The following is a 72,089-nucleotide window of genomic DNA, read 5'->3' on the forward strand; positions in this document are numbered from 1 at the left end:
TACAGAACAAAGCTTACATTTTTGGGTCTCCAGATCCAAGGAGATAAGAACCTCCTTGTTTCTTAGTATGTGTCAAGAGAGCAAAGGATGAAGAACATGTATGAACTCAAAAAATGATGTGTTTCATTAAGTCTCCTTTCTTCTCTGATTGAAGAAATCTATACTTAGATTGAGATGGGATATTCATCTTCTCTGTCAAAAATAATGAAAGGTACTTCCTTTTTGCCCTAAACTGCACTGTTTAGACATTCTAAAATTACTTTCTACTGATACTCTGCCCTCAGTATGGATCTTAGATTTATAAGGCAGTGAAAGATACAGTTAATAATAATAATTTAGAAAATACAGATGTGCAGGTAGTTAAATAAGCAGAGAAGGATTAAAATTAATAAAATGTTCCAGTGGATTAAGGAATAATCAATGAAACTGGGTAGAAATGGAGACTACCAATAGTCATAAGTTTTTGAAAAGATTGAGTGTACAATATGAAGCATATTATAATGTTTTAAATTATGAATTGGTTGGATGATTTATCAGTTACCTGTTATTGCATGGAGAACCACTTCTAATACTCAATATTTCAAAAGAAATTATTATTTTCTTTACAATTATGCAAGTAAGCTGACTCATTTTGAGACTCTGTCTCCTCTGCCGCAAGATTAGTCTACCTCAAGACATGGCAAAGATTCAGGAAAGAGTGCAAGTGATCAAGTCCTACAGAGACCTAGGTTCAGAACTAGAATAGATTCTTCTATGACCTTTAATTATCCCAAGTGACTCACATGACTGCTGCTCAGATGGAGCAAAAAGGAAATGGTTCATGTTGTATAGACAGAAACGGACAAGAGTAAGGATGTAGGAAGGAACAGTTATTGGGACCACGGTGGGCTTCCATCAACCACAGTACAGTACATGTGATATGTCACCAGACAATTTCACTAGGCCTGAAGGAAAGTCAGTAGTCCCAGTGTATTATACGTTCAACACAGCTGCTACACCAAGATTCAGAGAACTTAATGAAAGAGGGAGCAGAATGTGGCAAGAGCCAGAGGACCAGGAATTCTTCTGTGAGGTTGTGTTTCCTGGAAATGATAGGAAAGTTCCACCCATGATAATTCAATAATGTAGCTGTCTAAAAATAAACCAAAAAATTGATAACACCAATAGACATATTACTGCTACCGTGGAAGGCTGTGGGTTTGGGGAACGATTATACCAGATAGCACTCCTAGACAAAAACTCCAGGCAATTAAAAACTGTTAATGGTGGGGTAGCTTGTCATCCCCAGGAATGAGCCCGATAATTGGCTATCCAATACCAAGTGTTCAGTCCTGAAATTATATACAGCCAAATAACATTCAAGAGGTTGTAATTTTATACTAATGTGAACAATTAAAATATTGAGACCTTATGTTTGAGAGGGAGTTGGGATAGGATATGGAAGGGGTTGGAGATAAGAAAAGACAGGGGACTGATACAGTCATATTGCAACTACAAACAAATACAAAGGTATAATAGAAAATTATTTTAAAATTAAAAATTCTGGAACACAATACTAGAAGTATATATGGCACACTGAAATGTTTGGCTTTGTATAGTGCAAAGACTCAGAGGGAATAAAGACAACAGTGAACTTAAATGTGATTCAAAGAGAATGTTGCCTGTGATTTTGAAAATTATGAAATTTATAAACATGCCTACTCAAGAAGATGAAGAAACACAAAGCAGAATACGAACAAATAATATCACGCTAAGTTACCCTTATTGTCACACTGTGGAATGTTAAAGGCAAAGATAAATCGCCTTTCTGTGCCTTGACAGAAAATTACCAGAAATATTTTAACACTATTTACAATAACATCAAATTTTAAATTTCTAGGAGTAAATACAACAGGATATGGCCAAGTTAAATTTTGAAGTAAATTGAGAGAAAAAATATGCAATGCTTGTTGACTAGAAGCCTTAGGATTGTTAAGATAAAATGTTTTCTAAAGCAAGTGTGTATAATTAATTTCTATCAAAATGTTACAATATGTTTATGTGTAGTTCAAATGGTGTTTTAGAAAAGTATACACCAAAGTGAACCACTAAGAATAGATACAAAAAATCTTAAAGTAGTTGAAGGCTGTCTCATACTATCAAACTCCATTGAAATGTTATTAACAGTAATACATTACTACAAGAAGCAAAGACTTAGAAACAAACTCGTCCATATCTAGTCATGTACCCACAACCACCACGCAGTACAACTTCAAAGAAACAAAAAATCTTTTCAATAAATAATTTACACTATTTATATCCATATGAGAAAAATAATGGAACTTGATGGCTCTCACACAATATGGAAATCTGGCAACCAACTCATCAGCATAAATTATAGAACTAAACATTCCACATTTCACAAGAGATACTCTGTGTATATTGGTTATATAATTATTAAACATAAGAGAGACAGCATTAACCTTAAATAATTATCTCCTCTGAAAAATATTTAGAGGTTCTAATTTTCAAAGTGCATTATTAAGAACATGATAATACAAGTCATGACCCAAGAGAAGGCATTTTAGTGTAGATATGCTATGAAAGACTTGAAAACAGTGTGTTTTTAAAAACTTCCTGCACAAGCGCAAGGCCCTGGGTTCGGTCTCCAGCTCCAAAAATAAAAATAAAAAAATAAATAAATAAAAACTTCCTGCAAAGCAAAATAAAAAGAGAAAATGTCTAATCCAAACCAGACAATATAGCAGGTAAATACCAAAAAATTGGCATCGATATGGGATAAAAGCTAGTAAGGATGTCAAAATAGTAGTACTTAAGGAAATGCAAATTAAATATACAATGAAAATCACAATATACATTAACAGAGATACAGAACAACTGAAATTTCATGCTGTCTACATTGTTAATGCATAGGAAATCTAAAAGTATATATTAAAATAAAAAATGCTGTGTATTCACTTCAACTTTATCCCTGTATGTGTGGATGCTCCCTGGAAGACATGCTGAAGAATGTTCATTGTCAGAAATTGGAAAAAAGCCAAATGCTGATCAACAGGAAGATGAGAAAATAAATGTTTAAAAATCATGCAGTCGAGTCTTACCAACTCATCAGTTGAAGAGAGAAACTTCTGATTCTTCCAATCACAAGGATGAATCACAGAGACAGTGAGGGATAGAAAGAGACACAAGAGAGAGCATGATATTCCATAAATATACTATTTCAAAGCAGGAAGACACAAATTAGGAGAGAAAGCAATCTAATCATTGGTTACCACACCGCAGAAATCTTCATTGACTGTGGAGCAGCTCAGGATTCCTTCTGGCTTTTTATCTGAACTGGAGCTGGATGATTACAGTGTGTGTAAACATTCCTGAAGTCACTCACTTAACTCTGGGAACTTTCACATTGTTTATATTATATCCATAAGTGGAAAGAACTTAATGAATTTATAGTAGTATTTTTATGGGTCAAACATCTTATGATCAAAATTGGATCTTATAGGGTTTTTGTTTGTTTGTTTGTTCGTTTTGTTTGCACAGTGTCCCAGATCAACAAATCATGGCTGGTTACGGCATCATCAGTCAGCACCTGTGTCTGGAATAGCCTAAATCAGAGAAGTATACACTATGCCAAATGGTTCTGCACTTATGATTAATCCAAGCACTTGGGAGATTGAGCTATGGGTACCAGGTGTTTGAGAGAAGGTTTGGCAACAAAGAAATTTGGGGATAGCTTAGGCTGAATGAGACTCTGTCTCAAGGAAATAAAAACATGTAGTTGATGAGCAGAGAGATAGGGTGAAGTAAACTATCCATCATTAGGATGAACATTAATCAAATACAATCAAAGACCAAAAAGTCCACTCAAATCTGTTTAAGGTAATATATGTGATTCTTCAATATGTTATGTAATACCTTTCCTTGGTGATACTGTTGAGACCCCATTTTAATACTGTAATGCTAAATCTGAGTACTAAAACAAACTAAGAAAGATGCGATCTGTGGAATTAATACTGACTTGAGAGTCAAGAGATCTATACTTCAAATTTTACTTTGATACTCATTCCATGTTCCTCGTCTTTATCTATTCTTTAAGCCTGGTTACTGTTCAATGAAACAATAAAATAATTATTTTATTTTTCCCAAAATATATTTCCAAATTATTTTTATATAAAACATGAATTAAGAAAACCCCTACTATACAAAGTTGGCATTATCACCTGAGGATTGGCTTTCAGTTCCTGTCTGTGCTTTAGATTTCATTGAGACACAAATGACTCAAAAAGATAATACTGTTCTCTGGTGTTCTATGATGAAAGTGAAATCTCAAAAACGTTACCAGGCGAGGCGTGCCTTTCTCTTCGAATCTTAGCAATTCTGTTTCAGCCACTATGCTCAGAGGAGGAAATATTATTCCTTTTCATGTCCATGAAGCTCCCTTTTTGCAGTATGCTGCTATATCCAGCTTTGTAGAAGAAGTCACAGAGAAAAACTTGATTATGAAGGAAATAATTGTCTGTGAGGACTTGCATTCTCTGTCCATTCAATTTCCAGCATGTCTTTGCTAAGATTTTAATGTGCTGTGTTACCTTTTGTTTTGCTCATGGATGTTCAATAATATCTCTATTCATTTGTTTATGTTTTCTTTCAAGGAGCTAATTCCCCTTTACCAGGAATTGCTGAGCAATAATGACTCAGACACCATATAGAAAATACACAATGAAAGGAATTTTGGAAGTAGGAAATTTGAGCTTGGATATTTATATGTAATTTTAACTGAGTCAATTTATTTCTTTGTGTTACACTAAGCATTTTCCCACTGTGAATAATAAATTCATGTAGAATGTATCATGGAATAAATTGAATAGGTACAAAAGATTGCCATATACCTCGTAGCAACATTTTAACTAAGGAAAGTTCATTCATTCAAATGTGTGTATGTATGTATGTATGTATGTATGTATGTGTTTGTGTGTGTATGCATGTTTTTGTGGGTATGTGTGTGAGAGAAGGGGCATCTTGAAAGATTATAATGAAGCTAAAAATTTGTGATGATCATGCTAGTACAAAGAGAACTAAGTTTCTTCTAGTAATAATGAATATAGTACACAAAGTTACTTACATATAAAAACATGCTTACTATTAAAAACTGTATCAAGTCACATCAGGAACAGTATAAGAAAGCTTATGCTTATCATGTATCTTGATCTCATCACGTGGTCATGTCAGCTGTTCAAACATTGCCCTATGGGTTTATGTAACTGTAGAGAATGAGGTTCACTGGAGGATGAGTGGTCGGAGGTTGTATTTCTTTGAACAGATCCCCACCATTAAGTTTAAGTTCAGCATGATTATACAAGATATTAAATCTGATCTATAGTATTCATTTTAAATGGCATTTGTAGCAACATACATTAACTTAAGGTAAATTGCATAGTTTAGCTATTGTAGATTTTCCAGAATAATTATGTATTAGAGAAAATATTGAACTTGCACATTATCGGTTTTATGAGAATATAGTGTGGTATTTTCATAGAGACATAGATTTTGCAAACAGACTCTTCAAATTTAAGGAATATATATTTTGGAGGTTGATGGAGGGGACAAATTCTAAGTGTTGAGTTGCCATTAATTAATCTACCAAGCACTCCAATGGAATCGTGACTGGATGTGAACTTCACAGCCACCTTTCTTTTCTATGATTCACCTTCAATCATGCAACTGACTCCATTCAGAGTAATCCAGAAACAAAATAAATACTCTGCTCACTTGTCCAATTTTTTTAAAAAATGAACCTTGAAAATCAGTGAACAACCCTTGATCCTTAGAAACTGGTGAAGGGAAAGTGACATGAGAAGTTGTAATTTCTAGATTCCATCCTTTCCCTGGTCTTAATGTGAAGCAACAGAAAGAGAACACACTCTTTAGTAAATAAAATCAATGGCAATGTGTAGAAATAGAAAAGATTATATAGAGTTCTCTGCACCCAAATCCCGTGGGAGGGAGAGCTAAACCTTCAGAGAGGCAGACACACCTGGGAAACCAGAAGAGACTGCACTCTGCACACATCCAGACGCCAGAGGAAAACACCAAACGCCATGAGGAACCCTGGTGCATGGAGGCTCCCAGAAAGAGCAGCGCAGATCTTCTCGGTTGCTGCTGCCGCAGAGAGGACTTAGGCAGTACCCCATGAGCAAACTTGAGCTTCGGAACCACAGGGGAGAGCCCAGGAGCGGCAGGACCCCTGCGCCTGAGACACCGCCGGAACCTGAAGGAAACAGACCAGATAAACAGTTCTCTGCACTCAAATCCCGTGGGAGGGAGAGCTAAACCTTCAGAGAGGCAGACACGCCTGGGAAACCAGAAGAGACTGCACTCTGCACACACATCTCGGACACCAGAGGAAAACACCAAACTCACTCTGGAACCCTAGTGCACAGAAGCTCCCAGAAAGGGCAGTGCAGATCTTCCTGGTTGCTGCACCCCACGAGCAAACTTGAGCCTAGGGACCACAGGTAAGACCAACTTTTCTGCTGCAAGTGACCTGCCTGGTGAACTCAAGACACAGGCCCACAGGAACAGCTGAAGACCTGTAGAGAGGAAAAACTACACGCCCGAAAGCAGAACACTCTGTCCCCATAACTGGCTGAAAGAAAACAGGAAAACAGGTCTACAGCACTCCTAACACACAGGCTTATAGGACAGTCTAGCCACTGTCAGAAATAGCAAAACAAAGTAACACTAGAGATAATCTGATGGCGTGAGGCAAGCGCAGGAACCCAAGCAACAGAAACCAAGACTACATGGCATCATCGGAGCCCAATTCTCCCACCAAAATAAACACGGAATATCCAAAAATACCAGAAAAGCAAGATCTAGTTTCAAAATCATATTTGATCATGATGCTGGAGGACTTCAAAAAGACGTGAAGAACTCCCTTAGTGAAACACAGGAAAACATTAATAAACAAGTAGAAGCCTACAGAGAGGAATCGCAAAAATCCTTGAAAGAAATCCAGGAAAACACAATCAAACAGTTGAAGGAATTAAAAATGGAAATAGAAGCAATCAAAAAAGAACATATGGAAACAACCCTGGATATAGAAAACCAAAAGAAGAGACAAGGAGCTGTAGATACAAGCTTCACCAACAGAATACAAGAGATGGAAGAGAGAATCTCAGGAGCAGAAGATTCCATAGAAATCATTGACTCAACTGTCAAAGATAATGTAAAGCAGAAAAAGCTACTGGTCCAAAACATACAGGAAATCCAGGACTCAATGAGAAGATCAAACCTAAGGATAATAGGTATAGAAGAGAGTGAAGACTCCCAGCTCAAAGGACCAGTAAATATCTTCAACAAAATCATAGAAGAAAACTTCCCTAACCTAAAAAAAGAGATACCCATAGGCATACAAGAAGCCTACAGAACCCCAAATAGATTGGACCAGAAAAGAAACACCTCCCGTCACATAATAGTCAAAACACCAAACTCACAAAATAAAGAAAGAATATTAAAAGCAGTAAGGGAAAAAGGTCAAGTAACATATAAAGGCAGACCTATCAGAATCACACCAGACTTTTCGCCAGAAACTATGAAGGCCAGAAGATCCTGGACAAATGTCATACAGACCCTAAGAGAACACAAATGCCAGCCCAGGTTACTGTATCCTGCAAAACTCTCAATTAACATAGATGGAGAAACCAAGATATTCCATGACAAAACCAAATTTACACAATATCTTTCTACAAATCCAGCACTACAAAGGATAATAAATGGTAAAGCCCAACATAAGGAGGCAAGCTATACCCTAGAAGAAGCAAGAAACTAATCGTCTTGGCAACAAAACAAAGAGAAGAAAAGCACACAAACATAACCTCACATCCAAATATGAATATAACAGGAAGCAATAATCACTATTCCTTAATATCTCTCAACATCAATGGCCTCAACTCCCCAATAAAAAGACATAGATTAAAAAACTGGATATGCAACGAGGACCCTGCATTCTGCTGCCTACAGGAAACACACCTCAGAGACAAAGACAGACACTACCTCAGAGTGAAAGGCTCGAAAACAACTTTCCAAGCAAATGGTCAAAAGAAGCAAGCTGGAGTAGCCATTCTAATATCAAATAAAATCAATTTTCAATTAAGAGTCATCAAAAAAGATAAGGAAGGACACTTCATATTCATCAAAGGAAAAATCCACCAAGATGAACTCTCAATCCTAAATATCTATGCCCCAAATACAAGGGCACCTACATATGTAAAAGAAACCTTACTAAAGCTCAAAACACACATTGCACCTCACACAATAATAGTGGGAGATTTCAACACCCCACTCTCATCAATGGACAGATCATAGAAACAGAAATTAAACAGAGATGTAGACAGACTAAGAGAAGTCATGAGCCAAATGGACTTAACGGATATTTATAGAACATTCTATCCTAAAGCAAAAGGATATACCTTCTTCTCAGCGCCTCATGGTACTTTCTCAAAAACTGACCATATAGTTGGTCAAAAAACGGGCCTCAACAGGTACAGAAAGATAGAAATAATCCCATGCGTGCTATCAGACCACCACGGCCTAAAACTGGTCTTCAATAACAATAAGGGAAGAATGCCCACATACACGTGGAAATTGAACAATGCTCTACTCAATGATAACCTAGTCAAGGAAGAAATAAAGAAAGAAATTAAAAACTTTTTAGAATTTAATGAAAATGAAGGTACAACATACCCAAACTTATGGGACACAATGAAAGCTGTGCTAAGAGGAAAACTCATAGCGCTGAGTGCCTGCAGAAAGAAACAGGAAAGAGCATATGTCAGCAGCTTGACAGCACACCTAAAAGCTCTAGAACAAAAAGAAGCAAATACTCCCAGGAGGAGTAGAAGGCAGGAAATAATCAAACTCAGAGCTGAAATCTACCAAGTAGAAACAAAAAGGACCATAGAAAGAATCAACAGAACCAAAAGTTGGTTCTTTGAGAAAATCAACAAGATAGATAAACCCTTAGCCAGACTAACAAGAGGACACAGAGAGTGTGTCCAAATTAACAAAATCAGAAATGAAAAGGGAGACATAACTATAGATTCAGAGGAAATTCAAAAAATCATCAGATCTTACTATAAAAGCCTATAGTCAACAAAACTTGAAAATCTACAGGAAATGGACAATTTCCTAGACAGATACCAGGTACCGAAGTTAAATCAGGAACAGATAAACCAGTTAAACAACCCCATAACTCCTAAGGAAATAGAAGCAGTCATTAAAGGTCTCCCAACCAAAAAGAGCCCAGGTCCAGATGGGTTTAGTGCAGAATTCTATCAAACCTTCATAGAAGACCTCATACCAATATTATCCAAACTATTCCACAAAATTGAAACAGATGGATCACTACCGAATACCTTCTACGAAGCCACAATTACTCTTATACCTAAACCACACAAAGACCCAACAAAGAAAGAGAACTTCAGACCAATTTCCCTTATGAATATCGACGCAAAAATACTCAATAAAATTCTGGCAAACCGAATTCAAGAGCACATCAAAACAATCATCCACCATGATCAAGTAGGCTTCATCCCAGGCATGCAGGGATGGTTTAATATACGGAAAACCATCAACGTGATCCATTATATAAACAAACTGAAAGAACAAAACCACATGATCATTTCATTAGACGCTGAGAAAGCATTTGACAAAATTCAACACCCCTTCATGATAAAAGTCCTGGAAAGAATAGGAATTCAAGGTCCATACCTAAACATAGTAAAAGCCATATACAGCAAACCAGTTGCTAACATTAAACTAAATGGAGAGAAACTTGAAGCAATCCCACTAAAATCAGGGACTAGACAAGGCTGCCCACTCTCTCCCTACTTATTCAATATAGTTCTTGAAGTTCTAGCCAGAGCAATGAGACAACAAAAGGAGGTCAAGGGGATACAGATCGGAAAAGAAGAAGTCAAAATATCACTATTTGCAGATGATATGATAGTTTATTTAAGTGATCCCAAAAGTTCCACCAGAGAACTACTAAAGCTGATAAACAACTTCAGCAAAGTGGCTGGGTATAAAATTAACTCAAATAAATCAGTAGCCTTCCTCTACACAAAAGAGAAACAAGCCGAGAAAGAAATTAGGGAAACGACACCCTTCATAATAGACTCAAATAATATAAAGTACCTCGGTGTGACTTTAACCAAGCAAGTAAAAGATCTGTACAATAAGAACTTCAAGACACTGAAGAAAGAAATTGAAGAAGACCTCAGAAGATGGAAAGATCTCCCATGCTCATGGATTGGCAGGATTAATATAGTAAAAATGGCCATTTTACCAAAAGCGATCTACAGATTCAATGCAATCCCCATCAAAATACCAATCCAATTCTTCAAAGAGTTAGACAGAACAATTTGTAAATTCATCTGGAATAATAAAAAAACTCAGGATAGCTAAAACTATCCTCAACAATAAAAGGACTTCAGGGGGAATCACTATCCCTGAACTCAAGCAGTATTACAGAGCAATAGTGATAAAAAAAACTGCAACTGTATTGGTACAGAGACAGACAGATAGACCAATGGAATAGAATTGAAGACCCAGAAATGAACCCACACACCTATGGTCACTTGATTTTTGACAAAGGAGCCAAGACCATCCAATGGAAAAAAAGATGGCCTTTTCAGCAAATGGTGCTGGTTCAACTGGAGGTCAACATGTAGAAGAATGCAGATTTATCCATGCTTATCACCCTGTACAAAGCTTAAGTCCAAGTGGATCAAGGACCTCCACATCAAACCAGACACACTCAAACTAATAGAAGAAAAACTAAGGAAGCACCTGGAACACATGGGCACTTGAAAAAATTTCCTGAACAAAACACCAATGGCTTATGCTCTAAGATCAAGAATTGACAAATGGGATCTCATAAAACTACAAAGCTTCTGTAAGGCAAAGGACACTGTGTTTAGGACAAATCGGCAACCAACAGATTGGGAAAAGATCTTTACCAATCCTACAACAGATAGAGGCCTTATATCCAAAATATACAAAGAACTCAAGAAGTTAGACCGCAGGGAGACAAATAACCCTATTAAAAATGGGGTTCAGATGTGGCCCATACATATACAGCCACCCAATTAGACAAGATGGATGAAGCAAAGAAGTGCAGACCGACAGGAGCCGGATGTAGATCGCTCCTGAGAGACACAGCCAGAATACAGCAAATACAGAGGTGAATGCCAGCAGCAAACCACTGAACTGAGAATAGGACCCCCGTTGAAGGAATCAGAGAAAGAACTGGAAGAGCTTGAAGGGGCTCGAGACCCCAAAAGTACAACAATGCCAAGCAACCAGAGCTTCCAGGGACTAAGCCACTACCTAAAGACTATACATGGACTGACCCTGGACTCTGACCTCATAGATAGCAATGAATATCCTAGTAAGAGCACCAGTGGAAGGGGAAGCCCTGGGTCCTGCTAAGACTGAACCCCCAGTGAACTAGACTGTTGGGGGGAGGGCGGCAATGGGGGAGGGTTGGGAGGGGAACACCCATAAGGAAGGGGAGGGGTGAGGGGGATGTTTGCCCGGAAACCGGGAAAGGGAATAACACTCGAAATGTGTATAAGAAATACTCAAGTTAATAAAAAAAAAAAGAAAAAATTATATAGGTGATTGGGTTTGCAGTGAGAATGCAGATAAGTTATTCAAGTACTGTACACAGAGCACAAGCAAAATACGGAAAGCTTGTGGATATCTTGTTGTAAATAAAAATGAAAGAGCATTCAGGGCCAATGATCCCAAACTATAGAGACATTCAAGTCAAAGTCTGTAAACACTGAGTGTTCTAGAAGAAGGGATTCAATGTGAGGGAGAAAACAAATGTGCAATAAGGGAAGAAATAGTAGTTACCTAGCTTTGTGCCATTGCAATATTTGCATATTCTTCATCTCCAAATGATGCTTTCTTTAAGAGTAGAAACCTAAGGATCAATAGGTTTTAGCACTTTGCCGAAACAAAAAAATATGTTAGTGATCACCCTAGAATTTTAATTAAAGTCTTCCTGCTTACAAAACTCATAAATACTCATTAATATCTCCTCATTCTCCTTTCTACACAATCAGCTATTTCTGGCAATGAAGTCAGCGTAGAAAGCTAGGGATCATCAGCTCATCTTACTGACATTACTCTCTGATAGAAAAATAGAGTCAAAGTCAAATAAACAATGAATGCTCAATTCTAGTATATTCCACAAGGAAACAAATAGTAGGTTAAACTAAATAAAAGATACTATGAATGGAACACTTTCAATAGAAGGATCTGACATGCTTTCATAGAGAAAGTAAGATCAACCTTGAAAGTGGATGGCTACAAATGAGCCAATCATGCAATGGCCAACTTCAAGAACAGGTCATTGTCCTGGTCCCAACAAATGAACAGGTCAAAGCCCCCGTGTGTCAACACTATATAGTGCATGTGGCTTCTTTCCTTTTGAGGATTGGGATAAAAGCATGACAGAGTCTTCTATGTGTGTAAAAAAGATGTGTATATATGAAAGTCAGACTCTGCACCTTGAGTCGACAGAGAAAGATATACCTAACATATATACATACATTAGTGATTTCATTTAACATTGCTTTTATGAACATACATTCAGGAATGACCACTTGGAATTGTATGACCCATGCAAAGGCTCTTCCTTGGAAGAACATGCTTCTCTCTCTCACCATTGACTCCCAGTCATCCATTGACTCCCAATAGAGTCTTATTTCTTAGTTGGGAGCCTGTGGTACCCTTTAAAGACAAATTGTAAGGTGTTTATTGTTTATATTGATAAATACAGCTCTGATGTACCCAATTCTCTCTCTCTCTCTCTCTCTCTCTCTCTCTCTCTCTCTCTCTCTCTCTCTCTCTCTCTCGGTATTGTAACAGTTCTTTGGGTATGTGATAACAACTGAGAATTTCATATTTAAATGGGCAGAAACTGGTCAAATCAAGTTACTGTCTTTGAAGGAACTTACATTGTCCAAGTTTCCCAACTGATCAAGGCATGATGAGAATCCCCAGAAGTGGTGGTAGAATTGTTCTTCTAATTATTTTTGTTAATTGCTGAGAGCATTCCTTCCTAGGTATCAAGATTATGAATCCTTGAAATGACTTTTTGTTAACCATGGTGATCATGTGCGATTTAAACAGTTAACAGAATAAAAGACTACAACTGAGCATAGCACAACAATTCAAAAAATCTAGTATTACTTTGCCACCATGAGATATTTCTAAACTTCCTTGATTGTTATGTAAATTGTTGGAGGTGTCCTGACCTGGAAAACCAGGTGGCTTTAATACTCAGGAAAAGCTACAGAGATAAGGGACTTCTGGGTTTTAATTTCTTTTTTACTTTTATTTATTTACTTGCCCCAAGTGTGTATCTTTTATATGGGAGGTAAAGATCTGTTTTCTGATTTTCCAACTTTTATTGCCTCAACTATCCACAGTAGTGCCAAATTTCACCCATTTCTGATTTTTTTCACACTTTTAACCTAAAGTATTTTAAGTTGTTCTTTTGCTGCACAGGGGCAAATGGACACTATCCCTATAACTCAATGTTTAGTACAATGAATTGAAACTCTGAAAATAAGGAATCTCAAATTGTTTACTTTTTCTTTTATAAAATTGTAAAAAATATAGTCTAAAGTTTTGGGTCTTTTTCACTTTTCAGTTGTCAATGTTGCCTAGTTCCTTTCTTGAACTAAACTTTGTCTACATGTTTCCCAAATAAATATAAAGAAAGCACCTAAATAAAAAAATGTTGAATGAAGAAGGAAAGGTTCAGAATCAAGTAAGGAGTGAGGGCATTTGTCATCATATTAAGTGCAAAATGGTGATACATTGGAAAAAGATGAAGGTCATTTTTTGGAGAAATTTATGAGATTGACAATCTAGACTCTCAGACTTGCCAATAAAGTTGGTAGGTGTAAGAGTTAGCTAGCATTTTTTTTTACCGACCTCTGCTTGCTTTGCTGTTAGTTTAGAATAGACCTTCTAGTAGCTAGCACAGTGTTAAGAATCCTTCTTTAGATCTAGCCTAACTCTTTTACTTTGTAATATTATCAGTTTCTCCAGTTTTTGGTTGTACTTACCCAGTGGATATTTGAGACTGTTTGTTTATTGTTATGGGCAGATATGTTTCCATAGAGGACACTCCAAGGGCTGTATGGTGAGCTTGCTGGCTCCTTTAGCTTTTGATCTACTATTTGTATACCTCTTACAGACCAAGGGGCTTCTCTTATGCATACTAGGAACCTTTCTCCCTTGCACTGCCTTTTCCATACTATACATTAGTTACAGCCCAGTTTCTGAGGTATTCATAGACTCCGATCATGTGACTTACTGAAGTTATTGGATTTTTTTTCAATAGAATTCTGGGATCTCCAGGTTTTGATAACTTCAGAGGACATGATTCCAAATGTCAGCGGTCTCTTAGATTTTATTTCTAACCTTTGTGCAGCATCTATATAAAACTTAGGCAGACAATATATTTTCTGATATTTACATATTTTACATATTTACATGTTTTAATCATATATGGAAAGTATTCCTTATACCATAATAACCTTGAACAAGAGCTAGTTATGTAACTAGTTATAAGGTGATAAAAGACTTCAAAGCAAATGGGGATTCATATAAAAACAAATCTTGTCAAACTTAGTTCTCTTAAGTAATTACAAAGTTTATAAACTTATCAGAAAATATGAGCAGAAAATACTTTGGGAATTTTATATTTTAGTTAATGACTAGGAAGAAGTTTCTGAAATATAATTAACATGAACACACTGTACTATAAACACTAATAATTATAAACACAGGAAAATATGTTTGTAGACTTTTCTTAACAAATTTAAGATAAATTATTCTTTGGATATAAGACCATGTTATTTATAATTGAACATGCTGAATATAATTTTGGTTTACACTTATAGTCCATAATTACCTGAATATAAAACACATGGGTCATTTGTCTAACTGCCCATAAATATGAGGTATTATCCTTCTAAGTCTATGGTAGAATCCTTCCAAAAGATGCAGAATGAACTCCAATGGGAACTGAGAGATAATAGAAACCTGTTCCCTATTCTAGATGAGAGAACAGACAAGAAACACAAGGGAGAGGAGAATGCAACATTTGCTATTGTATTGTTGTGAGTTTGATACCCACCATAGCCATAATGCAGAGGCTGAATTAATCATGTCTATAGTATTTCTTGTCTGGAAGGCTCCCAGCATCTCTAGCACCAGTAAAGAACAAGAAAATCGGTGTTTTTTTTTCTGCTTTTGGAGCAAAGATGAATTCAAATTAAGGGCATGCCACTAGAACAAATCTTAAAACCGAGAAGAGCCTGATTCATCTATAATTTTTTTTTACTTTTATATCATGTAACTGATTTCCTAAGTACAAAGGCAAATTGAGAAAAAAATAGAAAAAAAGAGAAAGAATAGATGATTGAAAATGTCTCATTTCTAAGACTAAGCGTCTTAACATTCTGTGGAGCAAAGACCCTAATTATTAATTAATGAGACAATTTCCCTACAAGACATTATTTATCAGATTTGCTGTGTTAATGAGGATGCTTTGCATCTAATTTCATGGTCTGCAATGAACATTTTTATCATGAAAAGGACAAACCTTCGCTACATAATAAATACTCTTATTAGCAGTAAACTTGTAAATATTTCCTCATTCCTGATAGGAATGCCACATGTAATGCAAATTATTCTCAAAGAGGGCAGGGAATTTTCAAATATGCATTTATCATGAGATATTAGATGTTAATATTTTCCATGGACTATAGTTCTATATATCATGATATTATACTCCCAAAGACCACATGACAGAGCTCCCAACTAGAGCCACCACCCTCTTCTGACTCTGAAGCTCATTCTTGTTTGCTTAGGAACTGGTTGTCCATATACTTCCAAAGCAAGCTCAATTGAATATTACCCCACTATGGCATTTATAATAATTTCTCCTACCCACCATTAATGTCAGTTAGTTGAAGCATTATTCATATCCAAGAGCACTCTATGCAAGTTCTACATCAGACATAAAAATTTTCACTCTTCTACCTTTCAACCACCCAATCAGTCTCTTGTAAATAATCACCTTTATTAGTCAGTATTAAGGTATTACAATGTATAGGCTTCAAAAAAATTGTCCACCTGGGCTAAGCACCCTAGTGCTATGAATTAAAATGAAGCTCAAGACTTAGGATGTAAAATCAACAATTTGAAAAGCTGACTTCAGATTCTCATGTTTTCTTCCTTCAACTCACCTTTCTTTAACAGTCATAAAATTATTCTTTCTTGGCCACAACTGGCTTTTCTTCTTTCCTGACTAGTTATCTCCACCAAGACATAAAGATCATATTATTGTTGTTATAGTTTTAATCAGTGATATTTCTGCCTTTACCTGTTTTAAGTTAAAGCTTTCGACTGAAATTGGTAACCAGATATTGCAATGTAAGAAGCATGACTATTTTCAGCCTAAGAACAAACCAATTAAAAACTCCAGCATGGAAGATTTGTAGGCTCTGAGGCCATATTATAGCTGTGGAATTATTTGTACTTGGTGGTTACTAGGGCAGAAAGAGTCACTTTTCTTTAGGGTGTGGCCACTGACAGATTCCCCATGCCTTGGTGGTAGATGATTCAATGTCTATGTACACATAGGCAACACCAATTAGTCTCAGTTTATAGCAACACTATACAGACCAAAAGAGGTGGAATTATGTATCTAGGAATGTACATGCTTGTATACATACAGTTATGTATATAACAATTAATAAAAAGCTAGGCCGTAAATTTGAGAGAATAAGGAAGAACACATGGAAGGGTATGGGGTGATATAAAGGGGAAGAGTATGATAAAATTATAATTACTAAAAAAAAGATATATGTTTAAAAGATAGTAAATGAATGGATAAACAGATACACAAACAATTAAATGAAGGAAGAGTGTGGAGTTGGGAGGAAGCTGTGCTGGGGGCTCCTGGAAGAAGTTACAATGAATAAGTGAGGGATGCTTCCATTGTATACATTGGATCCATGTATGAAATTTTCAAAATAAATTGAAATTTTTGGGAAAAGTGTAGCAAGTTTACTAAATTGTTTGACCAAATTATTTTTCAATATTGAGTATCACAGATACTATTTTCCCAGTCATGCCAACGATGCATAAAGTCTCCTCTCTCTGGATAATTGTAAGTAATTTTGGGAAAGGGTGATGAACTATCCTTACACATTTAAAAAGAACAATAATTATGTGCTTAATAAAATTTAGAAGAATAAGTACTCACTTCCTTATTCAGTCTAAGGTAGTACAATGAACTTGCATCTGTGTCTAGAGCCTTAAAGGATACCAGCAGCCAAAAGGGAAATGCCTTTTCTTTGACCACTCTTAGAATATTAAGCTGCTATTCACTGAAGGTATAGGGATGTGATTGATCTTTTCATGGCCCAGGAATGTATGGTCCAATGGCCTAAAGTACTTGACACTCACTGTCACCAAATATTAACTTGGTGTAGAAGATTTAGTTCTCTCATAGCAAAGACTAATGATGTTGATTCTCATGGGTACGCACAAAATAGAATCATGCTTTTTAAAGCATTATTAGAGAAAAGTAATAAATTAAGAAGAAATGATATAAATCTCAGAAAGCTTCCAAGAACACAGAACCTATCCATTTTTTTTTGTCTGGGGTTCTATAGGTGTCAACAGCAAAGTTTGGACAAAAATCTGATGTAACCTCTATTGAAATTGGTTAATTCTCTGAGTTGTCATGGAATAAGCCAATGAAGGATTGACATGCTTTATGCTCATCCTACTCATCCAACTAAAGAGGTGATCAAAGGATGCATGTGTGTTACTCACTGACTTAGCAGTATTTCAAATCCACCTTTTCTATCTCTAACTCCAGCTTTGTTAGCTCTTGACCTGAATATCTGTAAACTATTGGTCTCTTGACTGTATAACTCTCAGAGACCATAGGAATCACAGGACTGTCAATTATACTAAGCTCCCATTGATCCTACATTTAGACCATCAACTTAGATTTTTACCATTGCAGAAATTTAACTTTATTGTACCTACCAAGAAATAGCTAGGTTCCAGTTTCTTGTCTGTGGGATCTGGGGTTGTCTCTTAGCCAGACTCATCTTCTTAACAGCCATCTTTATTTATAATAAAAGTTGTTAAAATTAGATTCATTAGAAGTAAAAATATATAGACATGCAAGAGTATGTCAATATATGTTCCCTAAGGGCTGTGGTGTGAGGGGTGGTACAAGAAGGTGAGTAGCTTCCTTCTTATCACTCGTCCAGAGCTCTGTCTTTCCTCTTTTTTTATTTATTTTTTTTATTAACTTGAGTATTTCTTATATACATTTCGAGTGTTATTCCCTTTCCCGGTTTTCGGGCAAACATCCCCCTCACCCCTCCCCTTCCTTATGGGTGTTCCCCTCCCCATCCTCCCCCCCTTGCCGCCCTCCCCCCATCAATCTAGTTCTCTGGGGGTTCAGTCTTAGCAGGACCCAGGGTTTCCCCTTCCACTGGTGCTCTTACTAGAATATTCATTGCTATCTATGAGGTCAGAGTCAGTCCATGTATAGTCTTTAGGTAGTGGCTTAGTCCCTGGAAGCTCTGGTTGCTTGGCATTGTTGTACACATGGGGTCTCGAGCCCCTTCAAGCTCTTCCAGTTCTTTCTCTGATTCCTTCAACGGGTGTCCTATTCTCAGTTCAGTGGTTTGCTGCTGGCATTCGCCTCTGTATTTGCTGTATTCTGGCTGTGTCTCTCAGGAGCGATCTACATCCGGCTCCTGTCGGCCTGCACTTCTTTGCTTCATCCATCTTGTCTAATTGGATGGCTGTATATGCATGGGCCACATGTGGGGCAGGCTCTGAATGGGTGTTCCTTCTGTGTCTGTTTTAATCTTTGCCTCTCTATTCCCTGCCAAGGGTATTCTTATACCCCTTTTAAAGAAGGAGTGAAGCATTCACATTTTGATCATCCATCTTGAGTTTCATTTGTTCTAGGCATCTAGGGTAATTCAAGCATTTGGGCTAATAGCCACTTATCAGTGAGTGCATACCATGTGTGTTTTTCTGTGATTGGGTTACCTCACTCAGGATGATATTTTCCAGTTCCGACCATTTCCCTACGAATTTCATAAAGTCATTGTTTTTGATAGCTGAGGAATATTCCATTGTGTAGATGTACCACATTTTCTGTATCCATTCCTCTGTTGAAGGGCATCTGGGTTCTTTCCAGCTTCTGGCTATTATAGATAAGGCTGCGATGAACATAGTGGAGCACGTGTCTTTTTTTATATGTTGGGGCATCTTTTGGGTATATGCCCAAGAGAGGTATAGCTGGATCCTCAGGCAGTTCAATGTCCAATTTTCTGAGGGACCTCCAGACTGATTCCTCTTATCTGTCTACTTGGTTATCTTATCTGTGCCCCTGACACAGCCCTCTTATTCATCTTCTTCACTTTTACAGACTCGTAATCTGTTTGATCCTTAATCTTCCTTTAAACCAAAGCTTTGTTTCTCATTGCAATATATTTGAACAACTTCCAGTTTTCTCCATGATGCCTTTTCTTTCCTACCTACAAAAAGTCATCCATTCCATGCATTATTATGGTCTTACAGTCTTCACCTACCTTGATTGTACTCAGTCAACATGAGTAGGTTTGATGAGCATTCCACAGTGTGACTGGCTTTATTGGAGACTATGGGGCATTTCTAGACCAGAGAAGTGTCAGTTCCAAGTAAGAGGTGGGAATAACCAGCCCTGTGTCAACTTGAATGCTTGGATCTGTAAGCCTCATGCTAGCTTTGAAAGGCCTTTTGATTTTGCTAACTCTCATAGCCATGTCATTTTCATCCTGGAATGCTTACTTCTCAAACTCTTTCTCTGCTTTTGGGTGAAGGTCTCTCCAGCCCTGTCTCTAAAATTCTTTTGGTCTGGTCTACATGATAGGGAAATTGTTTACACAGTGAATTATTAATTATATTCATGTATAAACTCCTTCAATGGCAAATGTCATACCTTTCTCCAAGTTCTCCAACACTTGACTTATTCTTTATCTTTAAGTAATTAAAGTCTATATAGTTCTAGTCCTAAAACTAGTAGAATAACTTAACAGTAAATTATCCCAATTGGTCAAAAACACAGTCTTTAAGCTTCTGAAGTATCTAGATAAAGTACTGGCAAAAGAACCAAGTTGTGGTAGGCACTCATCTCATCCTGTGTGCTTTATGGTTCTGAAGTATCCCCATAGGGGAGCATGCTGCTATCTGCCTTTTTCTTTTGAAGGATGCTCACACTTTCTGTATACATTCAGAAAAGATAAAATAATCTTGTCTGATGCATCAATAGCAATGCCAGTTGACATGACCTTTATTCACATTCGCTTGACCTTTATGAACTTGAAATACAGATAGCAAACCTAAGACTACACTGTAAAGCTACTGAGGCTGTAGGCTCAATGCTTGCATCTTATTTGAAGTGACTGTCCAAACTAATTTTCTACTTAACTACTGCATCAACTATCATTTCATTCCTCATAAACTCTCCATAGGTTGTGCTGTACAATTTTTCCTGGGATGATAAGAAACTCTATTTACTTTGGATATAGCACTGAGGGCAGGTTAATAAGACAGTAGTTTCATTCAAATCCAGCTTGGTGAACCAGTGAATTTGTTGGAGTTACTTACACGAGCATGGGAATTTCACAGGTAGCTAAAACATTTACCCAAGCATGGATGATGACTCCAGAAAGCTATATCCTTGGAGCTCCAAGAATAATTCCCAGTCAACTCTGTAGGAAAGAATCTCTTCTCCCCAGTATTTTCCCCTATTTTAATCACTTTGGAAAGGATCCTCATGAATCTTGTAACTTTTTGGGCTTTTCCAACATGTCATTAGCTTATAGGGTCTTATGAGCCCCTACGTGCTCCTCTAGGAATGAATGCTGCGAGGCGTAGAACATGGCTACACAACATGAAACAACTCCAGATGTATGCTGACCTTGCATATTGCAGGTGTTCAAGTAATTTAGGATAAAGAGTTTACTTGACAACTTCTATCAGAGCTTAAGAAGTGTATCCTTCATGTCTGACAAAATTATCTGACTAATTGGTTACATAATTAGTTAATCAGTCACTTTTCTTTTAAAGTGGTAATTTTGAGGGGAAATCTTTTGATTTCCCAGTACGCAAGAAAATCATCTAATTCATACCCAAACAAATGTATTTAAACCCCCTTAAGAAAATAATTAGGCAACTGGCCTTCATTTTCCACAGATGTAAATGAAGCTCAAATCTCCTGGCCTAGGAGCAGTGGTGTTTGCCTTCCCACTACCTGTTTGCATTCTTAGTTCCGTCATATGCTTTTGTGATACTAAGGTCAACTCCTATTTAGATATTTATAACCTAGGCAAAATGAAAATTATAAACATACTTCCAACATAGAAATTTTGGAGGAGCCACCTGCACACATATTCATCTGCACATGTACAAACTGTATGTACACTCACACATGAACTCAGGCATACACAAATTTTTGAAATCGTGATTCTTCAGGTGTTTTCTTTGTTGGATTTAATGGTATGATGCATTTGATTAAATACGTAGACTATTCAATGCTATATAAGACCATAATGTCCTGAGCTTCAGTGTGATGCAAATTCTTAGGCTCATTACAGCTTACAATGCCACTCTAATTTTGACTCAGAAAGCGTAAAGCACTCTTTTATCACTAAATCTATATAAGGTAGTGTGGTATTTTCCAGAATCAAAAGACTTTCTTTTTCACCTCCACTAAATTATTTCAGTTATAATCTCAGTGCCCATTCTTCCTTCTCTTCTCCAAATAGACTGCATAGTGACTCACTATAGAAACAATGACAAATACTCTGAGAACTGTCTTAGATAGTAAGCATCACACCTACATTTGCAGAGGCTATCTGTGACAGCTGACAGGATAGAAGTAGATCCAATGGAGCCAGGAAGACAAGTGTGCAAGTGAGTACAAGATAAACCACTATCTTTGAAGAAAAACATCACAGGGACCAGAAAGATGCCACGCTGCATACAGGTCCTTCCAATCCTCCAGAGGAGTCAATCAATGAGGCCATTGTTCCTAAAGGTCAAGGGTGAAATGTTATTAATCTGTGCTCTAGAGGATGTACCTACATATCAACTTCAACCAATTAATTTTGCATGGAGAGTGAAAGTAGATATTCTAGAGAAAGAAAAGTCCTCACCCACTCACAGAGAGCAATTGAGTTTCAAATACTTTTTATGAGGATGGAGGCCCTCAGTAACATTTCTGAAAGAGAATGATAAGGAATTGTTCTAAAATTTTCTGCTGATCCAAGAATTTGGAGACTTCCCACCCAGTTACATATAGATTGGTTTCATGACATGGTTAATCATATTAATACAGATGTTAGGCAATAGCATAGTTAAGTAATAATTGAAATGCATCAAGGCACCAAAGGAATAGTGCAGAAAGAGCTCAAGTACAGATGTGGGATGTAGCATGTAGTTTTTGGTACCTGCTTTAAGCTCCAGGAAGACCATGCTACCAGCCCCCCACCCCCAGGTTCCTTCAGATCTGCCTGTGAAACAAACAAACAAACACACACACACACACACACACACACACACACACACACACACAAACCATATACATTAGCTTATCTTTGATATGGTGGGGCTCTTCTAAGCCTTTCTCTGTTAGCCTGCCCTTCTCTTCACTCCCAGTTCAACACCACTAAGTCTGGCCTAAGTTCAGTTGCTCAGTCACCTTTACTCCTAGTTTAATACCCTCAACTTAATTATGTTTTTAATATCCTGCCTGCTACCCCAGTGACAGAAAGGCCAATGGCCACTCCACTGTAGATCTCACATGGCTGGTGGCTCTTTCTTCCTCTTGAAGCACAGTGGAAACTTTCTCTCCTCCCTGTTTCTGCTAGCCTGCCTGTGGAACAACTAGAAGTCCCACCTATTACACAGGGTCATTGGCCACTAGCATTTTTATTGATTGTTCAAGAACCAGTTTTGGAATAGGAACTTCAGTGTTCACCGGCAAATTCCCAACCAAAACATCAGAACCATGTCCTGCAGTGGAAAGTTATGTGAAGTGTTTACTCATCTGTAGATAACCAAAGTTTTTAGAGACTGGTCTAATTGTGTTCCTTTCCTACTTCAGAGGCTCTGAGAAGTTTTCTCATCTGCAAACTACTGAAAATATAACCCCACACCCAACCTCCCATGTTAGGACAGAATTAAGGTGTGTGTGAGGGGAGGAGACCCACTTCTTTTGAAGCAGAAACGTCTTTAATCAGGACAAGTGAAGGACCACAATCTCTCTGAGAGAGTAGAGAGTGTGCTCATGTGGCAGGAGGGCATTTGAGTGAGCTTTAGAGAAGGAAGAGTCCACCTGTGACTCTCAAACTGGCACATTCCAATGGAGGTTGATGTATTGATCTTATTAGAGCTTTCCATTATTTCTAGGCTGCAGTCCAGATAACCCAAGAATGGCTAGCTGTGAACTGAAAATTTAAGAATATTGTAGTTACTCAGTTCCACAAGGCTGAGTGTCTCAAGTAGTCTTCGGTGCATAACAGAAACTCAAAGAAGTAGGCTCCAATGCCAGTGAAGGAATGCAGGTGATGGCAAGCAAGCAAAAAGCAAAACCTTCCTTATTCTAGTCCTTATATAGACTTCCAGCTAAGGGTGAGGCCCAGATTTAAGGTGTGTTTGCCTGCCTCAAGATCTGGTTTAAAAACTTATGTCTTCCCACTTTAAGATCCAGATGAGACCTGTCTCTTCCCACCTGAGAGATTCCACTAGAAGTATATTCACTTACTTCAAATCAATAAGAATCTCTCTCACATCTGTGCCCTTCATTTCTGGATTGTAGTTCATTCCAGGTATAGTCAAGGTGACAAGAAAAGTCCCCAGGTCTTAATAGCCCACAAGTCTTATGAATGCAATTTTCAATTTGTTGTTTCTCAATTCACCAGAATCTTTGAGGTAATTACCATATTATATAGTGGGTTGGCTTAAGGCTGCTTAATTATTCAAATTATAATTTCGGGCCCCTAAGAGTGGTGCCCAGAGACCCAGAGAATCTGTAGGTTACATGCTGGGTGACCCTGTCCAGGTAATTGTAATTTGTAAATAAAGATGCCAATAGCTGGGTAGAAGAGACGTACACAGAGTTTAAGTTTCACAGTCTTAGGGTCAGAGAGGAAGAAGAACTTTCAGGAGAGGAGAAAGGAAAAGCTGCTATGGGGTAGCTGAGCCATAAAAATATGGCATGGAGGGTTGCCCAATTGGAGTTAAGAGCAGCTCAAGTGGAATATAGTAAATAGTGAGTCATAACTCATGGTCATTGATAAGAAAATAGATTCTAACAGCATGGAAGGTAGGCAGCTGCCCAGCTATTGAGCTGCATGAGGCATATTAAAAATACAAGGCTGTGTGTGTCTTTCATCCGGGAACTCAACAATAAAAAAAAATCCTGGGCCAGGATTTAAATAACTTTAATAATTTATACTACATTTCCATTTAGACTTAATGGAAAGTAAACAATTATGATTGGACTCACATCTCAGCTGGAAGAAGGCTGTGAATCAAACCATACCTCCTAACAATCAAGGAACTGTCTCTCAAGATGCCAGAGGAGACAAACTTCCCCACTAAAATAACAGGTTCACTTTTCTTTTTCTGATCTTCAGTGGATCAGAATTTGCTCTAATGCTGATGCAACACACCAGTATCTAATACTGATGTTAACACATGTCAAAAACACCCTGACAGTAACAGCCCTAGAACATGCTTTACTAGCATCTAGGTCTCCCTTGGTCAAGCCAAATTAGCACATGAAATTAGTTCACACAAACATTAGTAGGGCCCTTAATCTGACAAAATATTTGAGCAAAGGTGAAAATCAGATGGTAGAGGCAACAGGGGGTTGAGATTAAGGGAGGTCTGGTCAGATATATAAGGCAAAATACTTTTTCCATGTAGGAGCATTTCAAGGTCCTAGAAGTTGAATCTTCTACTCTTTTAATTAAAAAGCAAGCATAACAACAAAAGACATGTTATTATTATCTATTTATGTCCTATTAAGCTCACATGTGTCTCTATAAATCAATATTTATTAAACTCCTGTGTATGTGTTGAAGTAGTTTCAACAGTATTAAATTCAAATATGTCTATGAAGAGTGGCAGTTCAATTTATTCTGGTCTCTAAATTTTGAAACAAACAACTTTCAATGGATCAGGACTTTAAGTGCTGGATCCTACCAAGGTTCACAATAGAGTTGGGCTACCAGGTGTTCCAAGAATGATAACATCCTTGTTTTGATCCTTTTCTTTCTCTCACCATCCAATCTATTTCTTTTGGATATCATCACACAGTGTAGAGATAATATCGTTTACATATCTTACTCTTACCCTCCTCCCACTCCTATCTTACACGCAATCCCTTAAAATATGCTTAAGTTTGACTTATGTTATTTTGAGGGACGCCTTCACTGAAACACCTATGAAGTAAATATGATTGATTTTCAACACTGACCCCTTGGTATTTAATTTGACAGGAATTTGGGGCACTGTCAACAGTGTAAGTTGAAAATATGTTTAAATAACAGTTTATTAGATGATGGCAATAATGATGGTGATTATCATAGCGATTTTTATAATCTCTGGGAAACTGACTTTAAACCTTACGGGGCAGCATCTTATAGATATGATACACGTCATACTTGATACCATACCAAAAACAACATGGAAACATGGAAAATATTTTTACTTTACATATTTCAAAACCTCTTTAATCTCTTAAGCCATTGTTAACTCTCTGATCCCATTGTCATACAAGCCAATCCTATTACTAGCTTCATTATTAAGTGTTTATGTGAGGCTGTGAATCCTGATTAACTTTCTTGTGCCTGGTTAGATAACCTGGTTAGTTGCTGTGAGGATGAACAGGAATGCCTGAGAAAAATGTCGTGGGAAGTGCATAACAAAAAATAAAGTCAGCCTATGCATGCATTTTTGTTTTCTGTTAAATTACTTTTTCAGTCTCTGGCCTAATTTCTGCCATAGTAATGACTAATAGGAACCAGAATATTAAGTAAGATGACAGCCATACTGAAAACAGAATCCACAGCAGTCAAATCAACAAAAAACAACTGGAACTCATCAGGAAGGAAATAAAGAAATGCTTCTTGTAAATGAAGTGATTATATGATTGTAAATGAGCAGTGTAAAGCTTGGCATAATCATGTCATTTTCTTCAATAAAGTTTTAGATAATTTCAAGTCATTTAGAGTGTTGCTGATTGGCTTACTGGACTAAAAGTTGAGAAGACTGGGCTTTATACATTTTTTAAGAGAAAAGTGACTACACATCTCTTTACAGATTACTTCATTTCTGTGGATTTCACTTTTCCAGAGGATAAAAACGCTATACCACAATTCCATAAATGTCTTCCTGCTTCTAGAATGCAAGATAGACAATTCAACAGGACCATCTTGATCTAGAATATGGGGCACCGGTTGCAGAGAAACTGAACATGATTCTAGGGATCAGATCAGAGCACAGTTTGACTGCCTCTACATGTGGCAAAAGATGCATCGTCCATAGTTGCTAAGAGGGAACATTGAGTTCTATGCTGCAACCTTTCTTTAATTTTAATCATTAACCATGGCAACGAAGCTTTTTCTTCTCTGCTCTGGTAACCACTGGTCAATTAGGAGGTACCTCCTAGTTGGGAGGAGCCTCATTAGTCTATCTTCAATTGAGACTTCTAGAAAGGCTGGCACAGGTGCACCCTTGTGTGAAGGAGTCTCTCGTATTGGTTTGTTCATTAGGTTTAGGACTACAGGGTCTTTAAATGGAAAAATGCTATTAGCTTCATTTAGGTCCACATAGGAGCCATTTGCTGGTTACTTCCATAACTAGGTCTCTAGCTCTTTTCTTTCTTTGCCTTTATCTTTGTGTATTTAAAATTATGCATAACAAAAAGACAAACAAGGTTAATATATTTAGTTGATTTAATTATTGCAAGTGAGACAATGAGTAATATCTAATTTGTTGGCTAGCATCGAGGGGCTGCCCTACCAACACCTGCTCACTAATTTAAACAATTGTCTGCCTGCATCCTTTGATTTCTGATACTAATCTTCAGTTTGCATGTTTATCTGAGATGCCCTGAGTTATGTGAAGCCGAATCCTCTCCCTGGAAAGGGGGTTGGCACCAAAGCTTCTCAGCTTGGTGGTGTTAAAGGAAGAGCATACTTATTTTACAAGCCCAGTCATTCAAAGGCCAAGATAATAAAATTATCTAAGTAGTTGTAACCATCTTGAGTGACCATCTCTAGGATGAACTATGGTTATGTTAGGCTGCTGAAGGTATTAGCTGTCCTGGTGTTGATTCAGAGATGTGTCTAGGAATAGCCTAGGATTCCAGAGCATTTGCTAGCCTTAATGAAAATTAGGCAAAACATTTCTTTTAATTCCAAATAAGGCCAGATAACTTCTATTTCCCCCTTTGGTCTTTTAATATTTTAAGTGTGTGTGTGTGTGTGTGTGTGTGTGTGTGTGTGTGTGTGTGTGTATGTGTGTGTGTGTTTGTGCATGTGTGAGTGCGTATGTGTGTGTGAATGTGTGAGTGCGTGTGTGTGTGTGTGTGAGTGCGTGTGTGTGTGTGTGTGTGTGTGTGTGTCCTCATAGTAATCAGAGGACACCTTTTTGAAGTTTGTTTTGTTCTTCGTTCATTGCACATTCTTTATAATTAAATTGAATTTTCCAGGCTTGCCCAGGATCACCTTTACCCAGCAAGCCATCTTTCAGGACCCTAGAATTTTTCTACTTTTCCACATCTCATATTATTTACTATATCACACACTCCTTCTTCAAACACTGTTCCACTTAATTATTTATTAGCCAATTAGGACAGCAATATGAGGTACATACTTGAAGTCATTAATATAGAAGAAGAGTTCCTTAAAGGATGAGAAGTGGGGAATACAGTGACATTTGTGTCCTTGGGAATATTGAAGAACTAAACCTCTAAAAGGAGATGAAGGATAGGAAAAAGTAGATGGTTTGCATTTGTCATGGTATTTATAGGCCCACAGGCATTATTTCATGGTAATCCATAAAAATCCTTTGGAAAATTCTAAAGTGTTGTGCAAGTGATTCTTGTATAATTTGGCTCTAAATTTGGCTCAGTAGTTCCCTCCTGGCTGAGTTAAATAGAATGTACTAACCCAATAAACTTTAGCACAAAGGTGTGCAGATAATCATCTAAGTTGTTCTTGTGATCCAATATGAAGCTTTCAGTAGACATTTAATGAAATTACTACCCCCTCATAATATCTGTGGTAGATATTAGCATTAATGCCTGGCTCGGATCTTCTTTGAAAGTATCTTGGAAGACCATCTTGTTTACGCCTCTAGTAGTTAGCTAGCTAGTTCATATGACTAATTTCCTGGAGGTGATCCATGAACACAGGTGGCATCTCTTATTTCTAAGTTAAGGTCTATATTTTAATTCATTTGCTTGTGTCTCTGCATGACTTTGTGCAGCAGAGAGCTTGCCAATGCTCATTAGATAACAACATACCAAGAAATAAACTTTGTTCCTTAAATCTACTAGTCGAATGGTGGTGTGGATATGAAACCACAGCAAAATCTAGACTATTTTAAACAAATTTAACATGGTTCCTCTATACCTTAACTTATATGATGGAAATAAATGGTCAGATTTGAATTGGTTAACCTATAAGAAGCCTTTTCTGAAGTTTGTTTTATCGGGGCTGATATTAAAAGTTGAGCTTATTTTTCCCCTCTGCCACAATGTTGTCAAAGTCCATTTTGTAGTAGTCTGATTTCACCATGAGACCCCACTATTCCATGAAAATACACATCACTTCAAATAGTGGTTGACATCACATCTACACTTTTTCATGCAGTAAACTTGCAGTATAGATCAGATTGTATCAATATCAACCCTGATAGGTATTATGCATAACATGCCAAAAGGATAATGAACTGAGCAAACTGAATATTAGATACAAGCGTAATAGAATTTTCATATACCCTAAGAATGTTCCCTTCAACAAAATAGGTTCTTAGTGAGTATATCCTGACTCAATTTCCATGATTATAATTTTTGGCCATATAAATATCATATTTAAAAAGTAAATTCTGTTGAGAATGACATGAATCAACTATCATTCATTTTTCAATATTGTAGAGATGATGACATTTGAAAGTTGTTTTCTTAGAAGTATAATGAGAGCAATGTATTGAATAATGTAGGGGTATGAACTTGCCTCTTAGAACTGCTCTCACTATGTCCCATAGGTATGGGCATGCTGTGCATTCATTTTCATTCAATTCTAGACTGTCTTTAATTTATTTATTTCTGTCTTGACCCATTTTTTACTGTGAAGAAATTTTTTTCTGTTTCCATAATTTGCAAGCTTTCTACTGTAGGTGATATACAGATTTAATCCATGGTAGTGTGATAGGAAGCTGGAAGTTATTTCACTTTCATTGTATTTGTTGAGGTTTGCTTTATGCCAAAGTATGTGGTCAATTTTAGAGAAAGTTACGTGTTCTACAGAAAAAGGTATATTATTTGTTTTTTAATGAGATGTTCTGGAAATATCTGTTAGGCTCATTTAATTTATGATTGCTAGCTCCAGCCTTTCTCTTTTAAGGTTTGTCTATATGACATGTCAGTTAGGGTTAGTGGGGTATTCAAGACTCCTACTGTCTCTGTGTGAGGAACAGTGTGTGATTTGAATTGTAGTGGTGTTTCTCTTATTAACCTGGTTACTCTTGGTTTGGTGTCCTATATTATATGCAAATATAACAAAAATGAAATGTGTACACAAACTCGGTCACAAAACCTTTACTCTAAAGTGCAGCCGTGCCTGCAAAATATGCAGGGCAATGGAAACACGAAGTTTGTTGGAGTAACCAACCAATGTCTGATTTTACTTAAATCCCATCCTATGAGATAGAACCTATACATGATATATCCTGGGTAATCAAAATTCAGAAACTAGAGAGTCCAGAGACCTAGGGGTAAAAGCAAATACTATTATTGTTACTTTAAAGAATTAGTGAGAAAAAAAACCTTCTGTGATATTTTGTTGTACTCATAGATTAGTGCTTTATTTAGTTATCAGAGAAGTTTCCTCTTATAGAAGATGATAAGAGACCCATAGCCAGGTGTTCATTCAGCAGATACAGAGAGAGAGAGAGAGAGAGAGAGAGAGAGAGAGAGAGAGAGAGAGAGAGAGAGAGAGAGTTAGTTCCGGGATGCCCACAGAAGAGGAAAAAGAATATAAGAGCTAGAAGGGATAAAAGATACAAGTAGAAAAGGCCCTCAAGGTAAACTCAGCAAGTTCACACTAATTTACAGAGTCTGAGAGGTTGAAGTAGCAAGCCGCAAGCACAGGGCCTTCACAGAGCTGTACCAGGTCCTCTGTTTACTTTATGGTTTCCAGTTTAGTAAATGACTGCGTGTCTGGTTCTTGTACATTATCTTGAGGCTAATTTCCTTCCATTGGTTTGCCTTGTCAATCTTTGATATGAGGGTTTTATTCTACCTTACAATATTTTATTTTGTTAAGATTTGTGTTTATCACTTATAACTCTGTTTAATTCTTATGAGAGACATAAATAGAGTAGGTCCAGATGGAAGAGGAGGTGGTCAGGAACTAGGAAAAGTACAGAAAGAGGATTGGTAATTAGATATATTATGCTGAGTCAGGGCACACTAGCAAAATTATGGAACTCTCTCTCTCTCTCTCTCTCTCTCTCTCTCTGTCTCTGTCTCTTTCTCTCTGTGTGAGTGTGTGTGCGTGTGCATGCATGCGTGCATGCGTGTGTGTGTATGCATGCCCGTGTATGCACTCATGTGCACAGTATTTATTGGAATGATATACAGGCTGCGCTCTACCTAATCCAACAATGACTAGTTGTGAACTGAAAGTCCAAGAGTCTAGTAGTTGTTCAGCTCTATAAAGCTAGATGTCTAAGTTGGTCTTCTGTATACACTGGAATTCTAAAGAATTAGGCTCTAATGCTGGCGAAAAATGGGTACGTTAGCAAGGAGAGGGACAAGCAGGCAAAGAGCAAAGCTTCCTTCTTCTATTTCCTTTTTTTTCTTATAAGAACAACCTTTAATTGGGGCTGGCTTAAAGGTTCATAGGTTCAGTCCGTTATCATCGTGGTCGGAAGCATGGCAGCATCCAGGCAGACATGGTGCTAGAGAAGGAGTCGAGATTTCTACATCTTGGAAGGCAACCAGGATGGACTGTTTCCCAAGCAGTGAGGAGGAGGATCTCATTGCTCACCCCCACAATGTCACACTTCCTCCAACAAGACCACGCCTCTTAATAGTGCCACTCTCTGGGCTAAGCATGTTCAAACCACTACACCAGCTAATAGCCACATAAGTTCATATCTTGTTTGTCTTTCTGGGATGCCTTGTTTAAGATGATTTTTTTCTAGTTCCTTCCATTTGCCTTTATATTTCATGAAGTCACTCTTTTTCTAACAGCTGAGTAGTACATTGTGTATTATGTAAATGTACCACATTTTCTTTATCCATTATTCTGTTGAGGAACATCTGGGATGTTTTCAGTTTCTGGATGAATAAAGCCAGTATGGATATGGTTGAACAAATGTGGTATGGTAGAGCATCCTTTGGGTAGATGTCCAAGAATGGTGTAGCTGGATTTTGAGATAGATCGTCTTAACTTTCTGAGAAACTACAATACAATATTGACTTCCATAGTGGCTATACAAGCTTACATTCCCTCAAACAATGGAGGACTGTTTCCCTTGCTTCAATCTTCACCGCCATGAGCTTTCACTTGCATTATTAATGTCACTTGTGTTACTGTGCTTTTGTCACTAACCATAAAGACTGGTATAGATGGAATCTCAAAGCTGTTTTGATTTGCATTTCCCTGATGGCTAAAGATGTTGAACATTTCTTTAAGTCTTTCTCAGCCATTTGAGATTCCCCTTATGAGTAGTCTCTGTTTAAATCTGCCAACAGATGGTATGGCCCATATTAAAGGTATACCTTCCCAACTCAAGATTTGAAATAAAAGTATGAGTTGTCTGGCCTATAGATCTTAATTAAAGACCTGTGTCTTCCTGTCTCAAAGGTCTGGACTAGAATTGGATCCATGAACCTCAAACCAAACAGAAAAATCACTCGTATGTGTGCCCTCCATTTTTGGGTTGTAGTACATTTCAGATGTAATCAAGTTGACAATCAAAAAGATCTACCACATACTGTATGAATAAAGAATCTACTTTCAACAAAAAGTTTAAAAATAATAAAAAGAAAAAGAGAGAAAAGGAAGTTATGGAGCTTTTGGCTCTCCACTTGGATTACAAGAAGTTAATATTTATATTTTAGAATGCATAAAACTCAGTTATTAAAAATATTGACTAATCATAACAAAATGTTAAAAAACATTACACAAACAGTAAGAGTTTAAGAGTTGACTTGTATGAAAGGATTTTATGTGTTTGGGACACTAAATATTTGGTGTCACTTAAGATGAACATCATTCTGCTTTTTGAAACCCTCTATGGGTGTTCCTCAAAGGAAATATACACAAATTCAAGGTTAGAAATGTATCTAAGAATTTATTGCCTAAGGTTTTATAGTACATCAGATGGTTAGAAGTGTATGCTAGGGTTCTTTTCACAGAAAGATGAAGTGTTTGATTCAGTGTACTTTTATCAATAAAATTCACCTATATTTAGTTCTCTCTTCATTAGTTCTTTGTCTTTCGGAACACACTGTGGAAAATATTGGTAACATATACAAATATGTATTTACATACAAATATGTATGTAAAATCTTGAATAATACTCTAAAATATATTACAGTTTTTATAGTATTGTGAAGGAAATAAAAGAAATATATAGGAGAAGAGAAGTGAAGAAAGGAAGGATGTTATGGCTTAGAGGAAATACCAGGAAACATCTCAGCAATGTATGAACTCCTAAAGGAAGGTACAATTGTTACCAACATTTTATGTGTTGCCGGCTTTTTTATTTACAAAGATGACTTCTCACTTAGATGAGAGAAAGAAATTAAGGTCAGGAGAGCTCAATGACTTATCTTAGATAGCCTACCTTGTGAGTACTGATCATCTCGTTGTCACTTCCCAAACCTCACTAGGCTCTGTGGACGTAAGCATGCAGAGCGGGTGAAATGAACCTTGCCAACATAACCAACACTGGCATTTGATGATGGCCCATACTGGGCTTTTAAAACATTATATTTATATTAACCACTAGAATGTTGTATAATATTTCCTTATTCACTATCTCAACATGTGACAGAGTTTAAATGTACCAAGACATGTAAGAGTAATGTCTATAATGGGTCTGCCAATTGCTGTGGTTCTATGTTTTGTTGACTGTACTGGTAGACAGAAACATGATGCACTTTTGCCTATAGACACAGAGACACAGGTCATATGTTCCCATAACAAAAGAATCTGCAAATATATCAGTATTCTTTTATTTTTGAAATCCCAAACAGAGATCTACAGTAGGAAACTTCCTGCTTAGATACCAATAAAGATATTTCTCCATGATTTCCTCATGGTGGCCTTGTCTGGAGCTTTCTGAGGTTTGGGTTATTCATTCTAAGTGAGCCACAGAGTATCTAGAAAACCAGAATAAGATTCAGACTTTTCAGAATATTAGATATGTCACAAATGTAGCCAGAGGCTTCAAATCTACATTTAAAACATTTCTATAGGAACTTCAGTTAATTACTTAAGCACTTTGTCAGCCAGGATCTAACTGGGATTCAGACACCACATGATTCTCTAAGCTCACATGATTTAATTCCAAATTATCCCAGATTATGGGGTAGGTTAGAGCTCTAATAGCAGATAATCAGTAGTGAATGAAATAGCAAGAGTGATCCCTCTCCTAACAGCAGGAATAGACATAGAGGTAATAAAAGAATAGCAAAAGTCAAGGTCACCTTGCAGAAGTGTGTGTCCTTGAGTGCATTTTCCTTAGTTGGTGAAACCAAAGAAGAGATTCAATGAGTACTGGAAAACTCAGATAGAAACAAGGAGATGAAAATACCCTGATCTTTCTTCTACTGGCCACCTGACAACCTCTTGTTAATGCCTTGCACATAACCATACCTAGCCAATAGCCCACAGTCATGAAAACCGAGAAAACATGCCAAGGACTTAGCTACCTGCAATATAAAATTTGGTGCACAATCATATGGTTTTATTATTAAGACACCCAAACAAACAAACAAATAAATAAAGTACGAATATCAATTTGTTAGTAAATTTTTAATAATTCGTTCTTTAGAGTAATTGTTTGATTGTAGCTGGTTTCTATTGTATGAATGGGTAATTTTATAAAATTAATTCAAAGTCACTAAATATGGCTAGTAAAGAGACATACAAGTGCCTGTGTAGTAACAACTAAACACTGAAAATGGTTATTTGAAGAGAATAATAAACCAACATGTACAATCTTAGGGTAATGAATATCAGTGGTGGCAGATATAAATTGCAGAGAAATTTGGATTATTTTTGCAGAGGATTTTGTTTTTTAAATTATTTTATTATTTAAATTATAATTTAAAATATAATTAAATTATTTATTTATTCCAAATGTTGCCTACACTTTCTAGTCTCCATCCCCAAATTTTTGTCCCTATTCTTCCTTCTGTTTGATTCTGAGAGGTTGCTTCCCCACCCACCCTCCCACTCCCATTTCATTCCACTAGCATTACCCTCCCCTAGGGCATCGAATTTCTACAGGATTTAAGCACATCTTCTCTCACTGAGGCGAGAGAAAGCAGTCCTTTGAACACATGTGGGGTCCACGGACCAGTCCATATATGCTTTTCTCGGTGGCTTAGTTGCTGGGAGCTCGCAGGGGTTCAAGTTAATAGTGAAATTCTTCTTATGGGACTGCAATCCTCCGCAGCTATCAGTCCTTCCCCTAACTCTTCTATAAGGGTCCCTGAACTCAGTTCAATAATTGGCTGTAAGTGTCTGCATCTGTGTTGGTTAGCTACTCGTTGAGCTTCTCAGAGTACAACCATGCTAGGCTCCTTTCTGCAAGTACAAAATGACATCAGCAATAATGTTGTGTCAAGGTTTGTTGCATGAACATGGGCTGAGTCCCAAGTTGGGCCGGTCTCTGGATGGCCTTTCCTTCAGTTTCTGCTCCATTTTGCCCCTGGATTTCCTTTGTACAGGAAGAATTCTGCTTCAAAATTTTTGATGGTAGGCGACTGGCCCCATGCCTCAAATGGAGGCCATGGATGTGGCAGCTTTAGGTTCCATCTCCCCACTATTGGGCATTTTGGTCAAGGTGATCCTGATTGTGTCCTGGGAGCCTCTCACATCCCTGGTGTCTGGAGGTCTCAAAAAGTGTCTCATGCCCCCCAAACCCACACTGCTATTTAGTTTTATTCATTCTCTGGGCTTCTCTTCTATCACCACCCCATAACTGATCCTGTCCCCTTTTCCTTTCCCCTCCCATCTCCCACCACGTTGCCTCCCTCTTCTGCCTCCCATGATTATGTTGTACCCCCTTTTAAATAGGATTGAAGTAGCCACACTTAGGCCTTTCTTCTTGTTAGGTTTCATATGGTTTGTTAGTTGTATCATGGGTATTCTGAACTTTTTTGGTTAATATCTACATTTAAAGTACATACCATATATGCCTGTTTGGTACTGGTTTACCTCACTCAGGTTAATATTTTCTAGATCCATCCATTTACTTGCAAAATTTATTAAGCCATCATTTTTAATAGCTTAAAAGTATTCCGTTGAATAAATGTGCAACATTTTCTGTATCTATTTTTCTGCTGAGGGACATCTGGGTTGTTTCCAGCTTCTGGCTATTACAAATAAGGCTGCTATGAATATAGTGTAGCATGTGGCCTTGTGGTATGGTGGAGCATCTTTTGTGTTTATGCCCAAGAGTGGCATAGATGGCTCCTCAGGTAGAACTATTTCCAATTTTTTGAGGAACCTCCAGATTGATTTCCAGAGTGGATTTATCAGTTTGCAATTCCACCAGGAATGGAGGAGTGTTCCTCATTCTCCACACCCTCTCCAGTATGTGCTGTCAGTTGAGTTTTTATTTTAACCATTCTTATTAGTGTAAAGTGAAATCTCAGGGTCATTTTGATTTGCATTTCCCTAAGGACTAAGGATTTTGAAAATTTCTTTAGGTGCTTCTAGGTCATTCACAGTTCCTCAGTTGAGAATTCTCTGTTTACCTCTGTATCCCATTTTTAACTGGGTTACCTGGTTTTTCTGGAGTCTCATTTCTTGAGAAATTAAAAAAAGTCTTAGCTTTTTAAAATAGGCATTTCTTTTCATGAAGGAGAATTTAAATTTCTAAGTATTTTTTTCTACAAAAGTCTGAAATGTAGACATGTTGATATTTGAAAAGAGATGTGTTTAAAGTCTAGAGGAAAGTGGACATATATAGAAGAGGCCTGAGAGAAATTTACATATTGCCCTGTCCCTTCCTCTACTTAGTAAGAGAGGAAGAGGGCAAAGAGGGAGTGGGAGGGAAAAGGGGAGGGGAAGAGAGGAGGAAGGCAGAGCAAAGGGAGGGGGACAGGCAGAGGCAGAGCTCTACTATATTTTTTAATATTAGCCCTACATATCCAATAGGGTTAGTGAAGCTCTCTTCCCAATCTGTAGATTGCCATTTTGTCTTACTGTCTTTTTCCTTACAGAAGCTTGTCAGTTTCATGAGGTTCTATTTATCAATTATTGATATTGGAGCGTAAATATTTTGTGTTCTCTAAAGGAAATTTGTAGAGGGCCGCTTTAACATTCGCAACCACTAGATGGCGCTGGCTTCCACTGCGCCCCACATGGAAGGCTGAGCTAGACAAGATGGCGCTGGCCTCCGCCACGCCAGCCGACTTCCTTTCAGGAAGTTAACTGTGTGCGCATGTGCAAGAGTGCCTTCGTGCCAGGTCTTTGCCCACTCTGGGGCGTGCCTAATGAGATCATGGGTAAGCGACCAATCAGGTGTGGATGCGCCGCACTAGGGTGTATATAAGCCGCGCCATGCGGGCGCGGGGCTCTCTTTAAGGTTTTAATAAAGTTTTGGCTGCTGCAAGAATTCGTATGTCCCTGCGTGTTTTCTTGCTGGCGAGGTCGCACGTGGGATATTTGGTGCCGAAACCCGGGATAAAAAAACGCCACACCATCGCCAGGTGCCAGGAGGGAGTCCTCCATCCACGGAGAGAATCCAGAAGTGGCAGGAATTGACATAAACTCCGAGAGACATGATAATTTCCCAATTGTTTGGTCTTGACATATCGTATCTTTCTCCTTCTGCTGAGGGTGCTGTTGAGGCCTCTATTACATGGTAGTCTGAGGCCGGGAACATTAGGAATTTGGCAGATGGTTAAGGATTGTTTAGGTAAAGACATTTTTTGTCCTATAATAGCGGCAGGGCAAGAGGCCCTGGACGAAATTCAGGAAAGCATGTCAGAAACAGAGCGTAGTGAAAGGTTGCAACGAAAAAATGATACTGATCGATCTCAAGCACCAGGCCCCTCTGCGGTCTTACCACCGTCAGAGGTGATAGTACGGGGAAAGGATGCCCCGGGGACAGTGGCCACCTTGGCTACTGAGGGAGGGACCCCTGCAAAAACTGTGAAGAAACCAAAAGTTATGGATCCTTCGTGGACAAGGCTGGTAATTTTGTTTATTTTTTTCTTTGTGTGGGAAGCCGTTACAGCCGTTAGGACAGGTCAGAGGGTCCATACAGAGCAACAAGAAAGTATGTCGGAGGGAGAAAAGGTCTCTAAAGAAAAAACGAAAAGAAAAGGAGATAAAAAGAACACAGTATTTTGGGAGAAAAATTTTGTCTTTGTGCTGGTAAAAGGTGTGATCAGGCTCTATAAGCTTTGTAGAGTCATACTGATTAGGCTTGATAGAGGCAGACCGCCTGAAAATTTATTCAGGAGAATCAAACAAAAGGACATCTCAATGCCCACGCACAGATTGATGGAGTTAATGTAATTGGGTGGTAAGTGGAAATACTCAGGACTGTGTTTCACTTCCACACCATTTATGAATGTCAGTTGTGCTGCTCAGATATCTCGTAATATATCTCAGTATCTTACAGGAATTGGGTTTCAGCACGTTGATGGACTACTCCAGGAATTGAGACAATCCATCGTCCATATCGACTCCACTCGAGTGGATAGTCACCGTGAACACCATCTGGTTTTTTCCCTCTTTGTCTATTGTCTGTCCTTGGTGCACCAGGATGTCCCCATGTCTGTCAGTTAATGTCTGTGATTCTTGCTTCTTGTTGTTTAAATGTTTTATGTTTCATGTTCAAAAGAAAAAATGGTAAAAGCTTTATCTGCTGGTCGTTCACACCTTGATTTGGTTTTAACTCGTTTCAAAAAGGAACAAATGAATAAAAAACAGTTTCAATCAGGCCTTTAGAGCCCTGCACCTGTAGCTAGGAACATAGGTCAGCTGGAGAAGCTGCCCAGAGGCTAATCGTCTGTACGAGCTGATCTTAAAGGCGCCAGCAGCTTCTCAGCTTCTTTGGTACAAGAGCTGAGAGCTGTTTCTCCTAGAGAAATCCCTGACTTATTATTTGACTCAACAGGTGACAAGGTGCTTCTCTTAAAATCATAGCTAAAAAGGTAAAAATGGTCTTTGGTCTAAATATTAAAGATATGTGTAGCCACTTCAATTTTGTTTCTCATTGGTTTTAAATGTGCAAATATGCTCTACTTGCCTTGGTCATAGATTGTTGGCCTTTTTAGTTATTGGATATGGTTAAAAAGGTATAATATTGGTAACAGAAAGTTGACATAAAACTGGTAATTTGGATGGAGTCATTTCTAGACAACATGTGGCATGAGCCAACCCAGGGAAACAGGTCTAAATTGAGATAATATTTTTATGGAATTCTTATCCTAGAAACCAGGCTTCTAAAAGAATTTAGGACAATGTCTCTTTGTTGAGGTACTAGAGACTACGCCATCGTGCGTTCATATATAGGAATTGACAGTCAAACTTTAAACTAGTTTGTTGGAGGTCGAGTTTTGCTTTACAAAGTTGTGGTTTGCCCTGAAGCTATCTGTATTTTAATGCTAATTCCACTGCCCCAAGGACAGCTGCCTAGTCAGGTACTCAGAACTCAGGTGACCTTGTGGTTGTGCTCTGGTGTTACAAAGAGAACTTAAAGATTGTGAGTAAGGATTGCCAGTGTTACATTGACTAACTCAAACTTATTTTTAATTAAGAAAAAATCAAACAGGTAGAGATTGTTACACGGTTTACGAAGGATTGATGAGGTTTGGGAACTTGTGAGAACATTACAGCCAGTTTACTTACTCCAACTGCCATTTCAAGATAGATTTAGAGGATTGATTTTGAGTTTTCATTTTGTGAGCCTGCTTATAATTTTAGAGAGCCCATAGAGTGATATCATTAAAAATGGCTAAGAGCCTTATATTATGTAATTTTGTTGCTTCTTCAATGTAAGAAGTTAGAACTTAAATCTTTCAATGTATATGGAAATTTTTACTACAAACCTTTGCTCTCAAAATGAGCTTTAATATTTGGGGAGTAGCTGTTGCACTACTCCAGAAAAGAATATTTGAAGCTAATTTTAAGCTTCTAAGGATATGTTAATTGGCTAAGTACCTCACCCTACCAGAGGACTTACGTCTTTGTTATACACATTGGAGATAAAGTTTCAGCTGTGTTAATACAGAATTGTAGACTAGAGTCATGGAAGTATTTTAAAAAGAAACCCGGTGAAACATATCTTATTCCAAACAACAGTTAATTGGTTATTACAAAATACTGATATTTGGCCTATTACATATACAAATTTTTCAGGCAAAATTGATAATTTTACTCTTTACATGCTTTTGTACTTCCTATATATTTGTGCATACAACCCATAGGAAATGCGCTTAGTGTATTTATAGGTGGTTCATCTAATGAAAAGGCTACATGTATGATTGGATCACTTGTTTATTCTCTTGAGTTTCTATTGCTTCAACACAGATTATTAAATTCCGTAGTTTAGCCACTGTTTTTAAATCAAGCTTTCAATTCACATACTGATAGCCAATGTGTGGCTTGTGGTTTACAATTGATTTCAATTATTTAATTCTGTATTAGAGACAGGTTTTCTACTTAAAATCAAAGAGTGATTTCAGTGTGAATGTCTGACAACTCACTGTCCTTTCAGTGCTCTGGCTCAGACAACTTATTTAAACCTTAGGCTCATACCTAACTTTGAAAATGGTAATAGAGTTGATATGAAAAAAAAAAGAAGACTCCATTTGCTTACTTTAAATTCTCAGCCCCGCCCTGCCAGCTCAGGGATTTCTAGCATGACTGAGTCTGGACAATATTTACAAGATTTGACATTTCTAATTAATGCTTATGTTTAGGTAAATAAAGTTTGTGAGGTGCTAGAGTAATGGCTTAGTGATTAAGAGCACTAAGTACTGTTCCTTTATAGGACATTTAAGAACTCAAACTGTATTGCCTGGGCTCTTTAGCAAGGGAGGACAATGATACCAGACAGATTATAGGCCTTACATAGGAACAATTAGTCAAAAAATCTCATTCTTTATATATCCAAAACAATAATGCTGGAGACAATAATTTGGTATACAAGTCAATTTATAAATACAAGTGCTCAGTGTCCTCAATTTAATCCTCGAGGACTTACCTTAATAAATAATATCTTTATAAATAAAAAGGGGGAGTTATCCCTGTATGCTAAATAATGCTCCTTTTATTTCAATTTTAAAATTTGGATGCCAAAGTTTATGGCACCCTACAACTAGGCATACTTCTGCCTAGGTGAAATAGAAAGATCCACATATTGACATGATCCTGTCCAGATATTTTATATGGGGAAGAGGGAATGTTTGTGTTTTTTCTACAGGATGCTACAAGAGTGTGCCAGCTGCCTGAGTGGTTGCTGAGACTTGCTGATCCTGGTTACATGAAGATTCAGCTCTCGTGGTTCGGGTCCCTGGAGTCATCCCTCCGCCCTGAGAGGAAGATGAAAGATTCCCCTTCATCCTTTGTCATCACAGAGATTTTACTGTTGCTGCAGTCAGTGTTACCGCTGCATGTGTCCCGTCCTACTATGGCCCACTCTCTGACCCTCTGCGCACTGCTGCTTTCTGGAGAAGACTGGACTCCAGCCGTTGCTGCCCCCCCTCATTCCCTGGTGACTCTTGCTGCCTTAACTGGTCATTTCACAGACTGTAGCTTCACAGGAATGCCACCTGCATAAAGCTGCTGTGGACTGGGGAACTCTGCCCTGGTTGTACAGATCTCAGAAATGGTTCCATTGTCTGCTGGTTGTTCCAGAGAAAAATGACTGATCCTGAACTGTCCTGGAAAAGACCTTGACACTTTCACTGCTATTTTAGCAGCCATTACTGCTGCAGACATTGTGTCTACAGTGTCTGGAGTTATCCTCCCCCAATCTATTGTTAGACAAACACAGTGGGTGAACTTTCTGGAGTAGTTACTAACAATTGGGAATTCTAAATTCTATTATAGGAGCGGCTTGACTACGGCCCTTGGTGGTAACAGCTGAGGTGAACCGGATGAGGTGCCCACTACTTATCGGGAGTGGCTCTGTTTGGTGCAGCCCTATGCTGTGGATTAGTGTTCATGCTATGGTTGGTTTGCAAACTCAGATCTCAACAGAAACGTGACAAGGCCGTTATCACTCAAGCACTTGTCGCCATTGAACAAGGGGCCTCCCCTGGAATTTGGTTATCTATGCTCAGGAATTAGTCGGTATCTGAGTTCTCTGCTCTTGCACCCCATGGATCTATGGATCCATTGCACTGGGATGAGAGAGACTCAATGATCCTTTGATCAGCCCTTCCACATCGCTGAGGTTTCCTCATTGCACGCAATAGGGTGATCATGATTTGTTATAAAATAAATGATTTGTGATAAAATAAATAAATAGGGGGAGATGTAGAGGGCCGCTTTAACATTCGCCACCACTAGATGGCGCTGGCTTCCACTGCGGCCCACGTGGAAGGCCAAGCTAGACAAGATGGTGCTGGCCTCCACCGCGCCAGCCGACTTCCTTTCAGGAAGTTAACTGTGTGCGCATGTGCAAGAGTGCCTTCGTGCCAGGTCTTTGCCCACTCTGGGGCGTGCCTAATGAGATCAAGGGTAAGCGACCATCAGGTGTGGATGCGCCACACTAGGGTGTATATAAGCCACGCCATGCGGGCGCGCGGGGCTCTCTTTAAGATTTTAATAAAGTTTTGGCTGTCGCAAGGATTCGTATGTCCCCGCGTGTTTTCTTCCTGGCGAGGTTGCGCGTGGGACAGAAATTTTCTGCTATGCCAATGCTTTCAACACTATTCCTCAATTCTCTTCTATGAGATTCAGTGTCTATAGTTTTTATAGTGAGGTCCTTGATTCACTTGGATTTTGGCTTTGGGAAAGATGATAAATATTGATCAATTTGCCTTCTACACGCAGACCAGCACCATTTATTGAAGAAGCTTTCCTTTTTACATAGTTTTGACCCTTTGTCTAAGACCAAGTGACTATTGGTGTGTGGGCTTATTTCTGGATCTTTGATTCTAGTCCATTGAACTACCTGTCTATCTCTGTATCAATACCACGTGGTTTTTATCACTATTGCTCTGTAGAACATCTTGAAGTTGGGGATGGTGATTTCCCCAGAAGTTCCTTTTGTTTTTAGAATTGTTTTCACTATCCTGGAATATTTGTTATTTCAGATGAAGTTGAGAATTGCTCTTTTTTTCTCTGTGAAAAATCGAGTTAAAACTTTGATGAGGATTGCATTGAATCTGTAGATTTCTTTTGCTAAGATAGCCATTTGTACTATGTTGATGCTACTGATCCATGAGCATGTGAGATCTTTCCAACTTCTGAGGTCTTATTGAATTTCTTCAGGGACTTGAAGTTCTTGTCATAAAAATCTTTCCCTTGGTTGGGTAGAGTTACACCAACATATTTTACATCATTTGTGATTATTGTGAAGGATGTTAATTTCCCAATTTCTTTCTTGACCCATTATTTTTTGTATAAAAGAAGGCTACTGATTTGTTTGCGTTAATTAAATATCCGGCCACTTTGTTGAACATTTTTCAGCTGTAGGAGTTCTTTGGTACAATTTTTGGGGTCCCTTCTGTATACTGTCATAACAACAAAAGTTTTGGGTTTAGAAATATACTCTGTTTTAGCATATAAGTATCTTATCACTTATTCTGCATAATTATTTCTGAGGAAAACATGTAACAATCTGTGTTATATGCATGTTGAGTTATGATGGGTAATGTGTTCACTTTTTAGTAAATGTGAGTATCAAACCTCATTTTGGAGATCTTTCAGGCTCATGATTCCCTCTTGCTGTCTCTGGGCAGATATGAGTACTTATAAGCTAAACTCTCCATTGGAATTATTTTATGCAAGTGAGATCTTGATGCTATTCATATGTTTCATCTTTCCCTGACTTTCAATGGTCACTCCCTTCTTCTTCCCTTTGTTATCTTGTCATAAAAATACCAAAAGCAACCTAAAAGGGTTGCTCTAACCACTGGAGCGGCTCTAGTCACTGATATGGAACAGGCTTGGATTTCTGACTTCCTGATTTCCATAATTATACAAAGTATTATAGTCATCATCGACCAGTCCATTCTTCTCAGATCTCCATAGCTTCTTGTGCTACAATTGCTTTAAATTTTTTTTAAGAGATAATCTCCTTGGCATACACTGATTCTTATGCTTGGTGGGGCATTGGCAATTCTGAGAACAAATCAGAAACTCTTTGTGTTTATTAAACTAATCCCAGAATGTTCACATGTCTTACAACCATTTCCTCACATAATCTAGTATCAAAAGTATTTACTTAGAATATGGCATTATTTAATGTACACACAAGGATGAATTCAAGTTAGACTTTTTTGTAAGGGTCTTGAGCATCTTCAGATTTTGCTATGAATATTGAGCATCTTCAGATTTTTCTATCTAACAGAAAGGCTCTGAACCATTTCCTAATGGATACAAGGAAATAATCATGGCAACCAATAACACAAATAGGCTCATGGTTGTCCACATTTATATAAGTAAAGTGTTTTTAGCAAATGTTATTATTTTCCTTTTATCTATATGTATAAGTACTTGGTAGAAAACAACTAAGAGTTATTCACAGTTTCTAAAATATCAAAGAATGTATGGAAAACTTTAATGCAAATGCTAGCAGTTGTAATAATGGAAATAAGCTTGTTGCCATGATACCATCACAATGCTTACAGTGAGAAAATTGAAACTGTTAAGATTTAGCTACCGGATATCATCCTTCCAGCCTGCAACTCCGCCAAGGCCAGAGCTGGCACTCTAGAACCCCTCCTACATTCAAAGCTAGCTTGACTCCCAGAAGATTCATCATAACAAAGCACTCAGGTATGACACTCCACCCCATTCCATTACCTGGCCTAACTGGGGTCCCCACAGGGCCCAGCAAAGGTGGGAACTATCCATCCTGCAAGAGACACAAGATCTATCAGGTCTGCAACTCTGACTGTGACAGAGCCTGTACTCCAGACCTCACCCCCACACCACCCCCAAAACACACACCCAGAGACAGTTTGACTCCCAGGAGGTCCATCATATCCAGTCTTTCAAGAGGGACATGCTCCAGTCAGAGAGAGAAAGGTCAATTAACACCAAAGATGAGCCAGAAATAAACCCATACACCTATGGTCACTTGGTCTTTGACAAAGAAGCCAAAACCATACAGTGGATAAAAGAGAGCATTTTAAACAAATGTTGCTGATTTCACTGGCGGTATGTATATAGAAGAATGCAAATTGTTCAATTTTTATCACTTTGTACAAAACTGATGTCTAAGGATATAAAGACATCAACTTAAAACTAGATATGCTGACTCTTATAGGAGGAAATGTGAGGAATAGCCTTGAACAGAACACCAGTGGCTCAGACTCTTAAGATTAATAATTGACATGTGGGACTTCATGAAACTGAAAAACTTCTGTAAGGCAAAGGACAGTGACGATAGGACAAATCTGCAACTTACAGCTTGGGAAAAGTTCTTTACCAACCCTACATCTCATAGAGAACTAATATCCAAAATATACAAAGAATTCAAGAAGTTAAACTCTAGAGAACAAAAAACGCAATTAAAAAGTGCTGTGCAGAGGTAAGCAAAGAATTCTCAACTGTGTAATCTTGAATGGACTAGAAGCACCTAAAGAATTGTTCAATATCCTTAGTCATTGGGGAAATGCAATTTAAATGACCCTGAGATTCCAAGTTACACTAAACATATTGGCTAAGATCAAAAACTTAGGAAACAGTACATGCTAGCAAGAACGTGGAGAAGGAAGGACACTCCTCTATTGCTGGTTGGAATGTATGCTGGTACAACCACTCTGGAAATCAATCTGGTGGTTTCTCAGAAAATTGGAAATAGTCCTACCTGAAGACCCAGCTATACTACTACTGGATGTATACCCAAAAGATGCTCCAACATATAACAAGAACACACGGCCCACTATGTTCTTATTTATAATAGCCAGGAGCTGGAAACAACACAGATGTTCCTCAACAGAAGAATGGATACAGAAAATGTGGTATATTTACATAATGGAGCACTATTCACTATTACAAGAAATGACTTCATGAAATTTGCAAACAAATGAATGGAAATAGAAAATATCATCCTGACTGAGGTAACACAGATCCATAAATCACACATAGTAGGTACTCATTGTTAAGTGGATATTAGCCCTAAAGCTCAGAATACCCACAATGCAATTCACAGATCATAAGAACGTTAATAAGAAGGAAATCCAAAGTGTGGATGTGGAACAAACTAGTCACAGGAGGTAGCAAGAGGAATGGACCTGGGAGGAAGAGCAGAAGTGGAGGAAATATAGGGTGGGAGGTCAGTTATGGAAAGAGAAAGGAGAGAAGTCCAGATGGTCAGGAAAGTGAATAGAAATATGTAGCAGTGGGGGAGGGGTGACAGGGAGAACTACTAGAAAGTCCAAAATGCCAGGGAATTGAGAGGTTTCCAGGACCAAATGAGATTGACATTAGCTGAAATACCCAACAATGGTGAGATACAACTTGAAGAGACCAGCTCCAGTAGATAGACACATCTCCCAGTTGAGGGATGATACAACCCACCCATCTCAAAATGTTTAACCCAGAATTGTTCCTGTTTAAAGGAAACACAGAGACAAAAAATAGAGAAAAGACTGAAGGAAAGACCATCCAGAGACTGCCCCACCTAGGAATCCATCCCATCAACACATACCAAAACCCTACACTATTGATGATGCCAAGAAGTGTTTGTAGGCAGGAGTCTGGTATGGCTGTCCTCTAAGAGGTTCTACCAGTACCCAGGTAAGACATTTGCAGATATAACCAATCATTGAACTAAGACCAGGGACCCCAATGGAAGAGTTAGGGCAAGGACTGGAGGAGCTGAAGTGGATTGCAACCCTATAGAAAGAACAAAAATATCAACTAACTGGATCCTACAGAGCTCCCAGGGACTAAACCACCAACTAAAGAGTATACATAGGTTTGTCCATGGGTCCCATTACATATGTAGCAGAGGACTACTTTATCTGGCATAGAGGTAGATCTTGGAGGGGAGGCACTTATTGCTGTGGAAGCTTGTTACTCCAGTGAAGGGGGATGGTGGAGGAGTGAGCCAGGAGTGGGTGGGTGGGAAAGCAGTCTGTTATAGGCAAAGGGTAAAGAGGACGGTGGGGTGTTGCAGAGGAGAGACCAGGAAGGTGGACATCATTTGAAATGTAAATAAATAAAATAATTAATAAGAAAAAACAACTTAGCAAAAAGAATGGGCAACTGATTTCAATGTTATGAATATTAAACAAAGTCAGTCTAGGGTGCACTAAAGCAACACCGAAATTGGTTTGGGAGATTTCCCACAAAAACAAATGACACCATAACAATTTTAAATATCTGCATTAGTATTTCAGTCAAGCAGAATTGTTTAGCTAAAACTCATGGCATGTGCAAACACCAAAAAAGACAAGAATTAGGAAAATGTCACCTCTTCTCAGCTGCAGCAGTTACTTGTGACCTAAGACAAATTAAGAAAATCTGGAGATGTATATGCGTGAGCATGGGTTTCAAATCATTAGGCTTCAAGCAATGAAGATGAGCCACTCAACATAATAGCTGTTTATCTAGTATTTGTTATTTCAGGTATGGTCAGAAAGGTAAATATGGTTTGAAGTTCACAGGAGGATGTATAGATGTTCTTGGGCTACACACAATTTGGTCTTCTTCAAAACACTTGAGCAGAAACAGCTCTGGGTAACCAGTAAAAGGTGGATTGGTGTCTTGGAACCACAGTTCAATGAATACTGAATGATGACTGTAATGGAGAATTAGTACCTAATGCTCACCCAAGATCAGAACTACTACCTAGCGCCAAAAACCCAGCAGGAAATCCCCATATTACCTTAAGTATTAGAATACTGAAAACTAAAAAAAAAAAAAAAAAAAAAAAAAAAAAAAAAAAAAAAAAAGAATACTGAAAACTGTATTTTGTCAATAGAGAAAAATATTTAACCCTTAAGTAAAACTTTTTCTGTATACACAAAAATAATTCTAAGAACATTAGTCATATGGAAATAAAGACAAAGGTGACACTCAGGATTTCATAAAAAAATCAGAAGAATTGGGGCTGGAGGTATTTTTCAGTGGTTTAGAGCACTGGCTGCTCATTCAGAACACTGAGGCTTGAACCTAGGAACCACCACTTTCTACAACTCAAGTCGCAGGGTGTCCAATGCCTTCTTCTGGTCTCCATTCACAAGAGGCACAGATTTGGGACACATACATACATTCAGACAAAATATGCAAACACATACAATAAAATAAAATAAAGTTTTAAAAATAAAGAGCAGACTGACAAGTAAGTTATATAAAATCATTATCTACTATACAAAATCATTATCTACTAGCCCAGCCCAGCCCAGGATTTTATACCCAATAAGAATATTTTCCAAAGTATATACAAATAATCATGTATGCAAATCCGGAAGAATGTAATATCAATAGGCTCCTATTCTAAGCAATTCTGAAGGAAGGCAGAGAATAAATATGAAGACATATGAGACTATTTGAGTGCAAAACACTGGAAATGGGAAGTATATGTATAATGCTTTTAAAAAGATGTTTATAAGAAAATTGGCTGTTTAAATAAAACTGTATTATCAAATTTATACTAGTTCGCAAGTGCTTTCTAATAATGCCCAAGGCCAGGAAAGAAGAATTGAAAATGTATTATTAAGGCTATTTTATTATAGATTAAGTGGTAAATATCATTTAAAAGCAGCTAATTATACACTAAAGCTCTACACCACCTTAGAGCAATCACTGAGACGGCAGAGCTAAATCAGACCAAGTGATGAGCAAAGGCAATTCAGCAATAATCATGAACCCAGTCTTTGAAAGTGAAGCCCAAACAGGACAAGAGCACATGGCACAGATGGTCTACAAAGAGTATGATGATAAAACTAGAGTAATAAAAATACTAAATAAAGCCATAGATAATGAAAGTAATCTAAAATTCTTGACTGCCTATTTAGAAGATGGAGATGTGCCCAGAAGACTAAGAAAGAAAACTGGGTATGTCTTGTAAAAGTCATTTAAAGGAGGATTGACTTGAGGGAAGGAAAATGCCCGGAGTGTGGGTCATGCCATCCACAGGATGGGACGCCACAGAGAAGAAGTGATATAGAGGAAAAAGCCAGTCCATTACTGCTCTGCTTCTTTGCTACCCTTATATGAACTATCCCCCAATACTCCCTACCACAGTAATGCCTGAACTATGACATGCATGGACTGACACCACTTCTGACACTATGAATAATATGAGCTTACTTTGTTATTATGTGTTATTAAGATTTATTTTTCTTTAACAAATGAGCTGCTTTGTTCTAGTTTGCTTCTGTGTTGCTGTGATAAAACCATGACCACAACTAACTTGGAGGAGGAAAGTCTTTGTCTGACTTACACTCTCAGGATGTCTTAGTCCATTATTTAGAGAAGTCAGGGCAGGCATTTAGCAGGAATCAGAGACAGGAAATAAAGGAGAAACCAGGGACAAAGACTTTACTGGCATGCACTCAGGATCCAGTTCAAGTACGAGAAACATTCTTCTATGTGGAATAGCAAATGGAACTCACACAGTATGCTGTCCATTTGCTCCAATATGCACTTCAATGCCAATCTTATTTACACATGTATAAAGTCGATATCAAAGTAGATCATAAGTCCTAAACATGAAACCTAAAATGAGCAAATGCAGAAGAATCCCTTAGTGACCCTGGTTTAAATAATGACTTCTTAAGGAAGTCACTAGAGGCATGATTGATAGTACTGGAGCAAAAAGGGTTTTTTTAACTGAAGGTGTGACTCCTCATTCTCAAAACACATGTCAAATAATCCTTGAACCCTGTCTTTGGAGACATGCCATTAAGAAAGTCATTGAAGTATAGTGAGTCTGGGATGGTAAGACTGATTCAATGTAACATGTATCCTTGTAAGAAAAGACACTTGAAAACACTCTCCCTCTTTCTTCCCTCAACAAACATATTCTTCAAAATTTAACTGACCACATGACCAAAGAGGAACAGGACAGATGAAGACAGAGAGCCCTCACCAGATTCCAAACCTCCTCTAACATTGATCTTTAGCTTTCAGTCTCCAGGATTCTGAGATGATTGCAGACCATCCAATTTAAATGATAGTGTTATAGCACCATAAGACAACTAAGATAAGGAGTAAATTAGCCTTCATCAAATGTAACAGCTTCTACTCATTAAAAAGAAAGCCTCTGCTAACAAAATTAACAAACCATAAAATGAGGAGAGTTATTTTTCGATCACATTTTGGAGTAGTATCTTGGAATATAAATAATTTCAAAATAAATAGCTTGTATCAATAATGATGTTATTAATAAGAAATAATATAAGTAAAGAAAATTGAAAAAGGTGATCAAAATGATAGATGGTGGCAAATAAGTATATCAGAAGATTGCTAATATAGTTAATCTTTAGACTCTAAAGAGTAATGAAACCTTTGACAAACTCTTATCTCCAAAAATATTTACATAATGATTCATAGCAGTAACAAAATTATAGTTTATCAAGTAGCAATGAAGGAATTATTTTGGGGAGTCAGCATGAGGAACTGTTTAAAGTTTTGTAGCACTAGAAAGGTTGAGAACCACTGCTGTAGAGAATTGCAAATGGACTCTAGAGTGCAGTTTCAATATACTGTGATTAGATGAGATAACATTTTTTAAAATGTACTATGCTAAATATTAACTGAGCAAGGATGTGAGAGACTAAAAGTCTTGCTGTTGGTAAAAAGCAAAATAGTACAGCCATTTTGAAAAAGACTGCAGTTTCTGGAAATGTTGACCCGATAAATTAAGATAATAATGCACAAGGGTGAGCTTCCAATTTGCCACCAGTACAGTAACTCCCTTTTAGAAATGACACATGCATGTACACAGATCAAAGGTAGCACAAATCTTTCTGGTTTGAGTGTTAGAAAACCACTAAAGACAGGGATAGACTCGGGATGGATTTTCCTAATGGTGCTCATCTGGCCATCTGATCTTCAGGATCATGGCCTCCAGCAATATAATTATGTTAAGGAATAAATAATGTACCAACACTGACAAATCTATTCAACCACATGTAACCAAGAGATTGGAAAACATTGGTTCACAGATTTGTAATCATGTGTTCACAGTACTCAGAATAGCTTCATGTGTCATACAAAAAAAAAACAAAAAAAAAAACCCACAACAGTATAGTAGCAACTAAAGAAGAGAGTAAAATACCTTCAATAATAATAAAAATAAAAAAAAAATAATAATAATAATAATACAAAATAAAAGCAAGTAGACTATGGATATAAATCAATAGCAGAGTACCTATCTAGCATGTGTAAAGCTCGAAGGTCTTGATACATAGCACTAGATGAAAAAAAATATTCACAACACAACCACATAGATAAATTAGAAAATAATTTGCTTATTGGAAAAAGCCAACCAATAAATGAAAAGTTGTATATTCTCATTTATATGAGATTCTAAATATTTGAATCAATGTATAATGATAAGAGCAGGTAGGTGGCTACTCAGGGTCCAAAAACAGGATAAGCAGAGGGAGTAGCATGAAGCTACAGATAATGGCTAAGAGTCATTTGTATGGTCCTTATTGATGAGGGCTTCAAAGAGATATATTTAAGGGAAATGTTATCGTGCACTGATACAAAGAGTAAGAGCATCGAAGGAGCTGTAAGTCCTGCTTTCAGCCTGCACCATGTGTACACAGTATACAACAATGAGAGTCAACACGGATTGAGGCCAGGGAATGAAAACAATGGAGGCTATGAAGAAGGATGTGCACTTATCCACAAACACAAACAGGAACACTAGACAATTTTAAATGTGTGGTTTCTATCATTACTACTAATAAATTTGCTACAGTAAATTACTATAAGCAAATGGACTACTTATAAAAGTTAACTAGTAACAATTAGAACCAAATGTTAAAGATGTAGTCAGCTGTTTTTAATGGCAACTTTATTATTGTAGTTTCATAAAAGAAAAAGCATATATATGTTTTATGACTCCCGTAATAAATTCTATATTTCAACCATGAGAATATTTTGATCTTCAAAGAATAAAATTCTGATAAAAGTTTCACATCTTTTTTTTTCATTTTTTATTGGGTATTTTCTTTATCAACATTACAAATATTATCCCCCTTCCCAGTTTCCCTTCCAGAACACTGTATACCATCGCCTCAACCCCTGCCTCCATGAGGGTGTTGTCCCACCCATCCAACTACTCCCTCCCACCTCCCTATCCTGGCATTCCCTTACACTGGGGCATCCAACCTTCACAGGACCATGGACCTTTTCTCCCACTGGTGCCCAACAAGGCCATCCTCTGCTACATATGCAGCTGGAGCCATGGGTCCATCCATGTGTACCTTTTGGTTGGTGGTTTAGGCCCTGAAAGCTCTGGAGTGTCTGGTTGATTGATATTGTTGTTCTTCCTATGAGTTGCAAACCCCCTCAGCTACTTCATTCCTTTCTCTAACTCCTCTATTGGAGATCTCATTCTCAGTTCAATGGTTTCCCGCAAGCCTCTGGCTCTGTATTTGTCAGGATCTGGAAGAGCCTCTCAGGAGTCAGCTATATCAGGCTCCTTTCAGCATGCACCTCTTGGCATCCCCAATAGTGAATGGGTTTGGTGATTGCATGGGTTTGGTGATTGATTCCCATATGCGGCAGTTTCTAATGACCTTTCCTTCAGGCTCTCTTCCAAAATTTTTCTCCATATTTCCTCCTGGGAGTATTTTTGTTCCCCCCTTCTAAGAAATACTGAAGCATCCACATTTTGGTCTTTCACTTCCTGAGCTTCATGTAAATTGTATCTTGGTTATTCGGAGCTCTTAGGCTAATATCCACTTATCAGTAAATGCATATCATGTGTGTTCTTTTGTGACTGGCTTACCTCATTCAGGATGATATTTTCTCATTCCTTCCATTTGACTAAGAATTTCATGAAGTCATTGTTTTTAATAGCTGAGTAGTACTCCATTGTGTAAATGTACCACATTTTCTGTATCCATTCTTCTGTTGAAGGATATCTGGGTTCTTTCCAGCTTCCAGCTATTGTAAATAAGGCTGCTATGAACATAGTGTAGCATGTATCCTAGTTATATGTTGAGGCAGCATTTGGGTATATGCCCAGGAATGGTATAGCAGGGTCCTCAGGTAGTACTATATCCAATTTTCTGAGCAACCTCCAGACTGACTTCCAGAGTGGTTGTACCAGCTTGCAATCCCACCGACAATGGAGGAGTGTTCCTCTTTCTCCACATCTTCGCCAGCATCTGCTGTAAGCTGGGATTTTAAGCTTAGGCATTTTGACTGGTGTAAGATACATTCTAAGGGTTGTTTTGATTTGCATTTCCCTGATGATTAAGGATATTGTATATTTCTTTAGGTTTTTCATGCAGTTTGATATTCCTCAGTCGAAAATCTTTTGTTTAGATCTGTACCCCATTTTTTTAAAAGAATTATTTCATTCTCTGGGGTCTAACTTCTTGAGTTCTTTGTATATATTGGATATTAGCCCAGTATCACATGTAGTATTGGTTCAGACCTTTCCCCAATCTGTTGGATGCCATTTTGTTTTATAGTGTTTGAGGCTCTTCCCCACATTTTTCTCCATTAATTTTAGTATATATGCTTTCATGTGGAGAACCTCGATCCACTTGGAGTTGAGCTTTGTAAAAGAAGATAAGAATGGATCAATCTACATTCTTCTACATGCTGACCTACAGTTGAACCAGCACCATTTGTTGAAAATGCTGTTTTCCACTGGGTGGTTTTAGTTTGAATTTTGTCAAAGATCAAGTGACCATAGGTGTCTGGGTTCATTTCTGGGTCTTCAATTCTATTCCACTCTTCCACCTCCCTATCTCTGTACCAATACCATACAGTTTTGATCAGCATTACTCTGTAATACACCTTGAGGTTAGGGATGGTGATTTCCCCAGAAGTTCTGTTATTACTGTGAATAGTCTTTGCTATCCTGGGATATTTTTGTTATTCCAAATGAAGTCGCAAATTGCTCTTTCTATCTCTATGAAGAATTGAGTTGGAATTTTGATGGGGGTTGCATTGAATCTGTGGATTGCCTTCTACAAAATGGCCATTTTTACTATAATAATCCTGCCAATTAGTGAGCATGGCAGATCTTTCCATCTTCTGAGATCTTCCATTGCTTTCTTCCGAGACTGGAAATTCTTGTCAGACAGATCTTTCATTTGCTTAATTAGTCAAACCAAGGTATTTTATATTATTTGTGACTATTGTGAAGGGTGTCATTTCACTAATTTCTTTCTCAGCCTGTTTATCCATTGAGTAGAAGAAGACTAATGACTTGTTTGAGTTAATTTTATATCCAGACACTTTGCTGAAGTTGTTTATCAGATTTAGGAGTTCTCTGGTGGAATTGTGGGGTCACTTAAGTATACTATCAGATCATCTGCAAATAGTAATATTTTGACTTCTCCCTCTCCATTTTGTATCCTGTTGACCTTTTGTTGTCTAATTTCTCTGGGTAGGACTTGGAGTACGATATTGAATACGTAGGGAGAGAGTAGGGAGCCTTGTCTAGTTCCTGATTTTAGTGAGATTAGTTCAAGTTTCTCTCCATTCAGTTTGATGTTAGCTACTGGTTTGCTGTATATTGCTTTTATTATGTTCAGGTATGGATCTTGAATTCCTGATCTTTCCAAGAATTTTATCATGAAGGGATTTTGAATTTTGTGAAATGCTTTCTCACTATCTAATGAGATGATCATGTCGTTTTTTTTTCCCTTTGATTTTATTTACATAGTGGATTACATTGTTGGGTTTCTGTATATTGAACCATTCCTGCATCCCTGGAATAAAGCCTGCTTGATCGTGATGGGTGATCATTTTGACGTGTTCTTGGATTTGGTTTGTGAGAATTTTATTGAACATTTTGTGTCAATATTCATTAGGGGAATTGGTCTTAAGTTCTCTTTCTTTGTTGGGTCCTTGTATGTTTTAGGTATAAACTTAATTATTGTGACTTCATAGACTCAATTGGGTAGAATTACCTGTTTCTATTTTGTGGAATAGTTTGAAGTATGTTGGTATTAGGTCTTCTTTGAAGGTCTGAAAGAATCTACTCTAAACCCATCTGGTCCTGTTTTTTTTTTTGTTTTGTTTTGTTTTGTTTTTTGTTTTGTTTTGTTTTGTTTTGTTTTGTTTTTTTGATTGGGAGACTTTTAATGATTCTATTTCTTTAGAGGTTATGGGACAGTTTAGATGATCTATATGATCCTGATTTAACTTTGATACCTGGTATCTGTCCGGGAAATTATCCATTTCATCTTGATTTTCCTTTTGAATATAGGCTTTTGTAGTAGGATCTTATAATTTTTTTAGTTTCCTCAGTTTCTTTTGTTATGTCTCACGTTTCATTTCTGATTTTATTCATTTGGATATTGTGTCCAATGAGGGTACTCTCATTAGTCTAGCTAAGGGTTTATCTATCTTGTTGATTTTCTCAAAGAACCAGCTCATGGTTTTCTTGATTATACAGTTCTTTTTGTTTCTACTTGGTTGATTTCGGCCTCAAGTTTTATTATTTCCTGCCTCCTACTATTCTTCATGTGTGTATTTGCTTCTTTTTGTTCTAAAAGTTTCAGTTGTGCTGTCAAGCTGTTGTTTATGCATTCTCCAGTTTTTTTGTTTTTATTTTTTAAGAGGCACTTGAGTTTAGTTTGGGTATGTTGTGCCTTAATTTTCATTAAATTTTAAAAAGTCTTTAATTTCTTTATTTCTTCCTTGACCAAGGTACCATCGAGTAGAGCGTTGTTCAGCTTCCATGTGTATGAGGGTTTTCTGTTGTTGTGGTGGTTGTTGCTGTTATTGTGGACTAGCCTTAGCCCCTTGTGATCTGGTAGGATGCAAGGGATTATTTCAACCTTCTTGTGTTTGTTTAGGCCTGTTTTGTGACCAGTGATATGTTCAGTTTTGGAGAATGTTCCATGAGGGTGCTGAGAAAAAGACATATTTTTTTGTTTCAAGATGAAATATTCTATAGATATCTGTTAATCCATATGGTTCATAACGTCCGTTAGTTTCACTGTGTTCTATTTAGTTTCTGTTTCCATTACCTGTCCACTGATGAGAGTGCGGAGTTGACATCTCCCACTATTATTCTCTCAGGGGCAATGTGTGCTTTGATCTTTAGTATAGTTTCTTTTGTGAATGTGGGTGCCCTTACATTTGGAGCATAGGTGGTCAGATTTGATAGTTCATCTTTGTAGTGTTTTTTCGTTTGATGAGTATTAACTTTCCTTCCTTATCTTTTTTGATAACTTTTGGTTGAAAGTTGTTTTTATTCAATATGAGAATTGCTACTCTAGTTTGTTCCTTGGGACCATTTGCTTGGAAATTTTTTTCCAGTCTTTTTCTCTGCGGTAGTATCTGTCTCTGTCACTGAGGTGCATTTTCTGTATGGAGCAAAATGCTGAGTCCTGTTTGTTTCCAGTCAGTTAGCCTATGTCATCTTATTAAGGAATTGAGTCCATTGATGTTGAGTGATTTTCTTGAACTAATTGCTGTTGTTTCCTGTTATTTTTGTCCTTAGAGGTGGAATTACATTTGTGTGGCTATCTTCTTTTGGTCTTGTTGAAAGAAGTTAAAGTTCTTTCTTTTCTTAGAGTGTAGTTTCCCTCTCTGTGTTGCAGTTTTCCATCTTTCGTAGGCTAGATTTGTGGAAAGATATTGTGTAAATTTTGTTTGTTATAGAATATCTTTGCTTCTCCATTTATGTTAATTGAGGGTTTTGCTGGCTATAGGAGCCTGGGCTGGCATTTGTGTTCTCGTAGATTCTGTGTGACATCTGCCCAGGATCTTCTGGCTTTCATAATCTCTGGTGAAATTTCTGGTATAATTCTGATAGGCCTGCCTTTATATGTTACTTGACCTTTTCTCCTTACTGATTTTAATACTCTTTCTTTGTTTTGTGCATTTGGTGTTTGGCTATTATGTGATGGGAGGAGTTTCTTTTCTGGTCCAATTTATTTGGAGTTCTGTAGGTTTCTTGTAGGTTATTGGACATCTCTTTCTCTAGGTTACAATGTTTACTTCTATAATTTTATTGAAGATATTTACTGGCCCTTTAAGTTGAGAATCTTTGCTCTCTTTTATACCTATTATCCTCAGGTTTGGTCTTCTCATTGTATCCTGGATTTTTTGGATGTTTTAGGTTAGGAGCTTTTTGAATTTTGCATTTTCTTTGACTGTTGTGTCAATATTTTCTATGGTATCTTCTGCCCCTGAGATTCTCTCTTCTATCTCTTGTATTCTGTTGGTGATGCTTGCATCTATGTCTCTTGATCTCTTTGCTAGGTTTTTGTCTGCAGGGTTGCCTCCTTTTGTGATTTCTTTATTGTTTCTATTTCCTTCTAGATCATGAACGGTTTTGTTCAATTCCTTTACCTGTTTGGTTGTGTTTTCCTGTAATTCTTTAAGAGATTTTGTGTTTCCTCTTTAAGAGCTTCTCTCTGTTTACCTATGTTTGTTCTCCTATATGTCTTTAATGGAGTTATTTGTGTCTATCCTAAAGTCCTGTATTATCATCATGCACTGTGATTTTAAATACAAATCTTGCCTTTCCAGTGTGATGGTTTATCCAGGACTTGCTGTATTGGGAGAACTGGGTTCTGATGATGCCAAGTAGCTTTGGTTTCTGTTGCTTATGTTCTTGTGCTTGCCTCTGGCCATCTGGTTATCTCTAGTCCTACCTGCCCTTGCTGTCTCTGACTGGAGCCTGTTTCTCCTGTGATCCTGTATGTGTCAAAATTCCTCAGAGTCCAGCTGTTTCTGTTATCCTATGATTCTGGGATCCTGTGATTCTGAGATCCTTGGTGTGTCAGAGCTCCTGAGATTCTAGCTGCCTCTGGGATCTTGTAATCCTGGTGTGACCAAGCTCCTGAGATCCTGATGTGTCAGAGATCCTCAGAGTCAAGCTTTCTCATGGTGTTGCAGGAGTTGGTGGGGATCCAGAGTCCTGAGTTTTCCTTGGCATAGGTACAAGCTGGAAGGAACCCATGCCTCGGCCTGGTGGGGTTGGGTTACCCTAGTTCCTGTCAGGGTTCCAGTTATTCTGGGTGTTGTGGAAGATGTGTCGGCCTCAACTATGATCTTGAGTGTGTCAGAGGTCCAATGCTCTTGGTTGTGTCTGATCTCCTGGGACTCAAGCTTTCTCTGTGATCCTGTGATCCTGTGATCCTGGGCATTTCAGAATACCTGGGAGTCAGGCTCCCTCTGGGTCTTGTAAAATTGGATGCACAGCCAGCACCCCAGGTGTGCTCAGTGTCCAGGTTCAGACAGAAAGAAACCCATGCCCCTCGCTGGGAGGGGGTTCCTGAAACCCTGGATCCTGACAAAACCTGTTACTCTCTCTGGGTGTTGGAGCAGATGTTGTGGACTCCTCATCACTGATCCTGGGCATGTTAGAGCATCTGGGAGTGAGGCTTCCTCTGGGTGTTGTGGGACTGGGTTCAGAGCCAGTACCCAAGTTTTCCTCAGGGCACTGGTTCCTAAATGTGTGTTCCTTATAAGCTATTTCATGCTAGCCATTTCAGTAAAACTTTTACACATTTCTTGCCAATTTTACCAAACCAAAGCAACCCCTCCAACAAAAACAGCAAACTACCTTTAAAAAAAAGAAAAAAATAGGAATTACATCTCAAACACAATGACCTGCTCCACTCTTCTTCTTTCAGAATATCCCTAGCACCTCAGATCTCATGGCATACTGAGGAACATTGGCATGCCCGGGGCTTTTGTTTTATTTTGCTATCAAATAACGAGGTGCAACTTCTAGCAACTATCATAGACAATGTCCTCTACCTAATTTATTCTCTGAGAAGAAAACTAATCAGAGTGATCTACCCTGCCTACCCATCTTCATTTCCTTCGGGGAAAAATATCTTTCAGTTTAAGAATGCTGCAGAAGTCCTAAATCTTGAATACTGAGATCTTTTCATAATCTTGGGCTGATTCAAACCACTTTTGAAGCACAGCCCTTCTATATGTGTAATGGTTAATAACAGAGGCCTTACCATATGGTCATGGGATTTTAAGCTTCAACATATCGAAAGACCCCCTCAGAGAGATGTGTATGGAATTAAGTTAGTTCCCTTTGGCTGACTTTTACTTCTTCTAACCATCACCGCTACCCCCAGGAGCTTTTCCATCAGATGATGAGATCAGAATAAGATATTTTATTCCTTAGGTACAAATTTAGTTGAGTGTAAATCCACTATCTACTCATATGAAACATTGTTTAAATTAAGGGAAAAATCTACAAGACCAAGTCTGCTATTATGAGAAACAAAGATTTGAACTTGGCCTGAGGAAGAGTCCTGGCATAGATTTTAATCAACACAACCAGTGTTTTTAAGTCAAGGCCAAATTCTTGTGACACATGATACAAAATTTATGAACTTACTGAAGGTGATTTATAAACTGATAAAAAGATAATATACCCATACAGAACCATTGTAGAATAACCAGAGGGTAAAATTGAAGTTTTATTAAAATGACCCTCAATCATTTTATCTCCTACTTACACTCAGTATATAGTCATTTTGCAGGTTCTGTAGGTACTGAGGAGCTCCCATACCACCTAACGTATAATGGACCTGAGATAGAAAAAAAAGGCACATTTTAATAAATTCTACAAACATTTATTAAACACCTCCTCCATATTAAGCTTGGACATCTTGAATCAAAACACATTTCCTTAAAGAGGCCTTAAGGACAAGGTGAAAGAAATTTATGTCAGCAGATAGAGAGTCTATAGAGAATTAGGAAAGTCCAACAGAGTGGCTTAGGGGAAAGAGATTGCATGAAGCAAACTGACTGAGTTAGAATCATTTAATCAATCATTAAAGAATTTATCCATTCAGGAAATATTACATTTTGACAAACATCAGGAACAGCGATAGGCATTGAATAATAAGAACCCAAGCCGATTCCCACTGAGGCAACTCATTACAGTCATGTTTTGCTTCCTAAAAAAATCTAGGTTCATGGGGGAAAAATCTGCTTATTTTCTAAGCAAATAAATACTAATATTTTATTGTTCAGCATTCACTTAAAATGATAAAAACAGATTTTTATTAGAATATGTTATTGCATTTGTTTTTTGTGTCATTGTATGTGTGTTGGGTGGATGCCTGTGCCATGTTTTTTGATGGGGTGAGGAGTGTCCATGTATAGTTTGTAGGAGTGAGTTTTCTCCTTCAATAATCTGGTTCCAAAGGTTTGAACTCAGGTCATCAGGCTTGAGAGAAAACATTTTAAGCATCAAGTCACATCTTATTTTCCCACAAACCAAGTTTTAAAAATTATTTATGTTCTTTACATCCTGGTCACAATTTCCCCTCTCTCCTATCCCTTCAGCCCACAACCCCACCTCACCTCACCTCACCTCCCCTAACAGTCTTTCTCCTGAGAGAAGGGGAGGATTTCCATGGATATCAATGTGCTTTGGCATAACAAGTTTCAATAGGACTAGAAGCATCTCTCCTATTGAGCCTAAACAAGGCAACCCAGTTAGGGGAAAGGGATCCAAAGGCAGACAACAGAGTCAGAGACAGCCTCTGCTCCAGTTGTCAAAGGTCCCACATGAAGACCAAGCTGCACATCTGTTGCGTATATGTAGGAAGTCTGGGTTCATTGTATGCTTGCTCTTTGGTTGTTGGATCAGTCTCTGTGATGCTTTGTGGGCCCAGGTTAATTGCTTCTTGTAGGTTTTCACATGCTGTCCTTTACCCCTCTGGGTGTGTCAATCCTTCCTTCCCCTCGTCCACAAGATTCCGAAGCTCAGCCTAATGTTTAGCTGTGGGTCTTTGTATCTGTTTTCATCTGATGTTAGGGGAAACCTCTCAGAGTAGTTATGCTAGGTTCCTGTCTGCAAGAATAAGAGAATATCATTAATAGTGTAAGGTGTGGGCGCATTCTCATGGCATGAGTTTCAAGTTGGGCAAGTCATTGGTTGGCAATCCCCTCAATTTCTGCTCCATCTTTAGCTATGCACATCTTACATCCAGAACAAATTTTTCGTCAAAGGTTTTGAGAGTGGGTTGGTATCCCCATCACTTCATTGGGAGTCTTACTTGGTTATAGGAGGTAGCCATTTCAGGTTTCATAGATTCTCATTCTAGGAACCTCAGATCAATTCTTATGAATAGATTTGATTAGAAGAATGAAGAAATACATTTTTGTCTTGTTTTCTTTTGGCATTTTCCCCTGGTGGTCCTTGAGCCTTGGTAATATTCTAGGTTTACATGGTGGGTGGGAATAGTGCTCTTGCTGTCCTGCAATGGTTATACCTCTCACATTTCCTTTAAATCTCTACCACTCATGTCTCCTAAACAAATAAATTCAAGTATACTATAGGAAATGTACTGGGAGTACAATAAAATCTAGAACTTTATTAGACGTTTAAGACTGAACAGTAAGATTCACATATATTTTAAATTAATAATTCTTAGATATTTGTGACTCTGTGAATCTAACTGTATAAGTATCTCTTAGAGCATTGCGCCATCTGACATAAACAAATCAGATATTCTAAGAAGCAGACATTTGAAGAAACAGATTTGAAAATTAAAACAGACCATGGAATACTCAGCCCCCGAGGAGCTATCTCAGTTGATAAAGTGGTGGCCACATAAGTATGAAGGCCCCCAGGACCCATGAGCATACAAAACAGGCATGGTGATGCTTAATTGTAATCCCAGCAAAGGGCAGATAGGGAAAGGACTACCTCTGGAATTGGCTGGCCAAACGGAATAGCCTATGTGGCTATCTTAAAGCAAAGAGAAACTCTGTCTCAAAGAGAAGTGTGGAGGTGATGAGATTGCTCAGCAGGTAAAAATTACTTAACTCAAACCTTATGGTATGAGATTGATCCCTGAGATCCCCATGGTGGAAGAAACTGAGTACCTCCACTACCACAAATGTTCCTTGATAGTGCCTGCGTGCATACATGAATGGACAGGCACAAATAAATGTAATGAAACACTCAAAACCAAAACACTTAGCTCAAGTATCATACCCAAGGCTGACCTCTGGTGTTCACATGCATGTGTGCATATATCTGGCAGTACAAGAACATGCACCAACATGAATATAGGCCCCCCTCCCCCGAAAACTCAGAAAATTCTTCAAACTGCTGGTAGAAAATTATGGCCTGTAGTCAAATCTAGCTCACTTAAGCATTTATAAACTTCTAACCCTCCATTAGTTCTGCACAGCTATCTAGTCAGTGGCACCTTGTAACAACAGAATGGAACTCTACTAACCCAATTCTTACTAAAATACCTATTTATCTTGAGTGTCAGTTTCTGGAGAAAAGGGATCTTGCTGATCATTACTGGTTGGCTTTCTTCTGAGCATCGCACCACACTAATGCCATACCTCTGGCTTGTTTATTATTTCTAATCATATTGTACAACTCTTTTGTACAATTTGTACAATTATTGTACAATTTGTCATACAAAAAAAAAAAAAAAAGGAAAAGAGAAGAAGCTACTCCATCGCTGTGGGAAGTGAGGGAAGTCCTGAGCAAATGTTTGTTGTTCAGGACTCAAATGGCTCAGATCCATGGCAATGACAAAGCCTTCCCCAGTGAGGTTCAAAACAGGACAAAGCCTTCTTCTGATCCAAGTACACGATTTCCTAGTGTACATAGAAACTATCCACTCCAACTTCGTCCTCCCAGATGGTTATAGCATGAGATTGATCCCCTAGAGGGACCACCTACAGAGGTTAGCTAAATCTGTCTCCTGGTTCAGCCATATTTAATAAATGGGTCTCCTTGTTCAGTCACGTAAAATAAAACCTCTTCCTCAATTCAGATGTATAAAATAAATTTTCTGAGCTTCTGGTGTTAATACTGTAGTTGATGGTTTGTCTCTGTGGAGCACATGGCCTACCCCATCCCAGCTTTTCTGTATGGGCGTCTGTAGTGTTTTCCATTTGTCATCACCGCAGTCCAGTCAGTCCCTAAGCCATGAAGGTCATGCCACGCCAAAGCATGTACAGGATTACTACTAAGTGCTTGTACTAGGTTCAAATCTAGCCATGCGATCGTGAGTAAGTTACTTATTTTTTACCTCATTTTCCTCCTCTAACAAGGAACAATATTAGCACTCAGCTAATAGGGTTGCCATGGAGATTAGATAAAAATACGGTAAATATAACAGTGCCTTGAATGTGATAAACATTCAAGAACTATTAGCCACTACAATAGTACATTAGTGGAAAGCCAAATCTACCTCCTGCACACCAAAGTATCTAAGTGAATACTGTGAACACAGGCCATTATTGTTAAATTCTATACAGATAGCGCTGATCTTGAAGGCAACAGACTCCTGGCTTACTTTTTTGTTGCTAAAAGAAATGTCAGTCAATTGCCAAGGTTAGTTAAAGACCCCATAAAAACCAATTTTTTCTTTTTGTTACAATCACATGGATTAAAGGTGACTAAAAGGAAAGCAATTTCTGAGTATGATTTGATGACATTTAATTTCTTAACTTAGGCACCACCTAAGAGCTAAAATTCTTGCAGCTGGATGTGAATAACGTATTCAGAAATTCACATTGTAGAGTGCCAAGGTCCACAGGCAAGTAGGCTGTCTTAGTCCAGGCTGGTATAACAAAATTAACCTGAGTGACAGTAGCAAATACATATTCCTCATACTTCGGAAGACTAGAAAGTACTCTAGCATCATGGCTGGGTTCCAATAAGTCGCTTTCCCTTTTTCACTCTACCTCTCTCTTACTTAGCCTTGATGTATTCTCACATGGATTCAAGCAAACCAGATAGCTCTCTGATGTCTGCTTCTATAAGAACACTGACCCCATTCATGATCAATACACATCATTACCTCTCAAAGGTCCACCTCTTAACATCATTACATTTGGGACTGGTGTTTTAGCACATGACTTTTGAAGGTACATAGACTATAGTAACTCCATGGCTACTTCTTTATTCCAACTTCCCATTCCTGAGATGATGGAGTTATTGTTAAAGATCTATCCCAAGAGATCTGGGAAATTTGCTGGATAAGTATGTCATAGCATAAATTCTGCGAGACAGTGATGAAATTGTAGGTATGTATTTTAGTCTATGTTTGTCCTAATCTATATCTGAGAAGGCCCTTACTAAAGGTAGAAATAACACCGATGTCAGGGTAGGGGACATTCTGTATGACAACAAATATCCTTCTGAAGGATCACAGTTGCAAGAAAATTACTCTGCTCTAGAGCAACTCAGTCCACTGAAATATGCATGCAAGTGGAACCCACAAACTGACATAAGATATGGTAATGGACAGAATTGCTAACACTCCCTGTCAGCAAATGGTTCATTTGGGAGAGTGTTGGAGGAAGTCCTGGCTGGAGTTGGAAAGGAGGTAGGCTGAGACTGCCATCATATCTGGAATTATCAACAACTAGTACTCTTAGGATCTAAGGAGGAATGCAGAAAAGGATGTAAATAAAACTTAGTCACTGGCTATAGGGAAAAGGGTATTAGTTCGTCATTCTCTCTCTCTCTCTCTCTCTCTCTCTCTCTCTCTTTCTTGCTCTCTCTCTCTTTTAATTCACTCATTAAACACACACACGCACAAGTGTACATAAGAGAGGACAGAGACAGAGACCCAGAGAGACAGTGACAAGGAGAGACAGAGACAGAGAGACAAAGAGGCCAAGATAGTCACAGGGACAGAGGGTATTGTGTACTCCTCATAGTGCTATGCTTTGTGTGCCACATTAAGCAGACACACTCATCTAAGTCTCCTGAGACAATAATAAGCACCTATACAAATAAATTCTCTATTTTCTTGTAAGGGTAACCACACTCATAAAACAACAGTGATAAGCACTAAATATCATTTGCATAGTAGAAAACTCATTTCCAACCATTGGACCTTGGTCTCTCAGGATGAGAACATACCAACAATTAATACTAGAGGAAAGGACAGAATAAACAGAATGGCTTGGGAACTCTGGCACACAGAAAGTATAAAAGGCATATTCCAGGAATGATTGATATCCAGATAAAACTTCATTAAGAGGATGGGGAGCTGGAGAGATGGCTCAGCAGCTAAGAGGTCTTGCTGATCTTCCAGTGAACCTTAGTTAGCTTCCCTGATATCATGTTGTATCATATCACACACACACACACACACACACACACACACACTCATACACACTTTCCTCAAAAAAAAAAAACATAAAATAAATATTAAAAAAAAAAGAAAGTAAGAAAATTGAATTGGGCCAGATAACTCTACAAAGTGAGGGAGGTTGTCTGAAAACAAGCAATAGACAGGCTTTGGGAAGCAACAAGGTAAGGAGTGTGTGACACCTCAAATTCTGATCGCAAAGTCTGTGAGATAGCAGACTTTAGACTGCCTGTGACAGTGTGTCATTGTGTTGGCCATTACCACCCTCTGGCCTGATTGTGCACCCTGTTTCCCAGGCTCACTGCTCTGCAACCTTCCCTTCCACATATATGAATTTAGTTATTGCTTGTACCAATAATGGAGAAATAAAAATTAAATAAATCTATGAGCTCTAGCGACTTGTGTGAGTGGATACAAGTGCTTGTCCCTAAACTCCGAGTATGGAACTTGCTGAGATAAGCAGAGATAGACTTCCATGCCTCTGAGCATTTGTCACCCCACCACATGGAGGAACGTGGCCCCCTCCCTTTTGCCCACCTCCATACAAAACACTCTGGGATGTGACACCATGGTAGCAGCAGCTGTGGTCCTCTCATCAGTAAGGTAATGAGGATTCATTTCCGTTTCATCGCCTCTGTCACGTCTGCTTTTTTCTCTCTGCGTTATTTTATTATCATGGCTGAAATTGATTGCCTTAACCAAACAGGCATCTAAATCGTTTCCCAACGTCTTCCCTCCCCAGTAGCTCCCATGAGCCCTTGCCACTCGACCTTATCTCTCTTTTATTTTCACCGTCCTCCCCGCGTTCACCTCCCTCCTGTCTTGGTTCATTAACAGAAGAGAAAAAACTCATTTGAAACAATTTGAGGGGTGAATCTGCAAGCTGTGTTCTCCTAACAGCCAGGCCAGAGTAGCCTGGGTTTGAGTTCTTGGGATAAGAAAGCCTTTCTTGTTATCCCTGGCTGTCCTGCAGTTGTCTGCAGTCCTCCCTATTCGGAGGCAGGGGGAGGTTCTGACACAGGTTCTGCAAAGAAAAAGAATGCATCTGATGGGCAATCCCCAGGTGGTTTGGAAAAGCAGGCAGAGAAGAGGAGGCAAAGTGGAGGATATTGTATGAGACATCATCTTGTCATGTCCCATTGTCTGGGAGTGTGTGCTGGACAAATTGGTTTCAGGAGCTGCTGTATATTGTAAGACTTGGGATTCCCACTGAGTATTGAAGCCTGGCTTCTCAGAACTCAGTTTCTTACAATTTCCTTAGCATTGCCTTCCTCTACATGCTGTGAGGCGAGGGAAAACATCCTGTGGAGATGGCTAGGAGGTTTAACCCGTCACATAGAAACATGAGCAGTTATATTTGGGGGCATGCTATTTGGGGGAGAGATGGAAAATCAAAAGACAGGAAGGAGAAAAGGGATAGAGGCTTAGGCTCAGTGTATAACAACAGGCCTTAGTTCCTCTGCAGATATTTAATGATTGGTGGGTCAGATCTTCTCAGACCTGAAACAGGGCTTCAGGGTCCTTCCATTTGGGTGGTACAGCTCTACTGTGGGCTGCTGCAGAAGCAACCTCATCCCAGCAAGCTTATGCTGAGGACATATTTACCTGTAATCATTCCCAAATTACTAAGTCTGGGGTGCTACTTAAAAAAATCGCTAACATGTCAAATTTAAAAGTTATACTCCATGTAGAAAAAAAATGTTCTTCATTTTCCAACCTTGGAGGTTGCAGAGGTGGTATGGCATTTCAAAGTGTGTGCTACTCTGGCACAAAACCTGAGAAAAGTTTCCAGCACCTAAGTTCACAATTGCCTGTAACTCTAGTCTCAGGATCAGACCACTCTCCATACACACACAGACACACAGACTCTCTCTCTCTCTCTCTCTCTCTCTCTCTCTCTCTCTCTCTCTCTCTCTCACACACACACACACACACACACACACACACACAGACACACACATACAAAAGCACAGGAATCCATATTTCATATACCCACATGCACACACATATAATTAAAAACAAGATAAATCTTTAAAACAAAGTTTGAAAATTGAAAAAAAAAGCAATTATTTCTGCCTTGATATGTAAAGGTTGTACATGATTTTGAATCTCTGTTTTGCCATTCCCCTGAAATGTACAGTATTGCTTTTTTTTTCTTTTATTGGATTTTTCTTATTTACATTTCAAATGTTATTCCCTTTCCTGGTTTCCCAGACATAAGCCCATCCCCTCCCCTTCTTCTATAAGAGTGTTCCCCTCTCCATCCACGACCCCCTTCCTGTCCCCCTAGACATTCTGGGGGTCAAACCTTGGCAGAACCAAAGACTTCTCCTTTCATTGGTGCTGGAGCCATGGGTCAGTCCATCTATAGTCTTTGGATAGTGGTTTAGTCCCTGGGAGCTCTGGTTGGTTGGCATTGTTGTTCTTATGGGGTTGCAAACCCCTTCGGCTCTTTCAATCCTTTATCTAATTCCTGCAAATGGGGGGTCCTGTTCTCAGTTCAGTGGTTTGGTGCTAGCATTCGCCTCTGTGTTTGACATGCTCTGGCTAAGCCTCTCAAGAGACATCTATATCCAGTTCCTGTCAGCATGTACTTCTTACCTTCATCCATCTTTCTAGTTTTGGCGGTTGTATATATATAGGCCACATGTGGGACAGGCTCTGAATGGCCTTTCCTTCAATCTCTGCTCTGAACTTTGCTTCCCTATCGCCATATTTTTGTTCCCATTTTTAAGGAGTGAAGCATCCGCATTTTGGTCAACCTTCTTGAGTTTCATGTGGTCTCTGCATTGCATCATCTTGGGTAATTCAAGCTTTTAGGCTGATATCCATTTATCAGTGAGTGCATACCATGTGTGTTTTTCTGTGATTGAGTTACCTCACTCATGATGACATTTTCTAGTTCATTCCACTTGCCTATGAATTTCATGAAGTCATTGTTTTTGATAGCTGAGTAGTACTCCATTGTGTAGATGTACCACATTTTCTGTATCCATTTCATCTGGGTTCTTTCCAGCTTCTAGCTATTATAAATAAGGCTGCTATGAACATAGTGGAGCTTGTATCTTTGTTGTATGTTGGAGCATCTTTTGGGTATGTGCCCAGGAGAGGTATAGCTGGGTCTTCAGGTAATGGAATGTTCAGTTTTCTGAGGAGCCTCCAGACTGATTTCCAGAGTGGTTGTACCAGTCTGTAATCCTGTTTTAAGTTTTCAAAATAAATCTTTTACAGTGGACAGTGTTCAGGTTCTAGTCATGTTTGCAGGCTTGAGTACATTGTAGATCTATATAAATTTTCTGTTATCATTGTGTGGATTTAATTAAAGTGTGGGTTTGGATATGAATCTGCATGTAACACACCAGTTTGTTTAGACTTATCCAGATCAAGACTGCCTGGAGAATACTCAAAAAGTTCCTGTCACCATGCTTGTGAACTCTTTTCCTCCCAACCTCTTTCAGGAAATCTTAGTGTCTTTATTGGTGATGTGTGTGTGTGTGTGTGTGTGTGTGTGTGTGTGTGTGTGTGTGTGTGAAACTTGACTTGTGACTCTGTCCAGCTTTGTGGATGTGCTTACCTGTCTACATTCCACTTTCCCTCTTCCTTCAGCCTTAGCTGACACCTTCATCTATCTTACGGTATTAGCTCAGAACAGCTTTATGGAAATTTCTGGGTTTGCAGTAGAAGGAAGACTGACTGCTATTGGTTCTCCTTTACTAATCTTCCAAAATAACTATTTCTGGAGTGAACAACTGTATGATGATTGAATGCCCTTTCCCCTGATGGTTGCCTTCCCTTTGCTCATGTCCAATTCCAGATGTGATTACAGAGCCTGGGGAACCTGGCTTTGACAGTGAGTTGGACTCTATATGACTTCTGAGTGTGTTCCCTGTGTACTGAGAACTCTGAAACTTTACTCATGTCTGTTTCCTACAGCTAGGATGCCTGTTCTTCCAAACACAGCCACAGAGAAATGAGAAACCACTTTATTTTGTGGTTGGCAGAGAAAAATTCTCTCTTCTCCCTGAATCCCAGAAGAGGAAGAATTTAATGTTTCTTAACTCTTTACATCTGGACTCACTGAATCACAAAGACCTGATTCAGATATATTTGTGGAACTACTAACATCTGCTGCATAGCTCCTAAACTGTGTGGACAGAAACCCCTGGGGCCATCTCAGCAGGGCCAAGTTAATGGAGAAGGTCAGAAGATACTTGGTGGAAAGAGTTTGGGGAGGAAGATGGAGAAAAAGAAGCTCCAGGCATCCAGCATGTCTGTCTTCAAACTGATTCTACTGCCTTTTAGTTCTGGGAATGGGAGTAACCTACTAAAACCTTATGCACGTTTGTGTTCTTGCTGACATATGATGTAAAATCTCTCATGTTTCCAACATCACTGAGTGAAGTGTAAATGGCTTGAAAGATGAGAATGATTCTAGAATATTGTTTAGCATTCAAGCCCAGTGTAAACTTTCTGGAGACCTCTCCTAGCTGCTCTTCAGAGCCAGAGTCATCTGAAAGTACTCCAAAGACTTCTTTCCTCCTCAAATTCCTGAAAAGCCACATCAGAACTGTAGAGACCAGTTCCTTTTGTATTTTCTGTATTTGTTGGTAGTATCAGCATTCTGTCATTTTGCCTACTAATTTTGCTAGAAAACTTGTCAGTTAAGGAATCTCTCTCTCTCTCTCTCTCTCTCTCTCTCTCTCTCCACACACACACACACACACACACACACACACACACACACCACAGACACACACACACACAGACCCCTAATGTATCTGAGAAGTACAAGTTATTTCCCAGAAAGCTCCAAACACTTGTCATGAGAGAAAAGTGAATTTATACTTCAAGCTATGCTGAACCCTTGCATCCAAAATTGCCTGTTCCCAAAACCTCATATACTTGAATATATAATGACATCATATATCAAAAGCAAGGGCTCCAGTTCCTACTGCCAAATCCCCTGCCACACTGTAAGTTTTCACAATTTCTCCAATCTCAGAGAAGATCCCAGTAACTGCAGAGCTCAGAGTTGGGCAGAAGGACACAGAATTAGATTTCACAGCAGAGTTCTGCTGAGATGTGACATCTAATAACTCAACACTATTACTTCAAGATCACAGAAGGAAGGGAGCAGGATAGCCCTGGGTTGGAACTGCTTGTCTGGACCACCCCCTTGGCTCCTTCTCCACTGTGTATTTTAGTCATATTTCTCTCTGCATAGAGGAGTGGTCCTCAAACTTCCAATGCTATGACTCCTTAATACATTCCCTGATGTTGTAGTGACCCTTAACCATAAAATGATTTGATGAATACTTCATTACTGTAATTTTACTACCATTATTGATCATAATGTAAGTATTTGATATACAAGATAACTGATAACAAGATAACTTCTCAAAGGGTCATGACCACAGGTTAATAACCACTGGCAAATATAGCATCCTTTCAAGATCTCGAGTTTACAATCCATTGTTCCAATTAATGCCACTTCTACTGGGAATAATATCACATTATCTTGTCCTCTTATTATTTTTGCTTAACCTCATATTCTTTTCATTTTATCTTAACTTGTACAGTTCTTGACATTTTTCTATAAATACCTACTTTTCCCAAATAGTTTCTTCTCTACAATATCTTCTTATTTTCCCAAGGTCAATTAAAGTATTTTTTGTGGTGCTAGCAAAAGAATACTTTATAATGTAGGGGTTTTGATACCATCTTCACCAAACAGGGAGATGCTTTTCCAATGCTGATTGTATGGCTGGACACACAAGGTGAATAAATGGTTAGATGGTGATATTGCCTAATGTTCTAGTTTTAATTTTCTCTTGGCTTAATTGCTGGAAAATAGAAAATGTACTAAGCTCAAACCGTGGCTCATGCTGAGCTGGATCACACACTTGTCAGTAAGGCAGTGCCTCCCAAATGTGTCTCAAATCACCCAAAAGGCTTAGTAAGGAAGAGTTTCTGGGTCTTAACCCCAAAGTTCCAGATTCAGTAGTTCTGGGTAGATCTATAGACTTTTTTCCTATAGCATTGTGAGGAGTTATGATAGTTCATCATTAATTTTCCAATATTTAGGACAAATTAGTCTTGTCTGTGGTATCAGAAAATAGACTAAAAGATTACCAGCTCATATACAGTCCACTTAAATAGCCATGAGGCCAATATGGAGGGAGACTAAAGTCTTTTTACCCGTTTTTTCCAGGTGCATGTTTAATACCAAACAAGAATACTAAAGTCACACCTCCACTATGCCATGACCCTCAAGCATACAGGCATTATTATGTCATTGCTTTTCATTGTAATTATTTAGTTAGTCAGTTAGACTTTAAGTTGACAATCAGTTGCATTATGACATTTTAATAGATATGCTTCATTAAATGTGGATCTCACTCATTTTCTCCTCTAGTGCCTTACCTGCCTCTGTCCTCTTGGCTTGGTGTCTTTCCAGATAGTCTATCCCTTTTCTTTTCATGTATTGTATCCCAGCACTTCTACTCTCTTACTATGTAAGATAGTTGCTACCTTCTCCATAACGCCCATTAAATGCCCCTCAAATCTAGTTGCCTCTGCTTGCATTCCCTTCATCAACCCCACCCCTTTCTTTGCCCCACCTGATCTTCTCCATTCCTGTCTCCTTACCCCTAGATCACTCTTAAAAATCTATTCAATTTTTTCCTGCCATGGAGATCTGAATGTTCATCCTAGTCCCTTTCTCTATATCTAATCTCTTTGTGCTTACAAACTGTAGTTTATATTTATTTAATTGCTAATATTCACATGTAAAATTATACACTTTGTTTATCTTTCTGTGTCTAGGATAGCTCATTTAAGGTATTTTTCCTAGTTCTATTCATTTTCCTGCCAATTTCATGATGCCATATTTTTAATAGCTGAATAATACTCCAAATGCAAATTTATCTAATTTTCTTTACCCATTCTTCAGTTGATGGATATATAGATTGTTTCCAACTTCTGGCTACTATATATAGAGCATCAA

The sequence above is a fragment of the Rattus norvegicus genome, chromosome 1 (genome assembly GCF_021556685.1).
Source record: "Rattus norvegicus strain SHRSP/BbbUtx chromosome 1, alternate assembly SHRSP_T2T, whole genome shotgun sequence".
NCBI lineage: Eukaryota > Metazoa > Chordata > Mammalia > Rodentia > Muridae > Rattus > Rattus norvegicus.